This window comes from Chlorocebus sabaeus, chromosome 17 (genome assembly GCF_047675955.1).
Source record: "Chlorocebus sabaeus isolate Y175 chromosome 17, mChlSab1.0.hap1, whole genome shotgun sequence".
NCBI lineage: Eukaryota > Metazoa > Chordata > Mammalia > Primates > Cercopithecidae > Chlorocebus > Chlorocebus sabaeus.
In genome coordinates, this window is record NC_132920.1 from 26952417 (window position 1) to 27022681 (window position 70265).

General features: G+C 43.6%; 1 protein-coding gene, 4 non-coding genes and 1 pseudogene across 5 annotated transcripts; 4 read left to right on the top strand and 2 right to left on the bottom strand.

Moving 5' to 3' along the window:
• LOC119626714 (large ribosomal subunit protein uL16-like) overlaps nucleotides 1-4927 on the top strand; it is a 5316-nt pseudogene extending 389 nt beyond the window's left edge.
• TRNAR-ACG (transfer RNA arginine (anticodon ACG)) lies at nucleotides 4680-4752 on the top strand. The gene has a single exon. It is a non-coding gene; the product is annotated as a tRNA-Arg (tRNA).
• A 14469-nt stretch (nucleotides 4928-19396) lies between the features above and the next one.
• On the bottom strand, nucleotides 19397-19469 carry TRNAV-AAC (transfer RNA valine (anticodon AAC)). The gene has a single exon. It is a non-coding gene; the product is annotated as a tRNA-Val (tRNA).
• Nucleotides 19470-24010: 4541 nt separating this feature from the next.
• TRNAL-UAA (transfer RNA leucine (anticodon UAA)) lies at nucleotides 24011-24093 on the top strand. Its single transcript has one exon. It is a non-coding gene; the product is annotated as a tRNA-Leu (tRNA).
• Nucleotides 24094-42059: 17966 nt separating this feature from the next.
• Nucleotides 42060-50125, top strand: PRSS16 (serine protease 16). Its single transcript, XM_007973417.3, has 12 exons — nucleotides 42060-42133; nucleotides 42208-42374; nucleotides 43181-43280; nucleotides 43432-43561; nucleotides 45004-45127; nucleotides 45358-45435; nucleotides 45532-45579; nucleotides 46066-46356; nucleotides 46529-46670; nucleotides 48419-48598; nucleotides 48713-48858; nucleotides 48975-50125. Exons 1-12 carry the CDS (start codon nucleotides 42064-42066, stop codon nucleotides 49041-49043), a joined length of 1545 nt encoding a protein of 514 aa, XP_007971608.1. The 5' UTR covers nucleotides 42060-42063; the 3' UTR covers nucleotides 49044-50125.
• Nucleotides 50126-64124: 13999 nt separating this feature from the next.
• On the bottom strand, nucleotides 64125-64198 carry TRNAI-AAU (transfer RNA isoleucine (anticodon AAU)). The gene has a single exon. It is a non-coding gene; the product is annotated as a tRNA-Ile (tRNA).
• Nucleotides 64199-70265: the final 6067 nt, after the last annotated feature.

The window sequence follows — 70265 nt, forward strand, 5'->3', positions numbered from 1 at the left end:
CGCATTGGCCAAGTTATCATGTCCATCCGCACCAAGCTGCAGAACAAGGAGCATGTGATTGAGGCCCTAAGCAGGGCCAAGTTCAAGTTCCCTGGCCGCCAGAAGGTCCACATTTCAAAGAAGGGGGGGTTTCACCAAGTTCAATGCGAATGAATTTGAAGACATGGTGGCTGAGAAGCGGCTCATCCCAGATGGTTGTGGGGTCAATTATATCCGGATCTTGGCCCTCTGGACAAGGGTGCGCCTTGCACTCATGAGGGCTTCCGCTGTGCTGCCTCCTCTTCATACTCACCATAAATCCTACTTCCTGTCCAAAAAAAAAAACAAAACAAAACAAACAAAAAAAGCAGTGAGTAGAAATGAGGAAATTGAGACAAAAGGAGGATACACAACTTGGCCAAGGCTACAAGGAAGGAGTCGGCATAAAGGCGCTGTGCACTGTGGCTGCAGTGGGGCCCAAAACTGCCGAGCTTCTCCTTTCAGAGGAGAGGACCACCCACCCCCGTTTATAAATACTTTTGCATTTTCACGTGCCTATTTCGCCTACATTGAGTCCTTAAATAATGTTTAGCCAATTTAATGATGACTTATAATTTAACTTCGTAATTATATTAACTCCAAGTTTCTAGGTTGTTAATGAATTTTGTTCTTCAAATGTTTACCTTTTTTTTTTTTTTTCTTTTGAGACGGTCAGGGCGGGGGGGCAGCACCGTGTCTCGCTGTGTTGCCCAGGCTGTTCTCGAAATCCTGGGCTTAAGCGATCCTCCCGCCTAGGCCTCCCAAAATGCTGGGATTACAGGCGTGAGCCACTGTGCCCAGTCAAAATGTTTACCTTTATTGAATTGCTACATCAATTTTACCTAATTTGGGGAAGGGGGATGTTTCTTTTCTTTCTTTTTTCTTTTCTTTCTTTTTCTTTTTCTTTCTTTCTTTCTTTCTTTTTTTTTTTTTTTTTTTTTTTTTTTTTTTTTTTTTTTTTTTTTTTTGAGACGGAGTATCACTCTTGTTGCCCAGGCTGGAGAGCAATGGCGCTATCTAGGCTCACTGCAAACTCCGCCTCCCGGGTTCAAGCGATTCTCCTGGGTCAGCCTCCCGAGCTGGATTACAGGCATGTGCCACCACGCCCGGCTAATTTTTTGTGTGTGATTTTAGTAGAGACGTGGCTTCACCATGTTGGCCAGGCTGGTGTCGAACTCCTGACCTCAGGTGATCCGCCCACCTCGGCCTCCCAGAGTGCTGGGATTACAGGCATGAACCACCGCGTCCAGCCTGGGAGATGTTTCTTAAAATTTTTTCTGTTGCATAGAGTCTGAAATTATTTCCTCCATAATGGTTTTGTGGTTATGGTTCTTTTGTTACAATTCTTTGGAGAATGAGATGGAAAACATATGATGTATGCCCCAATAATGTATTTTATTCCATTTTCTTTTTCATTATCTCAAAATTTAAAAGTATTTGGGTCTCTGACTACTGTTCCACACGAAGCATCAGTATCCAACACAAGTATGTTTTTAAAAAATGAAATTATTTAATGAATGGACAGATGAACCGACTGCATAAATTAATGAAACTTTCACAAGTGCAATAGACACAATGGGGCACTGGCTCACGCTTATTATCCCAGCACTTTGGGAGGCCAAGGCAGGCGGATCACCTGAGGCCAGAAGTTCGAAACCAGCCTGGCCAACATGGTGAAACCCCGTTTCTGCTAAAAATACAAAAATTAGCCAGGAATGGTGGCCCGCGCCTGTAATCCCAGCTACTTGGGAGGCTGAGGTGGAAGAATCACTTGAACCCGGGAGGTGGAGGCTGCAGTGAGCTGAGATGGCGCCACTGCACTCCAGCCTGGGAGACAGTGCCAGAGTGTGTCTCAAGAAAAAAAAAAAAAAGCAATTTCCGAAGAGACTTAAGGTTTCTCAAATTTCAGTTTGATGCTTAAGGTTAAACCAGACTTAAAGTTTAGGATTGTGCTGTGCAGCAGTACGGTGCAAGGTGAAGAGCCAAATCAGATCAATTTTCTTCCAAAGGACTTTAAGAACCTGTTTCTGTCTTTTTTTGACACGGAGTCTTGCTCTGTCGCCCAGGCTGGAGTGCAGTGGCGTGATCTCGGCTCACTGCAAACTCAGCCTCCCGGGTTCACGCCATTCTCCTGCCTCAGTCTCCCAAGTATCTGGGACTACAGGCGCCCGCCACCACGCTGGGCTAATTTTTTGTATTTTTTAGTAGAGACGGGGTTTTACCGTGTTAGCCAGGATGGTCTCGATCTCCTAACCTCGTGATACACTTGCCTCGACCTCCCCAAGTGCTGGGATTACAGGCGTGAGCCACCACGCCCGGCCCTGTTTCTGTCTTTAATTAGAAAACACACAGGAAGGCCAGGCGCGGTGACTCACACCTGTAATCCCAGCGCTTTGAGAGGCTGAGGTGGGCAGATCATCTGAGGTTGGGAGTTCGAATCTGGCCTGACCAACATGGAGAAACCCTGTCTCTACTAAAAATACAAAATCAGACGGGCGTGGGTGGCGCATGCCTGTAATCCCAGCTACTCGGGAGGCTGAGTCAGGAGAATCGCTTGACCCCGGGAGACGGAGGTTGCGGTGAGCCGAGATCGCCCCATTGCACTCCAGCCTGGTTATCAAGAGCGAAACTCCATTTCAAAAAAAAAGAAAAAAAGGAAAATACACAGGAATATATTTTTCTTTTTTTTAAAAAAAAAAAAAGGCCGGGCGCGGTGGCTCACGCCTGTAATCCCAGCACTTGGGAAGCCGAGGCAGGCAGATCACCTGAGGTCAGGAATTCGAAACCAGCCTGGCCAAAATGGTGAAACCCTGTCTCTACTTAAAATACAAAAATTATCCGAGCGTGGTGGAAGGCGCCCCTAATCTCAGCTACTCGGGAGGTTGAGGCAAGAGAATTGCTTGAACCCGGGAGGCGGAAGTTGCAGTGAGCCGAAATTGCGCCATTGCACTACACAGCCTGGGAGACAGAGCTAAACTTCGTCTGGCGGGGGGAAAAGAGCGGTTTCCGAGCCAGTCAGGAGTCGAACCTAGAATCTCCTGATCCGTAGTCAGACGGGTTATCAATTGCGCCACTGGCCCATCCACGCAAGCCTGTCGATTATCTTTTCTTCATTAGGATCCCTAAGAAAATAGTTGATTTGCAATGCAACCAGGCACACATTGAACAAGACTGCGGATTCTGGCAAAGCGCGATTTTCTTTGTGGTCAATTTAAACAAGTTTCACTCCCTTCAGATAGTTATATTTATAAAGAAATTTTCTGCTTTGGAACATCATGTACGTAATAGAGTTACTGTCGTTCACATTTTTTTCATTGATGTGCCTGCTTCTTTTTTTTCTTTTCTTTTCGGTTTTTTTTTTTTTTTTTTTTTCTTTAGAGACGGAGTCTCCTTCTGTCACTTAGGCTGGAGTGCAGTGGCACGATCTCGGCTCACTGCAATCTCCGCCTCCCCGGTTCAAGCGATTCTCCTGCCTCAGCCTCTCGAGGAGCTGGGATCACAGGCGCGCGCCACCACGCCAGGTTAATTTTTTGTGTTTTTAGTAGAGACAGGTTTTCACCATGTTGGCCAGGCTGGTGTCGAACTCCTGACCTCAAGTGCTCAACCTGCCTCTGCCTCCCAAAGTGTTGGGATTACAGGTGTAAGCCACGGCACTCGGCCTGGGAGATGTTTCTTAATGTCTTTTCTGTTGCATAAAGTATGAAATTATTTCCTCTGTAATGATTCTTTGGTTGTGTTTCTTTTGTTATGGTTCTTTGGAGAATGAAATGGAAAACATACGATGTATAACTCAGTAAAGTATTCCATTTTCTTTTTCATTATCTCAAAATTTAAAAGTATTTGCATCTCTGACTACTGTTCCACACGAAGCATCGATATCCAACACAAGTATGTTTTTAAAAAATGAAATTATTTAATGAATGAGCAGATGAACCGACTGCATAAATTAATGAAGCTTTCACAAGTACAATAGACACAAGGGGGCGGTGGCTCACGCTTGTAATTCCCTCACTTTGGGAGGCCGAGGCGGGCGGATCACCCGAGGTCTGGAGCTGGAGACCAGCCTGGCCAATATGGTGAAACCCCGTCTCTACTAAAAATACAAAAATTAGCCGGGAGTGGTCGCACGCGCCTGTAATCCCAACTACTCAATAGACTGAGGCAGGAGAATCGCTTGAACCCGGGAGGCGGGGGTTGCAGTGAGCCAAGATCGCGGCACTGCACCCCAGCCTGGGCGAGAGAACGAGTCTCCGTCTTATAGAAAAGAAAGAAGAAGAAGAAGAAGAAGAAGAAGAAGAAAGAAAAGAAAAGAAAAAAGAAGAAGAAGAAGGAGGAGGAGGAGGAGGAGGAGGAGGAGGAGGAGACGGAGGAGACGGAGGAGAAGGAGAAGAAGGAGAAGAAGAAGAGGAAGAGGAAGGGGAAGGGGAAGGGGAAGGGGAAGAAGGAGGAGGAGGAGGAGGAGGAGAAGAAGCAGCAGCAGCAGCAGCAGCAGCAGCGGAAGGGGAAGGGGAAGAACAAAGAAGAAGAAGAAGAAGAGGAGGAGGAGGAGGAGGAGGAGGAAGGCGGTGGGGGAGGGGAAGGGGACGGAGAAAGAGCAGCAGACACATCAACGATAATCGACAGATGCAGACTGATGGGCCAGTAATCGCAGACACAACCGCGGGCCAGTGGCGCAATGGATAACGCGTCTGACTACGGATCAGAAGACTCTAGGTTCGACTCCTAGCTGGCTCGAAGGCTAATTTTGGCTTTTTTTTTGAGACGGAGTATCGTTCTGTCGCCCAGGCTGGAGCGCAGTGGCTGCATCTCGGCACTCTGCAACCTCTGCCTCCCAGGTTCAAGCAATTATCCTGCCTCAGCCTCCCAAATAGCTGGTACTACAGGCGGACACCACCAGGCTCAGCTAATTTTTTGTATTTTAGTAGAGACGGGGGTTTCACCGTGTTGCTCAGGCTGGTCGCAAACTCCAGCGCTCAGGCAATTCGCCCGCCTTGGCCTCTCAAAGCGCTGGGTCTACAGGCTTGAACCACCGCGTCCGGCCTGGAAATTGCATTTTTTAAAATCTCTCCCTTTTTTTCCCCCAACTGATACTGAGAAATGGGTTGGCTCAAAGAGATCCCTGGAAAGACAACTCAAAAAATTCAAACATTCGACGACAAAAAGAAATAAAGTTCTAGGTCAGGCGTGGTGGCTCACGTCTGTAATCCTAGCACTTTGAGAGGCCGAGGCAGGCGGATCACCTGAGGTCAGGAGTTCGAGACCAGACTGGCCAACACGGCTGTACTAAACATGGCTCTACTAAAAGTACTAAAAGTAGCCATCTGCAATCCCAGCTACTCGTAAGTTTGAGGCAGGGGAATCGCTTGAACCCGGCAGGCGGAGGTTGTAGTTAGCCGAGATGGGGCCACTGCACTCCAGCCTGAGCTGTAGAGCAAGACACTGTCTCAAAATAAATAAAATAAAATAAAATAAAATAAAGTTACAATACGTGCTACAAAGTGAATGAACCTTGAACATATTATGCTAAGGAAAAGAAGCCAAACACGAAAAACTACATATTGTATGATTCCATTTATAGGAAATGTCCAGAATAGACAGATAGGTAAAGACAGAAAGTGTGAATATTTGCCAGGGGCTGGAGAAAGGGGAATGAGTATAAAGTTTGTTTGGGGTGATGAGAATGGTTTGAAATTAGATAATGGTGATAGTTGCACACGTCCGTGAATACACTAAATAGCAGTGAATTGTACACTTTCAAAAGTTGGATTTTATGTTATGTTAATTATATCTTAATTTTTTAAATCCAAATTTAAAAAAAGTATTGACCGACCGACTTTTCTTCTTTTCTTTTGAGTCTGGATCTCCCTTTGTCGCCCAGGCTGGAGTGCAGTGGCGCCATCTCGGCTCACTGCAACGTCCGCCTCCAGGTTTAAGTCATTCTTGTGTCTCAGCCTCCGGAATACCTGGGACTACAGGTGCCCGCCGCCAGCCCTGGCTAATTTTTGTGTTTTTAGGAGGGGCGCGGTGGCTCACGCCTATAATCCCAGCACTGTGGGAGGCCGAGGCGGGCGGATCACTTGAGGTCAGGAGTTTGAGACCAATCTGGCCAACATGGTGAAACTCCGTCTCTATTAAAAATACAAAAATTAGCCGAGCGTGGTAGTGGGCGCCAGTAATTCCAGCTACTCGGGAGGCTGAGGCAGGAGAATCGCTTGAACCTGGGAGGCGGAGGTTGCAGGGAGCCGAGATCGCACCACTGCACTCCAGCTCGACCCCCAAGAGCGAAACCCGCCAAAACAAAACCAAAAAAAAGGAAGGAAGGAAGGAAGGAAGGAAGGAAGGAAGGAAGGAAGGAAGGAAGGAAGGAGGGAGGGAGGGAGGGAGGGAGGGAGGGAGGAAGGAAGGAAGGAAGGAAGGAAGGAAGGAAGGAAGGAAGGAAAAAGAATTTTTAGTAGAGACGGGGTTTCGCCATGTTGGCCAGGTGAGTCTCGAACTCCTGAACTGAAGTGATCCGCCCGCCTCAGCCTCCCAAAGTGCCGGGATTACAGGCGTAAACTACCGCGACCGACCGACATTTTTCTTTTTTTTTTTTTTACTTTTGTTTTTTTGTTGTTGTTGTTTGTTTTGTGTTTTGTTTTGTTTTGTTTGAGACGGAGTGTTGCCCTGTTGCCCAGGCTGGAGTGCAGTAGCGCGATGTCGACTCACTGCAGCCTCTGCCTCCCGAGTTCCAGCGATTCTTCTGCCTCAGCCTCCTGGGTAGCTGGGATTACAGGAGCATGCCACCACGCCCGGCTTTTTTTTTTTTTTTTTTTTTTTTTTTGGTTGGGGGGATATATTTAGTAGAGATGGGGTTTCGCCATTTTGGCCACACTGGTCTCGGACTCTTGACCTCAGGTGATCCGTCCGCCTCGGCCTCCCAAAGTGCTGGGATTACAGGCGTGAGCCGCCGCGCCCGACCACTTTTTTTACTATTTTAAATCAAGTATCTTTTTGTTTGTTTGTTTGTTTATTCTGTGCCTATGCTTACCCAGACAATTTCTTCATTGATTTTCCCCCGCCTTGGGCAGGTTTCCACTCTTCAGACCCTTTCCTGCACAACTTTGTCCCTGAGCATAGGTCCTGGACGAAAAAGAAGGGACATCGCCTGGAGAAATATTGCATCAAGAAAGGCGCGGCTGTGAAGAATAGATATCAGTGTCTCCCTTAGGCCCTCAGTTCGGCGATCTTGGTAATGCTCTGTCCCATGCCTGCGAACGCGATTCAACCTCCATCTCCTCGTCCCGCCCCATGATCGCACCAAGAAGAGCGTGCGAGCCTCCCTGCTACAGACTGATACTAAGAAACCAGATTTGAAAAGGATCACAGACAAACGTTAAACATGCAACAAGAGGGAGAGGGTGTAAGGAAGAGACATTCTTGGGGCGGTGTCTGATAAAACAGATGGCTGTCCTTTCCAGATGTTTCTGAATTTGATCCCCGACGCCTGGGGCATTGTGGAGGAACTTGCAAAGGAAATCAAGGTGTCGCAGGAAAGAGAACACGCACAAGCAAAAGACACCTTAATTTGTGGTATTCTCAATATTTATCTTACAGAAGTGTATCGACGATGGACAATGTGCGATGTGATGGGTGCTGGGAACTCAACGAACTCTCCACGCGCCTAGACCTCATTGGATCCACTTTCTCTTGGCTGTGAGCCGGTAAAAAGCGGTGGGTGTGGGGGACCGTCCTAAGGATTCGGAGCTCGGTAAAATGCTACTCAAACTTTAGCGTGCTGGAGAATCCCTGAGAAGGAGTATTATACCCAGTTTTCTGGGACTTACCTCCAGTGACTCTAGGTCGATTCTTTGATGAGGCCCATTAATTTTTAACTGGGTGATGCCGAGCAGACTGTAAGCAGCACTGTATTCGTGCGTTTTCTTTTATCGTCCACTTTTTGCAACTAACACCAAGAGAGAACTTCCACGGTAGAAGGCGAAAAATTGAGCGTCTACCGGGGTGAGACTCACAGTCTTATATCACTGGGCTTTAACCAACCGAGGTAATTCCCTTCTATTTTCAAGATTTTTATTTTTGTTTTCGTTTTTAATAACTTGTAGGTTTCGTCGCATTGTTTTGTTCTGTTCTGTGGTGGCTTCATCATAGAAAGACAATACCAACCTGGGCGTGGTGGTGTGACCCTGTAACTATACCCAGCTACTCAGGAGGCTGAGGCGGAAGGATCGCTTAAGGCCGGGAACTGAAGGCCAGCTTGGACAACAGAATGAGACCCTCGTCTCTAATCAAATAAATAAATTTTTTGAGAAAGACATCTCCCCCTTAAACAAAATGTTCTCTTCTGAAATTGCATTCTCTTAATCTCCTGTCTTTTACTGACACCGAGAAAGAAGTTGGCTGAAAGAGATCTCTGGAAAGACAACTTTAAAAAAACTCAAATAAAGAGTATTATTCGACCGGGTGCGATGGCTCACTCCTGTAATACCAGCACTTCGGGAGGCCGAGGCAGGTGGACTGCCTGAGGTCAGGAGTTCCAGACCAACCTGGCCAACGTGGTGAAACCCCGTCTCTACTAACAATACAAAAATTAGCCTGGTGTAGCGGTGGCCACCTGTAATCCCAGCTACTCGGGAGACTGAGGCAGGAGAATCATTTGAACCTGGGAGGTGGAGGTTGCAGTGAGCCGAGATGGCCCCATTGCATTCCAGCCTGGGCGATAAGAGTGAAACTCCGTCTCAAAAAAATAAAGTATTACTCGACTATAAAAAGAAATGAAATTCTAATACAGGCTACAACATGAATGAACATTGAAAATATTATACTAAGGGAAAGAAGCCTTTGACCTTCGATATGTTAAGCACATTGGGCCCCCATCCCACTCCACTGAAAAACTACAGAGATTGTATTTGAAGTTAAAATACTTTATTTTCCCCTGAGTATTCTAGAGCAGCACTGTCCGCAACAGCCGCTCATGCATATTTCAAAAACGTAGCACAAAAACAGAAAGAAAAAAGAAATCTCATATTTTCTTGATAATATGTTTAAATGATAATATGAGGAGTTAAAATATATTAGAAGTACCTGGGCGCAGTGGTATGCTCTTGTAATCCCAGCTATTCCAGAGGCTGTGGAAAGCGGGATTTCCTGAACCTAGGAGTTTGAGACCATCGCGGGCAATACAGCGAGCCCCCTTCTCTTAAAAAAAAAAAAAAAAAAAAAAAAAAAAAATTGAAATTAATTTCACTTGCTTAACTCTACTTTCTTATATTACTAGAAAACTTAAAATTACCCACTATATGATATTGTATGTTAATTCTCACATCTTCTTGTGGTTATTGATGTGGTAACATCAGTAAAGTGCTATCAATTTACCAGGGGCACAGTCCCTTTGAGCAGACTCCAGACTCTATAATGCTGTTGTATTGCATTTGTTTTTCATCAATAAATACATATTTTCTTCTCTTAAACCAATTTCTTTTTTTTCTTTGTGTGTGTGTGTGTGTGTGTGAGAGAGAGAGAGAGAGAGAGAGAGAGAGAGAGAGAGAGAGAGAGAGAGACGGAGTCTTACTCTGTTGCCCAGGCACTCCATGGTGAAATCTTAGCTCACTGCAACCTCCGCCTCCCAGGTTCAAGAAGTTCTCCTGCCTCAGCCTCCTGAGTAGCTGGGATTACAGGTGCCCGCCACCATGCCCAGTTAATTTTTGTGTTTTTTAGTAGAGATGGGGTTTCACCATGTTGATAAGGCTGGTCTCGAACTCCTGGCCTCATGTGATCCACTCGCCTCAGCTTCCCAAAGTGCTGGGATTACAGAAGTGAGCCACTGAGCCTGGCCTCTCTTACACCAATTTCTAGTGTGTAAAAACGGTAAACTCCTCATACTAAATTTCTTTTCCTGCTTTTCTTTTTTCATTCAGAGAGCTGTATGGGTTGGCTAGTTAAAGAGCTTGCTTAGTAAACTGAAGATACTGGATTTCAGTTTGGTAGGGCTTTCTATAGGCTTTGTAAATTTTACAAGTGTAGCTCTATCTTTGTAGAATACAGTTTAAGGAATTTATTATTGATGACATCTGTGTTATTCATTTGTTATATGGTGTGGAAAACTAAAAAGCCTGAGGTCTAGTTCATCAATTTAGTTTTTGAGGGTGGCAAGAAGTCTTCAAGGAAAACAGGAGGAAAGACTGGATGGAATATGCTACATGATGGAAGCCATGTGAACAATCACTTCCTACATGGTGTGACTAAAGCACTGTCAATTATTTATTGGGAACAGAAGAAACTTTAGAATTTTCAGGTCTGGTGCAGTGGCTCATGCCTGTAACCCCAGCACTTTGGGAGGCCGAGGCGGGTGGATCACTTGAGGTCAGGAGTTCGTGACTAGCCTGGCCAAAATGGTGAAACCCTGTCTCTACTAAAAATACAAAAATTAGCCAGGCGTGGTGGCAGGCGCCTGTAATCCCAAGCTACTAGGGAGGCTGAGGCAGGAGAATCACTTGAACCTGGGAGGCAGAGGTTGCAGTGAGCTGAGATGGCAGCCACTGCACTCCAGCCTGGGAGCAAGATTCTGTCTCCAAAAAAAAAAATTAGTGTTTTCATCTGATGACAATTTCCTTGTCTATACAATAATACAATAAGATTATCAATGATTTCTTTTGCAACCATTGATTATTTTGTCTTTTATTTATGACTTTACCATTTGAGAACATGCAATAAGAACTCCAGTAGTTACTGGAAATCAACATTTTCAATTTTGTATGATCTCCACAATTTTTTTTTTTTTTTTTTTTTTTTTTGAGACGGAGTTTCAGTCTTGTTGCCCAGCCTGGAGTGCAATGGCACAATCTTGGCTCACCCGACCTCCACCTCCCGGGTTTAAGCAATTCTCCTGTCTCAGCCTCCCAAGTAGCTGGGATTACAGGCGCCCGCCACCATACCCGGTTAATTTTTTTTTTTTTTTTTTTCTGTTTTTAGTAGAGATGGGGTTTTGCCATGTTAGGCTAGTCTGGAACTCCTGTCCTCGGCTGATCCACCTACCTTGGTCTCCCAAAGTGCTAGGATTACAGGCGTGAGCCACCGCGCCCGTCTCCACTTTCTTTTCTCCACTTTCATGGAAGTCAATAGAATAGAGCTGGACACTGCAGAAGTTGAGAGGTCCGCAGGAGCTGCTGGAACCAGAAAGCAAAACTCTCTTCCTCCTACAAAGTCTCTCCAGCACCCACAACTGACAAAATTCAGTGCCAGCTGGCACAAGAAAAAAAAAAAATTAAAGGGCCCAGATCCCATTTCAAAAAGCAGTCTAAAAGGATGAATTGCAGGTTGAGACGTAATAAAAGCAATCATTGGCACAGATGGCTCCATAATGAGCAGGGTCCCAGAGCAGTGCCCCCAAACAGTATCTTCCAACTCATAACACCTGAAAACTGCTAACTAGATACCATCAATTATGCACATTTAAATAGTGAGTGATCCATATATGTGCTCTTGTCTTTTTCTTCTGTTCTTTTTGTTTTTTTTTTTTTTGGTTTTTGTTTGTTTGTTTTTGAGAGACGGAGTCTTGCTCTGTCCCCCAGGCTGGAGTGCAGTGGCAGGATCTCGCCTCACTACAATCTCCGTCTTTCTGATTCAAGTGATTCTCCTGCCTCAGCTTCCCAAGTGGCTGGGATTACAGGCACCTGCCATCACGGCCAGCTAATTTTTGTATTTTGTTTAGTAGAGACGGGATTTCACTATATGTTAGCCAGGCTGGTCTTGAACTCCTGACCTCAGGTGATTGACCTGCCTCGGCCTCCCAAAGTGCTGGGATTACAGGGGTGAGTCATTGCACCCCGCTTGTTCTTTTGTGTCTTTGTTGTTGTTGTTGTTTGTTGGTTTGTTTTGAGACAGAGTTTTGCTCTTGTCTTCCAGGCTGAAGTGCAATGGCGCAGTCTCGGCTCACTGCAACCTCCACATCCTGGGTTCAAGCAATTCTCCTGCCTCAGCCTCCCAAGTAGCTGCGATTACAGGTGCCCGCCACCAGGCCTGGCTAATTTTTGTATTTTTAGTAGAGATGGGGTTTCATTTTGTTGGCCAGGCTGGTGTAGAACTCCTGCCCTCAAATGATCCGCCTGCCCCAGCCTCCCAAAGTGCTGGGATTACAGGCATGAGCCACTGCACCCAGCCTCTTTTCAATGCACTTTAGGTATTTCTGGATGATTGGTTTATCCTCTCCTCCTCTAGTTCTCTTTTTTTTGGGCTAAGCCACATATATGTCCCTTAAAGTTGCCAATCTGACTGAACCTGAAACACCACATGCAGTTTTTGTATACTCTATCATCAAATAATTTACTTCATATTTAAATTATTTCCTATTAACATAATTTTGATTTCCAAAACCTCTTTTTTGGGTTTTTGTTTTTTTGTTTTTTTGTGTTTTTTTGGGTTTTTTTTCCTGAGACAGAGTTTCGCTCTTGTTGCCCAGGCTGGAGTGCAATGGCACAATCTCAGCCCACTGCAACCTCTGCCTCCCGGATTCAAGTGATTCTCCTGCCTCGGCCTCCTGAGTAGCTGGGATTACAGGCATGTGCCACCATGCTGGGCTAATTTTGTATTTTTAGTAGAAACGGGGTTTCTCCATGTTGGTCAGGCTGGTCTCAAACTCTTGACCTCAGGTGATCCGCCTGCCTCAGCCTCCCAAAGTGCTGGGATTACAGGCGTAAACCACCGCACCCATGCTTTTTTTTGGTTTTATGAAAGTTTTTCTTCATTGGATCCTAGTCCTTGTTATTGGATACAGTATTGTTTCTCTGCCTTCTGAAGAGATTAGTGAGATATGATATAATATGATATATGGTGTAAAGTTTTTGCTACAGTCTGTATCCTTAAATTGTATTTTAAAAATCTCTTTTTGTATTCTTCCTCCCTCCCTCCATCTCTCTCTTTCTCTCCCCCACCTCTCTCTCTATATATCTTTGGTGATCCTTGCACTATACACGTTGTATTAGTTTGTTATCACTGCCATAACAAAGTACCACAGATCATGTGATTTAAACAACAGACATTTATTTTCTTACATTTCTGGAGGCTAGAGGTCAGAGATTATGGTGTCAACAAGATTTGTTTGTTTGTTTGTTTGTTTTATGCTTCTCTTCCTGGTTTGCAGATAGCCATCTCCTCCATGTCCTAACATCGTCTTCCTTCTGGGTGTGTCTGTGTCCTAATCTTTTCTTGCAAAGACATGTCATACTGGATTATGGCCAATTCTAAATACCTCATTCGAAGGCCCTATCTCCAAAGATAGTCACATTCTCAATTAGTAGGTGTTAGGACTTCAACATATGAATTTGGTAGAGAGGGGAGGACACAAATTAATCTTTGATACATATATTTAAGAATAGGAGACTAAAATGCTGATTGATGCTAGGCGTAGTGGCTCACGCCTGCAATCCCAACACTTGGGAGGCCAAACTGGGGATATCACTTGAGGCCTGGAGTTTGAAACCAGCCTGGCCAACATGGAGAAATCCCGCCCCTACTAAAAATACCAAAAAAATAAATACATAAATAAATAAAATTAGCCGGTTGTGGTGGCACGTGCCTGTAATCCCAGCTACTGAGGAAGCTGAGGCAGGAGAATTGCGTGAACCCTGGGAGACGGAGGTTGCAGTGAGCTGAGATCCTGCCACTGCACTCCAGCCTGGGCGATAGAGTGAGACTCTGTCTCAAAAGAATTAAAATAAAATAAAATGCTGATTGAGAAGACAATGTAGTCATATTGTTCCTATCATTCCCACCAAACACAGTTAAAAACCCTGGACATCGTGTATAAAACAAACATAGGAAGACTTCGAAAAATGGAGACAAGGCAAACTGGCGGGAGACCTTTCAACCAGAGGAAAGAGACGGTGGTAAATTTTCTAATTTTTTTTTTTTTTTTAATTTCATGTATCCTGGACTGAGTGCAGAGAAGCCAACAACCCGTTAATACAGACAAAAAAGCCACAAGAAAGTCAGCTTTCTCTAACCAAATGACAAGGAAAAGAGCAGCCTAGCAAGACGGAAAACTTGTAGACAATAATTCTCTATTCCAACAGAACACTACAGAAAATGCTGAACTCCAATACCCCTACTCCCTCATTCCCCACCTGAAAGGCCCAGTCAGGAACCCAAACTCTCACCTTTGACCAGCAGCTGAGGTGGTTTCAGAGAAGGCCAAGTGTGGAACTGAGATCTTTATCCTCATTTGGTAGTATCACTGTCCACCTTCACACCTGCTAACCCTGGCCTGATCAGAAGCTCAGAGCACTTGAGTGTGGTTCTTAAAGGGAAAAATAACTTTTGATTTACATGGCTGGAACACTGTGGTTGGGAGAAACCTCCACTGTCAGGGAATCAGTAAGGATCAGTAAAAGGGTTGAGCAGATTTCCAGAAATCAACTTCCAGTCAACCGGGAGATCATAGTCCTAAAAATGAATTGGAGACAAAATAAGGTAAAGTTCCATTACTTTGTGGGATGTTGTACACCTTTCAAATTTGTTAGTCTCCTCCAGGCTAGTGAGCGTCCATGTTACTCACTTAATAGAATCGTCTTCTAAATATTCTGCTATAAATTTCCTCCATATTCTGAAACTGAGCAAGGGGTTATATAACTCTAAATTTCCTCATTAAATTAAACGAGATCTATTTTCAATCTCCTGTTCACTACATGTACACAAACACCACCAATTCCTGAAATTTTGGGGGTTGGTTTTCACAAGGTAAGTTATATTCTTCTTTGGCTTTTCCCAATTCTGGCTTAAAGTGAAACTTTCCTTGTGTATCACACTAACCTTCTGCTATTTAGTTTTCAGATTTTTGCTACTGCTTTCTCCTTTCCCATTATGGTCCTTCTGTACTTATGAACGGCTCTCTCTCCTTTTTTTCTTTCTTTCTTTTCTTCCTTCCTTCTTCTCTTTCTTCTCTCTCTGTCTCTGAATTTTTGGCTAGAAAAACATCAGATGCCTGTCTTCAATATGCCATTATTGTAAACAGGTCTATTTCTAACTCACTATGATTTTTCGTAATGCTTGATATTCAGAGGATTAGCAAAATAATACAGTAGACAATGAAGAGGATGCTATCCTTTATGCTCAGATTAAAATCCCAAAGGGACTCCAGCCTCTACCTAGAATGTAGAAAGTTGGAAAGAATATTGCTCCTAATCTAACAATGAAAAAGTCCAGATAGGCCAGGCATGGTGGCTCACGCCTGTAATCCAGCACTTTGGGAGGCTGAAGTGGGCGGATCACCTATCACCTGAGGTCAAGAGTTTGAGACCAGCTTGGCTAACATGGTGAAACCCTGTCTCTACTAAAAATACAAAAAAACTAGCCAGGCATGGTGGCGCACGCCTGTAATCCCAGCTAGTCAGGAGGCTGAGGCAGGAGAATTGCTTGAACTCGGGAGGTGGAAGTTGCAATGAGCCGAGATCGAGCCATTGCACTCCAGCTTGGGCAATAAGAGTGAAACTCCATTTCAAAAAAAAAGAAAGAAAGAAAAAGAAAAGAAAAAAGAAAGAAAAAGTCCGGATAGTCTAGAAAAGCATAATTTTCCTTGAACCCATGAAAGAGTTGAGGTCTCAGAGCAACCACGTAGCCTGAAATCTATGGAAAAATAGGTGCTCCCAAGTAGAAATGGGAAATGAATACTGGCTCATTTATAGCAATAGGATGATGATGAGGCCTCCATGCAAGAGGTTAAGAAAAATTCAGCAAAAATTCAGTATTTTATGACTTGCTAAATTTAGTCTAAGTGTCTATGTCTGACAAGGAAATTCTAGAACCCCTAGGATCAAGTACTCAAGAGGAGTTTTCACACTTTTGCAGGCTTCTCTTCACAATTCTCTTTTTTTTTTTTTTTTTTTTTTTTTTTTTTGAGACGGAGTCTGGCTCTGTAGTCCGGGCTGGACTGCAGTGGCCAGATCTCAGCTCACTGCAAGCTCCGCCTCCCGGGTTTACGCCATTCTCCTGCCTCAGCCTCCGGAGTAGCTGGGACTACAGGCGCCCGCCACCTCGCCCGGCTAGTTTTTTGTATTTTTAGTAGAGACGGGGTTTCACCGTGTTAGCCAGGATGGTCTCGATCTCCTGACCTCGTGATCCGCCCGTCTCGGCCTCCCAAAGTGCTGGGATTACAGGCTTGAGCCACCGCGCCCAGCCAATTCTCAAAGAACTACTGCCCTCCATGTTCCAGGAGAATTGGTTCCAGGACCCCCAAGAATACCAAAATCCACTGATGCTCAAGCCCCTTATATAAAATAACCTATGCACATCTTCCTGTATACTTTAAATCATCTCTAGATTATTTATAATACCAAATATAATGTAAATCCTATGTAAATAGTTGCTATACTTTTTTGTTTGTTTTTTTACTGTTGCATTGTTGTTTTTATTTTTGCAAATATTTTTGATCCTTGGTTGGTTGAGTCTACAGATGTAGAACCCGTGCTCATAAGAAATGATGGAGCAGGGCTAGGGATCAGAGAAAGCCCCTTTCAGTGGAACAGGGCTGACAGAGAGAATAGCCTGTCCCTAAGAAAGCAAACTTAAACACTTAGGGAGTAGCAGCAAACATGGTTATATCCAGAGAGCAGAAAATTCACAGGAGCTGAAGAAAGTAAAAAAGAATGAAAATTTCTACTTTAAAGGAGTATTAGGTATAGAATATTAGAGAATGTCAACTTCTGGGAGCAGGCAGAATGACTAAGAAAGTCCAACCTCAGAGACCCTGATCACGGAGTCTGCCTGTCTCAGTCTGTTTTGGGTTGCTATAACAGAATATCTAAGCCTGTGTAATTTATAAAGAAAAGAGGCTTATTTGGCTCATGATTCTGGTGGCCAGAAGGTTCAACCACAGGATCATCTCAACAGACGTAGGAAAACATTCAACAACCATTTATGATTTTTTTAAAAATTCAGTAAACTGGGAATAGAGCGGAGCTTCTTCAACTTGATAAAAAGCATCTGCAAAAAAAAAAAAAAATGTAATATCATACTTAATGGTGAAAGACTAAATGATTTCTCAATATAGGAAATGTCTGACAAGAATATCTGCTCTTACCACTTTTTTTTTTTTTTTTTTTTTTTTTTTTTTTTTTTTTTTCTTTTGAGAGGGAGTCTCCCTTTGTCGCCCAGGCTGGAGTGCAGTGGCATGATCTCGGCTCGCTGAAACTCCGCCTCCCCGGTTCACGCCATTCTCCTGCCTCGGGTAGCTGGGACCACAGGCGCCCGCCACAACGCCCAGCTAATTTTTTTGTATTTTTAGTAGATACGGGGTTTCACTGTGTTAAGCCAGGATGGTCTCGATCTCCTGACCTCGTGATCCACCCTTTTCGGCTTCCAAAGTGCTGCCATTACAGGCATGAGCCACCGCGCCCGGCCTCTTACCACTCTTATTCAACATTGTTCTAGAAGTCCTATTTAACGTAATTACACAAGACAAATAAATAAAAACACACAGTTTAGATTGTAAAGGAATAAATAAAACTCTTTCTAGTCATAGGCAACATGATTATCTATAGAGAAAATGCAAAAGAATCTAAAACAAAAAATAAATATAACCCAAAATAAATATAAATAAATGTAACCTAAAAATAATAAAATAACTAAAATAGAATAATAAAAGAATATAGTAAGACTGTGAGATAAAAGGTAAATAAATAAAAATCTATTGTATTTCTCTGTACAGAGGTACCTCCACTTATGGTGGAGTTACATTCCAACGAACCTATTTCAAGTTAAGCATATAAGTCGAGGCCGGTCGCGGTAGCTCACGCCTGTAATCCCAGCACTTTGGGAGGCCGAAGCGGGTGGATCAGCAGATCGAGGCCGTCCTGGCTAACACGGTGAAACCCCGTCTCTACTAAAAATACAAAAGAATTAGCCGGGCGTAGTCTCGGGCACCTGTGGTCCCAGCTACTCGTGAGGCTGAGACAGGAGAATGGCTTGAACCCGGGAGGCGGAGCTTGCAAGTGAGCCAAGATCGCGCCACTGCACTCAAGCCTGGGCATAAAGCCAGCTTTATGATGGGATACCTCAGGGCTTGGTCCTTGGACTTCTTTCCTATATACACTCACTCATCTATTTTCATGGCATACATAAAGTTTATATGACTACCACTCATAAATTTGACTCTGCAATCTAGACCACTCCATTAAACTCCAGATTTGTGTATTCAAGTGATTCCTCAGCATTACACGCACAGGACTCTCATTTTTTTTCTCGTAATAATCCTGCTGCACCCAGTCTTCTCTTTTTCAGTTAATGGCAACTACATCCTTTCATTTTTTCAGACCAAAAAAAAAAAAAAAAAAAAAAAACCCTTCAGAGTTATCACCAATTCTATTATTCCACTCTTCACGTCCATGTTCTCTGAAATTCCTCTTGGTTCTATCTTTAAAATATAACCAGACTCTGACTACTTCCCACCACCTCAACTGCCACCATACTGTTCAAGTCACAGTCATCTCTGATGAAAGGAACTTAACAGATCTCCTTAATTCCATTCTTTTCTCTCTACAAAATATTCTCCACTGAACTGTCGAAAGAGCTTTTAAAAACTTAAGTTACTGCATTAACTCTCCCTGCCCTCAACAGAAGAGTACTGCATCTCTTCCTATAGAAGGCCAACGCCAGCGGGCGCAGTATCTCTTTTTTATTTTTATCATTATTTTTATTTATTTTTTTGAGACAGAGTCTCCCTCAGTCGCCCAGGCTGGAGTGCAGTGGGATCTCGACCCACTGCAACCTCCACCTCTCAGGTTCAAGTGATTCTGCTGCTTCAGCGCCAACAAGCACAGCTAGTTTTTATATTTTTAGTAGAGGTGGAATTTCACCATGTTGGCGGGGCTGGTCTCCAACATCTGACTAGAGATGATTAACCCGCCTAGGCCTCCCTAGGCGGGTTAGGGATTAGGTGCGTGAGCCACCACGCCCGGCCGAGGCATAGTATCTTTAATGGAACAGGTACTACGTGAACTCGAGTATCTGTTGAGGGCTGGGTGAGAGGGCTGGGTGAGAAAATCAGTCTTAGCTCTGCTCTTGTTATATTACTATTATTTTAATTGAAAGTTCTGACTGACAGGGCGCGGTGGCTCACGCCATAATCCCAGCACTTTGGGAGGCCGAGGCGGGCGGATCACCTGAGGTAGGGAGTTCAAGACCAGCCTGACCAACATGGAGAAACCCCACCCCTACTAAAACTACAAAATAGCTGGGCATGGTGGCTCATACCTGTAATCCCAGCTACTAGGGAGGCTGAGGCAGGAGAATCGCTTGAACCAGAGAGTCGGAGGTTGCAGTGCACGGAGATGGCGCCATTGCACTCCAGCCTGGCGACAGAGTGAGACTCCGTCTCAAGAACAAAACTGCACGCTGTTTCCGCCCGGTTTCGAACCGGGGACCTTTCGCGTGTTAGGCGAACGTGATAACCACTACACCACGGAAACTTACTTGGTGTTACAGTGTTTCACCTTCAAATTAGTTATAATGAACTTTAAATTTATCTGTTCCTTCAGGGTATATCTTTGGCAGAGGGATAATATTTTCCCCTATACGTTCTAATTCTTAGAATCTATAGTTTAAAATCCGACAACTCGCAATCAAGCAAATGCTTCTCCCAAAGCTTCAATTCCTTCAGCAGCACAGGGCAGGGAAGTAGGCAGTCTCTTGGGAAATTTTATTTCAATTCATTTTTTGTGGTATGTTCTATGCTCTCTGCTCTCATAAGACGCTCTAATGTTCATCTCCCCGATGACTGAAAATTAGGCAGGACATTAGTGCCCTTGAGTATTTTTTTCTTCATGCTAGCAGCCTGTCAGATTCATTCAAAGTCCCGCTTACTCCTAAATGAGACTCTTTCCTGAGGTTTGAAACGAAAGGCAGAGACAGTGTTCATGAAAAGGCGTATAACAAGAAATAAATAGCTTGGGTATGTATGGGGAAGTTTAAAATCAAGACAGAACAACTGTATTCATTAGAACCAGTTAAGCAAATATCTATATATTATACCTGGTAATTGGTAATAAATATATATGTATTTACACATATGTATATATGTATATATGCTTCTCACACTATGTATTTTTGCTGTTTTATATATATATATATATATATATATATATGAACATGAGGATAAGCTTCCTCATCCATAATTATCTCATCTTTAGCATAGTGAAAATTAGGAGGCCAGATTTTATAAATCCTAAAGAAGTGGTAAAGAGTTCTGCTAATTACGGTAAAAATTTTCATCAAAAGATAGCATATTTGATCATCCACTGCTATTTGATAGGAATTAAAACATAAATTTCATGATGAAAAGGATATTTTGTTTGTTGTGTTCACTGCTTTATTCACAGCTACTTAACAGTCTCTGGCTTAGGACTTTTAGTAGAGAATTAATTAACATTCCTTTTGTGAATGAATGAGTGAATAAATGAGAACAAGTAACAATCAATAGTTCCATTTTGGATATCTAAACTTACCTTTTCTCAGTGTATTCTAATTGATGGGTCTTTCAGACTTGTGCCAGTTGAGATGCATATAGAATTGTTTAGCACTTAAAACACTCTCTTTACTTTATCTTGTAGTGAGACTATCCCTGGATTTTACTGTAGCCATTTTTTTTTTCTAGCATTTGTACCTGTCATCAGCTATGACATTTTGTGTTAGTGTAGTGATGATCACTATGTGTTATATGCAGAAGATCATGGTTTTGCTCTGCAGGAGATGCAGAATAAACCAAGGACGGATCCCTTTATCCTGCTTTTTACATTTCTTAATAGAGAGACCAAAGAATTGTTTTACAGTTGTTACCATCTGGTTGCCTGTTCCAGCAGACTACAGGGTTCTGGGGGCTGGCTAACATTGCCTCATTTTTTTCCCACCTCCATAAAGGGCCCTCTAAAAGCATTTTCTACAAAGCTCAAGTGCTTACAATTGCCAGACATTCAGAATACAGAATTAACAGCTGATTTCTGAGACTATCGTGGAAGCTGTGAAAATGTAGAAAGATGCCAGCTTCAGCCAACAAAGAGAAGGCCAGGGATTCAGATGGCCTGAGAAGGCCTTGAGTCCAGAACCCCAGGAATAGAAAATACCCAGGATAGAAAGGCATTTGTGTCTTTCTAGGGGAGCTCATGTGGGTCTGGCTTTTAGCTCTATATTCTGAAAAGTTGGAGCCGTAAGGAAGGCAGAATAGTAGTAACTGAGCCAGCATTTGTCAGAACGTAGGAAGAGTGGTAAAAAATAAATAAATAGCAAGTAGCTTGCAAATGAAGTTCTGCCCTGGATACGACATTTGTTCTTTCAACTTAACCTCAATAGATTGAAGTGGTGAAATGAGAGAAAGAAAATTTGACGTAAAGATTTATTTTCTAGACTCTTTGGTATTTGACCCCAATAAAATGATGGTTCTCTATCTCTATGTACTATTTTACCAATCCTTAGGATTCCATGGTGATAAAAGAACATAGTAAGTCACAGATAGACCTAGTTATAATGATGGCAAATTAAGCACAGCTTTTGTTTTCTCTTTATTCTAAACTACATTTATACAAAGCATTAAGGGTGTTTAAAGACATAAATACACAGGGACGAAAAGATGAGAAAACGAAGAGCAGTAGCAAGTAGCAAGATTTTGAATGCCAGAGAGCAGAATGATTAGTGTTAATATAAGGGAAAATCTTTTGGTGTTAAGTATCTTTTTTTAAAAAATTACTTTTTAAGTTTGGTACATGCAGCCACGCGCTGTGGCTCACGCCTGTAATCCCAGCACTTTGGGAGGCCAAGGCAGGCAGATCACAAGGTCAGGAGTTCGAGACCAGCCTGGCCAACACGGTGAAACCTCATTTCTAAATTAGCTGGGCATGGTGGCGTGTGCCTGTAATCCCAGCTACTCAGGAGGCTGAGGCAGGGGAATTGCTTGAACCAGGGAGGTGGAGGTTGCAGTGAGCCAAGATCACACCATTGCATTCCAGCCTGAGCAACAGAGCAAGACTCCATCTAAAAAAAAAAAAAAAGAAAGGTTGGTACATGTACATATACTCCAGCACATCTCATAGTTGCATAATATTTAATATTATGTGTTTACCACACTTCACCTATCTACTGTTCAATGTTGGCTTCAAGGCTGAATCTGATTCTGGAAGAGGAAAAATAATGAGACAATTAACATCCATATATGATATAATCTTTATCTTTGTGACATGAGGGGGAATATATACCTAGGAGCCGAATACCTAGGTCATTGGGTGAGACAATCTTAACTTGAGTAAAAAGTATTAGACTGCTTTCCAAAATGACTGCATTAATATAAACGTCCATCAGCAGGATATGAGGGCTTCCACATCCCCATTTCTGCAATAATGGACACATTAAGCTTTCTAATTCTTCCAATCTAACGTAGGTTGAGTAATAACTTATTTTATCTTGCATTTTATAAATTAATAATAATATTAAGTATTTAAAATCTTAATCTTTTCGGGGTCTTCTTATCATGGGTTTGATGAGGACCCTGTCCCTACTCTTTACACATTTTTTTTCTTTCTTTTTTTGAGACAGAGTCTCACTCTGTCACCCAGATTGGAGTGCAGTAGTGCGATCTCTGCTCATTGCAACCTCTGCCTCTTGGATTCAAGCAATTCTGCTGCCTCAGCCTCCCGAGTAGCTGAGACTACAGGCTCCCGCCACCACGCCCTGCTAATTTCTGTATTTTTAGTAGAGACGGGGTTTCCCCATATTGGCCAGGCTGGTTTCGAATTTCTGACCTTGTGACCCGCCAGCCTCGGTCTCCCAAAGTGCTAGGATTACAGGCGTGAGTCACCGCGCCTAGCTTCTTTACACATTTTCTATTGAGTCTGCTGTTTGATCTTGCTGATTTTAATGGCTTCTTACTATATCATGTAGATTAAGTTATTTTCATTTGTAAACATTTCAAGTATCTTCTACTTTGGTTGTATTTGTCTATTTACTTTTCCATTGTGGCTTTCTTTGATTTGGGTGCAGCAGACTATATCAGTGTTTTGCTTTACTCTGTGTGTGTGTGTGTGTGTGTGTGTGTGTTTTGAGATGGAGTCTTGCTCTGTTGCTCAGGCTGGAGTGCAGTGGCACGATCTCGGCTCACTGCAACCCCCGCCTCCCAGGTTCAAGCGATTCTCCTAATTCTCCTGCCTCAGCCTCCCAAGTAGCTGGGGTTATAGGCATATGCCACCACCCCCGGCTAATTTTTGTATTTTTTAGTAGAGACGGGGTTTCGCCATGTTGACCAGACTGGTCTCGAACTCTTGACCTCAGGTGATCCGCCCGCCTCGGCCTCCCAAAGTGCTGGAATTACAGGCGTGAGCCACCACGCTCGGCTTATTGTTTGTGTTTTTAGTTTTGTTTGTTCGTTTGTTTAATGTTCTTCTGTCCCCTAGATAATAATGCTATTTTCTACATATGTTTCTATTATTTTTTATCAGTCATATGCAGGCATTTAAACTATCTTGATAAGTATATTTTACAAAATCCACACATGATTATACTGTATAGTGCATGTTTAAAAAAATTCACAGCAATAGAATAATTAAAAACTCTTCTGTATGTCAATGTATGGGAGACTCTTTTCTCCGACATGTTCTTTCCTGCACCCAGCAATCGCCTGAACCCGGGAGGCGGAGGTTGCTGAATCTTTAGAATTCAGCTCTGATCCCAGCATTGACAGGCGTGGATTTCCCTCAACATGCCTCATTTTAATGGAAGTCCAAGGAATCAGGGATGGTTCCTCTTTCCCCTAACACCTAGTATAGTGCCTGTCACAAATTAGTGATTAAGCATACTTTTGGAAATATCTTTTCATTTGTTTATTTCCAAGCAATATTAGAAAGATTTATTAACTTTGTACACTCTTTTAAACATGGTCCTAGTTTTCACGGATATAAAATTATTCATAATCTTCCAGAAACTACAAATTCTAGCCTAGTAAATATTGACAAGGAAGGTATGTCTTATCACCGGGATGGCCGAGTGGTTAAGGCGTTGGACTTAAGATCCAATGGACGTATGTCCGCGTGGGTTCGAGCCCCACTCCCGGTAGGTGTTGGTGCATGTTTTGACGTTTGCGATTTCTAGCACAAAGTTGGAAGCTAGGTATGTTTACGCAAAGAACTAGTATGACAACCTTCTCACTTTGAGTGTAAATGCTTCAAAACATAACGAGGGTTATTAAACAATATTCTGCCCAACACAACATTTTTTTTTTTATCTTCAAAGAAATTGCTTCCTGAGCAGTATTAAGTAGGAGGCGCCTCTTCCCACAATTCCTATAGCCTAACAGCACAGTGTATTCAAGTCCTGAATACATTTCTATCACTGTGGGATGTATTCCGAGTACATTGACACGCCTGTAATCCTAGCACTTTGAGAGGCTGAGGCGAGCGGATCACTTGAGGTCAGGAGCTCAAGACCAGCCTGGCCAACGTAGCGAAACCCTGTCTCTACTAATAATACAAAAATTAGCCGAGGGTAGTGGCGGGGCGCCTGTAATTCCAGCTACTCAGGAGGCTGAGGCAGGAGAATCACTTAAACCCGGGAGGTGAAGGTTGCAGTGAGCCGAGATCGCACCATTGCACTCCAGCCCGAGCGACAAGAGCGAAACTCCGTCTCAAAAAAAAAAAAAAAAAAGAGAGAGAGAAGAAAGAAAGGAAGGAAGGAAGGGGAGAGAGAGAGAGAGAGAGAGAGAGAGAGAGAGAGAGAGAGAAAGAAAGAAAGAAAGAAAGAAAGAAAGAAAGAAAGAAGAGAAAGAAAGAAAGAAAGAAGGAAGGAAGGAAGGAAGGAAGGAAGGAAGGAAGGAAGGAAGGAAGGAAGGAAGGAAGGAAGGAAGGAAGAAGGGAAGGAAGGAAGGAAGGAAGGAAGGAAGGAAGGAAGGAAGGAAGGAGAGAAAGAAAGAAAGAAAGAGAGAGAGAGAAAGGAAGGAAGGAAGGAGAGAGAGAAAGAAAGAAAGGAAAAGAAAGAAAGAAAAGAGAAAGAAAGAAAGAAAGAAAGAAAGAAAGAAAGAAAGAAAGAAAGAAAGAAAGAAAGAAAGAAAGAAAGAAGAAGAAAGAAAGAAAGAGAAAGAAAGAAAGAAAAGAAAGAAAGGTAGATCAGCGCAGTGTGGTGGTGCGCTCCTGCAAGCCCAGCTACTCCAGAGGCTGAGACGTGAGAATCGCCGGAACCGGGGAGGAGGCGGAGGTTGCAGTGACTGAGATCGCGGCACTGCATTCCAGCCTAGGCAACAGAGTGAGACTCTGTCTCAAAAGAAAAAAAAAAAAGGAATTGTGGGAAGAGGAGAGCCTAAGTGGATGTTCTGCCTAAAGAGACCTGAATTCTGCAGGCGATTCAGTTCCAAAAGAAAGGAAATTGTGAAATATTTTGCTTTTAGGTTCTCTTTGTCACTGAGGCAGGCAAAAGTGAATCCTACATGCACTGCTTCTTTTTGTTGCCAGAGAGCAGGACTCAGAGAAGCCCAACTCCACTAAGGTTAAGGCTCTCAATATTCCTTACAAAAATCAGACTCAGGTAGGAGAAATTATCCCAAATGCGAGCAAGATTGTCGAATGTAAATAGTCTTTCAGACTAGAAATGTTCAGCTAAGACATTATAGGAAAGCATCAATAAGTAAATAATGTACTTTTAAATTTACTTCGACAAGCAAGAGATAATTGGCCAACCTAAATCAATATTGAAAAGAAAATGAAAGGAAATGATCTTCAGTGTGGTTATAGTTTTATAAGAGAAAAATATGTATAATCCAACTGCTGTATATACTTAGTGAGAGAATATCTTTGCATCTGATGACTGCAACCAATTGTTGTTTGAGTTCTGCTGTTTTTAGAATTCTCTCCTGTCCTTCTTCACAGTGATATTGGACCTTCATGTAGTGTTTATCACTTTTGTATTACAAGTTTCATGAGAAACTGCTGACTTGCTTTCCAAAGCAGTCATACCGTCTTAAATTTCCGGCAACAATTCATACCGTTTTAAATTCCCAGAAACCATATATATTAGAGTTTATGTTCCCCCTCATTCTCACCAATGCTTGTTTTCAATTATTTTTTAATTTTGTAGCCATTCTAGCAAAAATATATTAGTATCTTACTGTGATTTTGATTTGCATTTCCCTAAATATTAAAGTATATTTTCATAATGTATATGTGTTTATCTGTTGGCCATATATAATCTTTGGCAAAGTGTGTGCTTAAATATTCGTTATTTGATTTTCTTGTTTTTGAGTTCTGAGAGCTCCTTATATTTTCTGAACAAACCACAACAATCAGATATGTGTTTTGTTTGTTTGTTTGTTTGTTTGTTTGTTTTTGAGATGGAGTCTCGCTCTGTCGCCCAGGCTGGAGTGCAATGGCGCAATCTCAGCTCACTGCAACCTCCGCCTCCCAGGTTCAAGCGATTCTCCTGCCTCATCCTCCTGAGTAGCTGGGATTACAGGCGCCTGCCACCATGCCTGTCTAATTTTTTTGCATTTTTAGTAGGACGGAGTTTGCCATGTTGGCCAGGTTGATCTCAAACTCCTGGCCTCAGATGATCCAGCTGGCATTACAGGCGTGAGTCATGGCGCCTGGCCCTAATTGTTCATTTCTAATACAGTAACTGACTTACCACGGTTTGCCTTAAATTTTCTAAACTTTGTGATTCGTTTTGGGGGGGAGGATACTAAACGCATTTTTTACTTATAGTCTTTTTTTTTTTTTTTTTTTTTTGGAGTCCTGTGGGAAGAGGGGAAACAAAGGCCGTTTACAAGGAAGAGCCAGTGAGAAAGACAGAAAATCAGGAGAGCAGTGTCTTGGAAATCAAATAAAATGCTTTAAGAAGAATAATGTGCCTATTGCCCCTGAGAAGTCAAGAAAGATAAGGACTTGGGGGTGATCATTAATTTTAGACATGTAAAGGTCATTCATGATTTTGACCAGAAGTTTCCATGAAGTGCTGATACCAAAAAACCTAAAGGTGGTGGGTTTCCAAGAGAAAGGGAAGAGAGAAACTGCAGATAGTAAATCTGAATAACTGAATATAGGAAATTTTTAAATAAAGTCATCTGAGAAATGGGGCACTAACTAGAGAAAAATGTTGAGCCAAGAGAAGCTTTTTTTACGATAGGGGTCAAACTCCTGACCTCAGGTAATCCACCAGTCTTGGCCTTCCAAAGTACTGGGATTACAGGCGTGAGCCACAGCCTGGCCAACGTGATGAAACTCCGTCTCTACTAAAAATACAAAAATTAGCTGGGCATGGTGGCACAGGCCTGTAATCCCAGCTACTCTGGAGGCCGAGGCAGAGAATCATTTGAACCCGAGAGGCAGAGGTTACAGTGAGCCGAGATCATGCCACTGCACTCCAGCCTGGATAACAAGAGCAAAATTCTGCCTCAAAAAAAAAAAAAAAAAAAAAAGATAGGGGTCAAATGTCATATTTGAATGTTCATAGGAATAATCCAAAAGCTAGGAGAAAATTGCTGAGTTCAATGTAGATAAAATTCTCTTTAGTCATTAGTAATTCACTGATGGGAGTATGGGAAAATTACTTTCCCTTCAGGAGAATAAGGAATTTTTCAAAGCTGTCTAACAGCAACAGGTCACCAGTAAATTTTGATTTCATGCTTCTCTTCTGTTATTTTTTGTTTTCAAGACAAAGATACATGGAGACTTATTCTAGAATAGCTACGCTAAAATTTAAAGTGGTGGAAAGAATCATGAGAAGTCAACTATAGAGCAACAGACTTGGCAATCCACTAGTTTGCCATGTCATTGGTGTCATTTAATGAACACTGCTCCACCTCCAGCCTATCACAAAAGTGATCTATATTCTTCAGAAGTGTCCATATTTTCTAACATGTAATGCTGACTCTTAAGCTCAGGCCATATGTAATTGCCTTTTGTAAAGGCAGTTAATCCATTGGCTATCAAGTAATCTGTGAGGAGATATATGAGACCTTCAGTTAAAACAAATAAATAAATAAAAACAAAAGCTCTTCCCAAAAGGGATTCAAGTATTTAGATAGGTACTCCACATGGATTCTTAAAGGGTACATTGAAACTGGAAAAACTAAAGATAATCAGACAGTAGACAGACATAATAGATTCAAAGAGAAGATGACGCTGAAAGATTTATTGATTCACATTCATCCCCAATTGATAGAATATAGATCAATGAATTACTGCCCTTCAGTGGGTTTGAGATAATCTAGACTTTCCATAGATCTTAATAAATTAAGAGATACTTTGAGCTGGAATATAGATGACCTTATTGCTAAAACCCAATGTGGGTAACTCCAATCACACCTAGCTTCCAGGTATTAGAAGGAGGGACAGGAGATGGAGGGAGACAGCTTACACCAGGTAGGTCCTGCTACGAACTTTCAGAAAAGGAAAATGGATTGTTCCAGTTTTAATGGCACAACATATCTGAAGTCCCAGACCTAACGTAATCTTTGCTTCTCTCTCCCAACCTCTCTTCAAGCATGTGTCCTCTTTTCTTTAGACAAAGAAGAATTTGATCACTCATTCATTCACAATAAGTATTTATTAAATGCATACTATGTGTCACATACTGTACTAAGCACTGGGGTAACACCAATGAACAAAATATAAAGAAATTTTTCCTTTCTAATGGCAGGATTAACGTGCTTTTTTAGAAAAGTAAAGCATAGGCCAGGCGCAGTGGCTCACACCTGTAATCCCAACACTTTGGGAGGCTGAGGCAGGTGGATCACGAGGTCAGGAGTTCAAGGCCAGTCTGGCCAAGATGGTGAAACCCCATCTCTACTAAAAATACAAAAATTAGCCGGGTGTGGTGGCAGACGCCTATAATCCCAGCTACTTAGGAGGCTGAGGCAGGAGAATCACTTGAACCCGGGCGGCAGAGGTTGCAGTGAGCCAAGATCCCACCAGTGCACTCCAGCCTGGGCAACAGTGAGACTCCATCTCAAAAAAAAAAAAAAAAAAAAGGAAGTGTATATAAAATACATGATGTGATGACAAATGCTAAAGAGAAAAATTAATCAAGGATGGACATTAGGGTTGAGTTTTTATTTTCAGTTTCTAAATGGAGTAAATGTTATATTTGAGCAAAACTATGAAGAAAGAAAATGAATTAGCCATGGGGAGATCTAGGTAAAGTCATTCCAAACATAGGAAATCATGCCCACAAAGACCTTGATGTGTTTCTCTTATGTATTAGAATAGTAGCAAAAAAGCTAACTTTGCTGATGTAGAATGAATGATATTTTGGTGTACATATCAGTTATCTATTGCTACAAATATACTTCTTAATAAACCACTTCAATAGCTTAAAAAAAAATGCAGATCTATTTAGCTCACTAGTTCATAGCTGATAAGTTGGGATTGACCAGACAGTTTGTGTCCCAGCTGGGGCACAATAATCAATCAATCTCCATATTGCATTACATATTTTTCCAAACCCATAGAATGTACAATTCCAAGAGTGAACCCTAGTGTAAACTATGGATTTTGGGGGATAATGATGTGTCTGTGCAGATTCATATGTACAAATGTGCCACTCCAGTGTGGCTTGTTGATAGTGGGGAGGTTGAGGAGGAGGATTAGGCAGAGTATATATGAAAACTCTCCCTGTACTCTTTCATCCAATTTTGCTGTGAACCTAAAACTGCTCTAAAAAATAAAGTCTATTTAAAAACAAGAAAAAAAGAGCAAAGGGCTTACTCAAGAATCTTCTTTGTCGGGGCTGTGCGGGGTGGCTCACGCGTGTAATCCCAGCACTTTGGGAGGCCGAGGAGGCAGGATCACGGGATCAGGAGAACAGACTATCCTGGCTAACATGGTGAAATCCTGCCTCTACTAAAAATACAAAAAATTAGCCAGGCGTGGTGGCGGGCGCCTGTAGTCCCAGCTACTCGGGAGGCTGAGGCAGGAGAATGACGTGAACCCAGGAGGCAGAACTTGCAGTGAGCCGAGATAGCGCCACTGCACTCCAGCCTGGCGACAGAGCGAGACTTCGTCTCAACAACAACAACAAAAAAACTTCTTTGTCATATTTGCTAACGTCCCAAAGTCATGATGCTTAGCTTAAAGAAAGAGTGGAAGAGCACTACAAGGTCACCTGAAGAACAGCATGGGTAAAGGTGCGGAGACCAGCTTGGTCGGGGAGACCCTAACCCAAGGGCACTAGAGGAATTAAAGACACAGACACAGAAATATACAGGTGTGAAGTGGGAAATCAGGGGTCTCACAGCCTTCAGAGCTGAAAGCCTCAAACAGAGATTTACCCACATATTTATTAACAGCAAACCAGTCATTAGCATTGTTTCTGTAGATATGAAATTAACTAAAAGTATCCCTTATGGGAAACGAAGGGATGGGCCGAAGTAAAGGAATGTTGTACTACTTAACATGCCCTTAAGGCACAGATCGCTCAGGCTATTGTTTGTGGCTTAAGAATGCCTTTAAGTGGCTTTCCGCCCTGGGCAGGCCAGGTGTTCCTTGCCCTCATTCCCGTAAACCCACAACCTTCCAGCTTGGGCGTTAGGGCCATTATGAACATGTCACAGTGCTGCAGAGATTTTGTTTATGGCTAGTTTTGGGGCCAGTTTACCGCCAGATTTTGGGGTGCTTGCTCCCAACAAAAGGGAAGGGAGCATGGTTGGGGTTTGTTTGTTTGTTTTGAGACGGAGTTTTGCTCTTGTTGCCCAGGTTGGAGTGCAGTGGCGCGATCTCAGCTCACCATAAACTCCGTTTCCCGGATTCAAGCGATTCTCCTGCCTCAGCCTCTGGAGTAGCTGGGATTACAGGCATGCGCCACCATGCCCAGCTGATTTTGTATTTTTAGTTGAGGTGGGGTTTCTCCATGTTGGTCAGGCTGGTGTTCAACTCCTGACCTCAGGTGATCTACCCGCCTCAGCCTCCCAAAGTGCTGGGATTACAGGCATGAGCCACGGCGCCGGGCCCAGAACCGGTTTTCAATCAGTTCAATCTGTCAGTAACAATCACTTCTGTGAGCACACTTTTGAAAACTAATCAGTGTCTGCTTCTGACTTCTGAAAGTCAGCTGATCAGGGATGGACTCACTCCAATAAACAAACCTCTGAGCGCGGACCAAACAATGGCAGTCTCTGACAAGTAACCATGCTCCCATAGATTATAACAACTTAACGAAAAAAAAAATTAGCAATCTGTTCTGTTTTTAGGGACTGTGGTTTACAGTATAGCTCTCCCTTGAATGAGCTTTGATTTTGTCTTTTTAAAGTATTGAGCAGTGGTTTCATCATCCTTTGAAAATGCCCCTTTGTCAAATCCGAAAGGTCTAAGTTTCGTTTCTTGCTGGGATTATTTTTACCATTTATTTTTCACATCTGTAATTCTGTGTATTCTATAAAATGATATGGTCTTTACAACCACATTGTTTTGCTGTAAATGTAGACCTTGGCAGACTTTTGCTCCTTTACCTATGTTTATCAGTCAGATTGGGCAAACAAAATCCCAATGTTTGAAAACACACTCTAATGGCGAGTCTTCAACTGTCACTCCACAAATATTTACCGAATGCCTACTCTGTCTTCAGAGCCATTCTGAGACCTGGTTACCTAGAAGAAAAAAGAAAAAATTCTGTCCTCAAAGACAAAAATTCTGATGAGAACCGACTGATAATTTAATATGAAAAAAAGGAAAGCAAAATAAGTATGCATGGTTTCCCATTGTGGTTATCTAATACAGAATATCAATTTCAACAGTGTTGAAAAGATAGTGTAAGGGGTGAGGAGACCATCAGGTGGAGGAAGCATGTGACAGCCACAAGCAGACGCGATAGGCTGGATCCTGAGAAAGGGACCAAAAATACATGGAGTTCAGATGGACAGCGGGCATCAGACACACATACAAGCCCAGTGCTACCCCCTCTCTAACACCCTCGTTTTCTTCACTAAAATGTCTTAGGGCGTCAGGTCTCTTGTTCCATAAGATTTTTTTTCTTTCCCAAGCCCCTTTAGAGGAGGGCAGGAATCAAATGGGTATGTGTCACTGAAGAAGAAATGACATCAACATTTAATTCCGACTTTAAGTTGAAGAGGCTGTTATTTTCAACGTGTAGCTGGATGTGAAGTGACTGCGGCAAAATTGAAGAGAAAAGGTGACAATTATTCCGGCCTGTACGGCGATCGAACCCGCGACCATTAGCGTTATTAGCACCACACTCTAACCAACTGAGCTAACCGACCATCCCAGTAGCAATCTTTTTTTTAAATTTTACAAGAGCAAAAAGTTTGTTGTTCTTGTGTTTCTTTAAAACTAAAGGAAATTCTTTTCCTTTCCTCAAAGAGATGTCTTTTAAAATAATTTTAATTGCGACTATGTAATATTGTTTCTTCAAACTTCTGTTGGTGTTTTACGTTTTCCCTTCCCGTACTCCCGCAGGGAAGAAGGAAAACAAAAACGAAAACAAGGACAAGACCAAAAACTCCACCTCCAGCAGAAAGGAACTTCGCCTCTCCCGTGGGAAATGATATTTTCTCAAACTCACCTATTCTGCCCGGAGAAAATACTACAGAGAACCATTCACGAGAGGGGCTTCCTTCCTTCTGATCCTGGGAAGGGTCCAGAGACCCGGGGAACGATCTAGAAGCAGAAGTTGGTCGTTCTGAGTTTTCCGTCCAAATGGTTTGATTATGAAATTGACTCACCCCGCGGAATGGCTGGTGGATTTGGTTCGCGGCATGAGGAATCCGCTCCATACTGGAAGGAAGAAAATCTCCAGCAGATATGCCTCGCGGGTTCTTAAGGACTGGGGAGGTAACCCTTCTCTGTGGCCCCCTCAAAATGCCCGGTGGTTATGTCTGTTGCTCCACTATACATTATTATAATTAATTGCTTGTGTTACTCTTTGTACTATCTTGTTCTTCATTCTCCTGGTACCTCAGATGCCCGCACAGCATGGTAGGCTGCTCGAATAGTTTAATGAATGGGTAAAAGGTGTGCAGAGATCATTTCTGCTGATTATCAACACTTCGATTCTTCGAAGTGGAGCACGAGGATCCTCTAGGCGTCAGGCAAATGTCTTTAGGAGTCTCAACGTCTTCCCCCCTCCAAAAAATACTTTCAACAGAAATCAATTTACCTCCTCATTGGTGGTGGAATGGGAAGATGGTGGAGAAAGCTGCCCTTTAATAGCAGTTCGGAGGTCTTCTCCGACAAAGGACTTTGTACGTACCTCTTCTTTCCCAACTCCCGCCGCTATGGCTGTTGGAAGACTAAGGACTTCCACTCAGCTGGGCTTCCGCGCCTCTTCCTGTCCGGGCGCAGCTACTGTTCTTGGTACACATTCACTGCGCCTCGGGCAGCCTAAGGGTTCTCAAGTTCAACAAGCTCGGCACCCAGTTCTTTTCAGACAGGGAACACACTGGCGATGCAAACAGGGTTGAGTTGGTGCAGGTATGCATGTGTTGAAATAGACAAGTCTGCGCCCTAGAGCCCTCGCAAAGATCCTGAACAGGCAGCTCATTTTCCTGGACAATTTCCCAGGAATTAAGAGTGTGGCTCAGCTCTAGTTTGGAGTCCAACTCTAGTTTGGTGGCCAGCAAATAAATTTCGAGTGGAAAGAGGAATTCAGACCATTTCTGGAGTGACAATGGCATCCACGAACCAGCGCTCTAAATTTTCAGTTCACTTTCAGGTTTCTTGGATTTCTATTTTGAGCACAAAGAAGGTAACGCTAGCTTCCATGACCCTGCTGAGTATCTAGGAAAACTTCAAGAACTTGAGGAAGGCCGTGTTGTAATATCTGGTCTGAGTGGGCCTCTTTGGATTTGGAGGCTGTTTCCAATAGACACAAGATAAAAACTGAAGATTTAACAGAGCTTAGTGGTTAGCCAAGCTGGGCCCTTAGGCTTCAAAATATTGTTACCCACCATCCTCCACAATTTTTTAAAACTATGTATATCCCCACACACATTTTTGATAAAGTAATATGTATCTTAAGATTAAGCAGATGCTTTTCTTTGTACTATAATTATTGACATTTTAAAAAATTAAAGTGCTGCATAATTCTTGAATACGCTGAAGATTATAAATTTTGAATAATGTAATAATGTTATGCTTAAAATTATTTTAAGTTTTCCATAGCCTATTTACTTGCAACAACAACAAAAATATATATGTACATTACAATCAATTTGGGGGATGGCACAGGCTTTCTTTTTTTTTTTTTTTTTGACAGAGTCTGACTCTGTCATCCAGGCTGGAGTGCAATGACATGATCTCAGCTCACTGCAACCTCTGCCTCCCGGGTTCAAGCGATTCTCCTGCCTCAGCCTCCTGAGTAGTTAGGATTACAGGTGTGGCTACCACGCCCGACTAATTTTTGTATTTTTAATGGAGACGGGGTTTCACTATGTTGGTCAGGCTGGTCTCGAACTTCTGACCTCGTGATCCACCCGCCTCAGCCTCCCAAAGTGTTGGGATTACAGGCATGAGCCACTGTGCCCAGCCGGCTTTCATTTTTATGAGTTCCTCTGAGTTGAATTATCACTAAAATTATTACTTATATACAATCAAGCATAACAATAAAAATATGAACTCGGAAACTAATCAGTAAGTATAAAGGTGAAACTAATTAGATATTTATCTAAATGACACAATTGAGCTTTTATAATTAGTTCATGTGATTATTGATAAATATACACATTGCCATGATAAGTCATTTCAACATCAGTTTTATGCCCAACTTAAAACTACTGAGAAAATGTATTTTAGTATACAAATAAATGAAAATAGATCAGGTTTTGTTACACAAATGTCTCAGAATTATATAACACTAAGTTATTTGCCAAAAATCACATAGTAACCCACAATAAATAATTACATTTTACACTCTATTCTAGTTGAGAACTTGACTAGATTCTCCCTTAATTTGCTTAAATCAAATAATTGGAAACTTCCTGACTTGCTAAAGGATAGTTACATAGCAATTAGAACAATTCAGTTACCAGGGAAAGACTCTTCCCACCCAGGTCTTTCCAATGGTCCCTGTGTTGAAGCCCAGAGTGTAGATTAGCAGTAGTGTAGTGTAGTGTAGAGTGTAGATTAGTGTAGTGTAGCACTTTGAGCTAAAGAACCTTGGTCATATTGAGAAGAGTGAGAGAAACATGGGTTTTTTGTTTGTTTGTTTTGTTTTTGTTGATGTTATTTGTTTTGTTTTTTAATATAAGAAAGGCCATTGAGAAAATGCACACTTTGATATCAGGAGTGTTCTCAGACAGATCAATTTTAGAAAAAATCTATATGGTGGTTGATGATAGCACAGTGGTACGATATTGGCTCATGCAACCTCTGCCTCCTGGGTTCAAGCAATTTTCCTGCCTCAGCTCCTTGAGTAGCTGGGATTACAGGCATGTGATACCACGCCCAGCTAATTTTGTGCGTGTGTGTGTGTGTGTGTGTGTTTCATAGAGATGGGGTTTCACCATGTTCGTCAGGCTGATCTTGCAGTTAGAAGCAAGAAAATGGAGCTCACTTCTAGCTAAACATTTTAGAAGAAAAAGGACAGTAATGCATGTCAGTTAATTTGGGACTATGTATATATATACAATATTTACATATTATATATATATTTTTATATATATAACTTCTTTTTGAGATGGAGTCTCTCGCTCTGTCGCCAGGCTGGAGTGCAGTGGCGTGATCTCGGCTCACTGTAACCTCTGCCTCCTGGGTTCAAGCAATTCTGCCTCAGCCTCCCGAGTAGCTGGGACTACAGGCGCATACCACCACACCCAGCTAATTTTTGTATTTTTAGTAGAAACATGTGTTTTAGTAGTTTCACCATGTTGGCCAGGATGGTCTCGATCTCTTGACCTCGTGATCTACCCACCTCAGCCTCCCAAAGTGCTGGGATCACAGGCGTGAGCCACCATGCCTGGCGAGTCAACTATATTTTTAAATTTTAAAACCAGATTAATCAATAATGAATTTTCAAAATTCATCAAAAAGGAAATTTTCATATATACAGCATAGACCTGAAAAAAACATATGACTGACCCAGAACAGAAAGGCATTTAAAGACCTCTTCTATCCTCATTGGGCATTCATTGCATGGCCCCAGTACCCGTCATTACCACCTGCACACCTGGACCTATCTCGACCTTACAGTCTCTCCCAGACAGAAGCTAACATAGCAGAGACATCATGAGAGTTCCAAGGTTCATTTTGGGGAGTCTTGATTCCTTTTCGGGTCACTGGTAGGACCAAGAAAGATGCAGACCAGAAATTGCAAGATAATTAGGAGTTTCTTGAATTCAAATTCCTTCCACTAGTGCCTGAGGTTCTGGAGAAGAAGAAGGCAATGGCTTCAAAGCAAAAGGGAGTAACTAAGAAACTGTCCCCAAGGAGAGGGCAGGAGATCTCTGAAAAAAGTTAAACTCCCAAAGGAAAAGGCGAGGGTGGACGGAAGATATGGGAAATACATTTTGAACAGTGTCACTTTAAACAGATGGGTCTCTTTTCTCTGTGTAGGCCCAGGAACTCCAGGCGCTTGAGACAGAGTGAAGGGCTGAGAGGAAATCAAGATCACATGGAAAGTCGCTCACACAAATCAAAAGATGCCCTTAGTTATCAGGTGGATTTCGCAAATAGTTTATGACGGTTGATTGACCTTCATGAAAGCGTGCTGGATGGGGCGCGGGGGATTGAAATGAGTGAGAGCGCTAGTGTTCTGCCTGCCGATGATCACGAATCTGTTGGGCTGCCAATGGTTTAAAAAGGCAAAGGAATCTAGGGTATGGATTTAAAGCTTCCCTAGAGCATCATAATTTATCCCCTGTTTTACTGCTCAAATTGAGATGACTTCTGGTAAGAACAGTTCAGAGGAACAAAAACCATAGAGAAGGTACGGGTACTGGAAGCAAACCCACAATTTTGTGGGTGCTAGGACCACACTCGAGCCCAACTAAGCTACCAATCATTCCACTGACTTGTCTTTGCTTTGAAAACATTAACTTCATCGGCCGGGCGCGGTGGCTCAAGCCTGTAATCCTAGCACTTTGGGAGGCCGAGACGGGCGGATCACGAGGTCAGGAGATCGAGACCATCCTGGCTAACATGGTGAAACCCCGTCTCTACTAAAAAATACAAAAAACTAGCCGGGCGCGGTGGCGGGCGCCTGTAGTCCCAGCTACTCGGGAGGCTGAGGCAGGAGAATGGCGTGAACCCGGGAGGCGGAGCTTGCAGTGAGCTGAGATCGGCCACTGCACTCCAGCCTGGGCGACAGAGCGAGACTCCGTCTCAAAAAAAAAAAAAAAAAAAAAAAAAGAAAGCATTAACTTCATCAACATTCTTCTCGTAGATAATCTGAGACTGGAAAGAAGTCCCTTCCCACCTTCTACCCCTGCCTCAATAAAAATAATAATCTTTTTTGATTAAAACAAACAAACTTTGGTTTTAAATCCTACTCATGGAGTAGACAAAGGATGCAGACGTTTTCAAACCTGGAGCTTCTGACTGGGGAATCTACGGAAATTTCTGACCCTCCTGAAGGACATCATGTCTATGCTCGCCAGGGGTCTGACCCGCTGAACTTCAAGCAGCAGGCACCTCTGCCCACAATAAAAAGATTCAGTTTCATGCCTGAAGGGATAATCTGGCAGCCTCTGGTCCTCTCTATTCAATGATTTTTCCTGGCGTCTTTCAGTTCTCACTTTTCCAGCGTGTTCATGTTTGAAATTGGGGGCTTTCTACCTGTTTGGCTCAGGTTTCTGGAGTCTAAGAAATTACATGAACAAATGGTATAGCCACTTTGGAAAACAGTTCAGTTCAATTTCTTTAAAAGTTAAATTTTATTTTAATATATGCTCTGGTAATTCCACATCTAGGTATCTACCGAATAGAAATGAAAATGTATCTCAACAAAAAGACCAGTACACAAATGTTCATAGTGGCATTAGTCACAATAGCAAAAAGAGGAAATAACCCAAATGCCCATTAACTGATTAATAGATAACTCAAATATAGTATATCCATAAAAGAGGATATTATTCAGCCATAAAAGGAAATGAAATGCTGATACCTGCTACAACATGGATGAACCTCAAAAGCATTATGCTAAGTGAAAGAAGCCAGACATAAAAAAGCATATACCGTAGAATTCCTTTTATATGGAATGTTCAAAAAAGGCAAAAAAATACATAGAGAAAATAAATTAACGGTTGTCTGAGGCCAAGGATAGAAATGGGAATTCACTGCAAATAGGCATGAAGAGACTTTCTGGGGGTTACTGAAAATGTTCTAAAACTAGACTCTGCTAATAGATGCACAAATCTGTAAATCTACTAAAAAACATTACATTGTACACTTAAAAACAGGTGAGTTTTATAGTATGTAAATTATACCTAACAAAAGTGATTTAAAAAAAAAAATGAGTTCAAGAGTCTTCTACAGTGGCTGTTTCCTTTTACATTTCCAATGCTTGTATTGCCTATCTTTATCAGAGCCATTTTTTGTCAGTATGAAGGATTATCTCATAGTTTTCATTTGCGTTTTAGTGGCTGGGTGCAGTGGCTCACGCTTGTAATCCCAGCACTTTGGGAGGCCGAGGTGGGTGGATCTCTTGAGTTCAGGAGTTCGAGACCAGCCTGGCCAACATGGTGAAACCCCGTCTCTACTAAAAATGCAAAATAGCCAGGCGTGGTGGTGTGCACTTGTAATTCCAGCTGCTCGGGAGGCTGAGGCAGGAGAATCACTTGAATCTAGTAGGTGGAGGTTGTAGTGAGCCAAGATCACACCACTGCATTTCAGCCTGGGCGACAGAGTGAGACTCTGTCTAAAAAAAAAAAAAAAAAAAAATGCATTTTAATAATGGCTAATGATGTTGAGCATCTTGTCATGTGCTTATTGGCCACTGGTATATTTTCTTTGGAGAAATACCTATTCAAACCCCTTTTCACTTTCCAATTGTGCTATTTGTCTTATTATTGAGTTGGGATAAAGATCCGTGTCTTTCCAGCAATTAAAACAACTACGTAAATTGGTATTTATCAAAAAATAAATTTAGAAATTTACTAATACATTTTTTAAAAGATGGGTTCTTACTGTGTTGCCCAGTATGGAGTGCAGTGGCTATTCACAGGCTCGATCACAGCACACTGCAGCTTCGAAATCCCAGCCCTCCCGCCCCAGCCTCCCAAGTAGCTGAGAATACAGACATGCACCACCACACCCAACTTTAAATTTACTTACGTATTAATTTGTTAAAGGGATCCTTATGGTAACATATCAGTCTTTTTTTTTTTTTTTTTTTTTGAGATGGAGTCTAGCTCTGTTGCCCAGGCTGGAGTGTAGTGGCCTGATCTCGGCTCACTGCAAGCTCCGCCTCCCGGGTTCAAGCGATTCTCCTGCCTCAGCCTCCTGAGTAGATGGGATTACAGGCGCCCCCACCACCATGCCCAGTTAATGTTTGTAATTTTACTAGAGACAGGGTTTCACCATGTCAGCCAGGCTGGTCTCGAACTCATGACCTTGTGATCCGCCTGCCTTGGCCTTCCAAAGTGCTGGGATTACAAGCATGAGCAACTGCGCTTGGCCATATATCAGTCTTTAAATAAAAACCAAAGCCCTTTCTATGGCTTGCCAGCAGGGTTGAATCTCTGATTACTTCTCTCTTCTCATCTAATTCAAATTCCTTCATTGACTTTCCAGCCCACTAACTGCTGATGTTCCTTGGAGGTGCCAAGCGGGTTTGTTACTCAGAGTCTTTGCACCTGCTTTTGCTTGGGCCAGAAACCCTCTGACTCCAGATAACCTCATGCTCCCCACAGCCCCTCATTCTTGCCTCAGATATTTTTTTTTTCCTGCCTTCCTTCCTCCCCACTCACTCCCTTGCCTCAGCTCTTAGGTTACATTCTTAGGGAATTCTTTCCTGAGCAGAAAACTAATTCATTAATTAATCAATTTATCCATATAGCCTTTTGCTCATTGCATATTCGTTGAGAACCTATCAAGTGCCTTGAAGTAGTTTAGGTGTTATGAGTACACCAGTGAACAAAACAGACAAAATTCCTTCCCACAATAAGCTTACTTCCTGGGGAATGGTTTGGAAGAGAAATGCAATAAAATGTCATCACTATCAGGGAGTGACAACAGAAGGATCAGGGGAAGGGTGTCAGGGGTTGTGCCATTTTATAAGGGTGGTCAGGTAAAACCCATTTGGTAAGATAAAATACATGAATGGAGAACTACAGGAAGTGATAAATAAGACTTGCAGGTATTTGGAGGAAAAGCATCCAATGAGAGCAAAAATTCTAAGGAAGGAGTGTGTCTTGTGAAATATAAAATAGCCCAATGCAGCTGGAGCAGTGAACCCAGGAGGGGTAGGAGATGAAATCATGACAGTATATATAATAGGGGGCCAGGTCATACAGAGTTTTAAAAACTGTTTTCAAAACTTTAGATTTACTTTGAGTAAGATGAGGCACCAGGGAAGTGTTCTGAACCAGGGAGTGAATGATTGTGAATGACTGGGCTAATATTTAATTATATCTCTCTGTCTGCTGAGTGTAGAATAAATCATGAGGCAGAAACAGGTAGACCAGCTAAAAGGCTTCCATGATATCCCAAGTCAGAGATGATGGTGGCTCAGCAGAAGTAGCACTGAAGGTAGTGAGAAGTCATCAGATTCTGGATATATTTTTTAAATTTATGGGAATAATTTTTTAAATGTACAATATTTCTCATACTGACAAGTTCTATGAAAAAGAATTAGGGGCTGGGCGCGGTCGCTCATGCCTGTAATCCCAGCACTTTGGGAGGCCAAGTTGGGCGGATCATGAGGTCAGGAGATAGAGACCAACCTTGCTAACATGGTGAAAACCGGTTTCTACTAAAAATTACAAAAAAAAAAAAAAAAAAAAAAAAAGCCAGGCGTAATGGTGGGCGCCTGTAGTCCCAGCTACTTGGGAGGCTGAGGCAGGAGAATCGCTTGAACTCGAGAGGCAGAGTTTGCAGTGAGCCAAGATCACACCACTGCACTCTAGCCTGGGCAACAGAGCTAGACTCCATCAAAAAAAAGACAGAGAGACAGACAGACAGACAGACAGACAGACAGAAAGAAGAAGGAAGGAAGGAAGGAAGGAAGGAAGGAAGGAAGGAAGGAAGGAAGGAAGGAAGGAAGGAAGGAAGGAAGGAGGGAAGGGGGGAAAAAGAATTAGGAATAAAGTTTGAAAAGGAATAGAAGAGGGCCATAGGTTTGGCAATTTTTAAAAAGATGACCATGGAAGACCTTTCTGAATGAATGTCCTTTGAATAAAGATCTGATTGAAGTGAGGGAGCAAGTCATGTGGATATATGGGGAAATCACAATCCACAGGGTGGGAACAATAAGAACCCTAAGGCAGAAGAAAGCCTGGTATGTTCAAAGAACTGTAATAAATCTATGAACAGTGTGAGATTGTGGGTCAGAGAGGTTCGGGGCAGTGGGCAGTGAAGAGGAGCAGAAAGTGAGGGGGCTGGAAAATAGACAAGGTGAGATTGGGGGACAGAGAGACTGGAGGATGGAGAGAAAGACTGAAAAAGAGATGGGGGTGCTGAGGACAAAGAGAGAGAGAGACTGAGTGTGGGAACAACTGAGGGGTACTGAAGATATGCTGAGGGGCAGAAAGAAAAGACTGAGAATAAGTGGGCAACTGGGATTCCAGAGGAGGTGCTGAGGTGGGGAGAGACAGAGGTTGAAGGACAGTAAGGCATGCAAAGGAGGAATCTGAGATAAAGAAAGGGTAGACTGAAGGGTGGAGAGAAGGAGACTGAGACAGTGAGGGTTACTGAGAGCTGAGGGAAGAACAGACTGAGAGGCCCAGAGAGAAGGAACTGGGAGTTCCGATGCCGCATCAGCAGCCTCTGTGTACAGACTCTAGCGTCCCTGCCCCGCTTTAGCAGTTCCTACAGACGCTTGACCTGCCAGGAAAGGAAAGAAACCTGAGCCTCTGCTGAAAGGTGATGGATTTAAAGCCCAGCTGCTGAGGATAAGATAAAGGTCCTCCTGGGGGAGAACAGAGTCCCAAACACCATGACTGTCTGGCTTGCCCGGTGGCTGGGCCCTCTGCTCTTGGTTTCCCTCTGGGGACTCTCGGCTCCAGGTAAGAGGAGGCTGGGGGTCAAGCAGGGCATCCTAAGGGGGCCAGCCTGACTTCCTCCCCTCCATGTCCCACAGCCTCCCTTCTTAGGCGCCTGGGTGAGCACATTCAGCAGTTTCAGGAGAGCTCTGCCCAGGGCCTGGGCCTGAGCCTGGGGCCAGGTGCTGCGACCCTCCCAAAAGTGGGGTGGCTGGAGCAACTGCTGGACCCCTTCAACGTGTCCGACAGGCGATCCTTCCTGCAGGTGAGGCCAGAAGGGGAGTCCACTGCCCATCCTGCCCTCTCCTCAGTCTCCCTCATCTCTTCCTCAGTCTGCACTTTTTTCCCTCTCCACACCTCAGTTCTCCCCATCCCTCTGCTTGAATCTCATGTTATGCCTTCTATCAGTATCCCTTTTCCTTCCCTGTTTTTTAGATTTGGCCTTAGTCTCCCCTCTCCCCGGGGTCCCACTCTTTTTGTCTCTCAGATCTTGCCTTTCACCATTTCTTTCTCTCTGTCATTCACATTCATTCTTTCACTGCTCCTCCCTACCCCCTTCTCCCTGTCCAGACTGGACACAAAACCTACCACGAGGTCTCAGTAGGTAGCAGAAATTTGAACCAGCTTTGGAATCAGACCTAGCTCACAACAGCACTCAAAGATATCTACCAAAAGAAGGAACAAATTTACCATTTTTCAGTGCTTCCTCTGTATTTAGTCTCCAAAGATCATCCCACTTGGATCTTATTCCTAAATCCATCTGCATTTATGTCTTATTCTACAATTATTACTTCAAGAAATAGCAAGTTCCTTCAATGTGAGAGCCACTCCCTCAGTTCTGGGGATATCAGAGTGAAAAAGCAGGCCAAAAATTTGCTTTTGTAGATTTTGCATTCTAGATGAGATGAACAGGAGAAAAGTGAGCAAGTAAATAAACAAGCTCATTTCAGATACTGTTAAGTACATAAGGAAAGATCCATTAGGGAGAGAGACTGGAACAAATGAGGAATCGAGAATAAGTCAGGACTCTCACTCACAATGCCATTTCTTCTTCCCCATCCCACCTCTTAGCGTTACTGGGTGAATGAGCAACATTGGGTTGGTGAGGATGGACCCATATTCCTGCATCTTGGGGGTGAGGGCAGCCTTGGGCCTGGCTCAGTGATGAGAGGTAAGAGGCAAGGTTGGGGAAAAGAAGGAGTTGGGATGCTGGTGGGGACCAGGAAGGGGAGCTGCATATTGCAATGCTGTGAGACCTGAGGGGTGCAGGGACTTAAACTCAAGTTGCATCTCACACCCACCCACCCATACACTCTTCACAGGCCATCCCGCAGCCCTGGCCCCAGCCTGGGGTGCCTTGGTGATAAGCCTGGAACACAGATTTTATGGGCTGAGTATACCTGCTGGAGGCCTGGAAATGGCCCAGCTCCGCTTCTTGTCCAGCCGCCATGCGTGAGTGGAGGAAGGGAAAGTATTTATGGTCAAAGGACAGGAATGTCTGTGCTTTGGCATCTCTGCATCTGTGTCTCTCTCCTCCATTGTCTGAAATCAACCTCTGAGTCTCTGGTTCCCTCTGTTTTCTTCTGTCTTTTACAGTATCTTGTTTTTTCTCTTTCCATTTCTGGGTCTCTGTCTCTCCCTACCTGTCTTTCTCTTATCCTGTATTCTTTCTGTTTCTGTGTCTCTGTCTGAAGTAAGCCACTGTATCACTGTGCAGACCACCAGCATTTCTTACCTGGATTACAGCCACAGCATTCTCACCATTTTCACCATTTTCCCTGCTCTGCCCTTGACTTCCAGGTGGAAATCAGAGTAATTCTGTTAGTACATAAACCAGGTCATGATCCTCCCTGGCTTAAGTCCCTCAGACGTCTTCTGCATTGCTCAGAGTAAGGTCAAAGCTTTTACAGTGGCCATGGGGTCCAATGGGTTTTGGCCTCTAGTTAACTCTGACCTCCACTCTCTCACATTCACTGGGCTCCAGCTACACTGAAGTCCTCACTGTCCTCCAGACTTACAGGCACATTCCTGCCTTGAGCCTTTGAACTCATCTCTCTGCATGGCGTGACCTTCCCCCAGGTATTTGTATGGCTCCCACCCCAGCCTCCTTCAGTGCATCTCACTCCTGTTAACAACCCCCACCATTTTTCCCCCAACTTTACTTCACCTGCTTTTTGTTTCTTTCATCTGCTTTATTCTTACAGAACTTAGCTTTTTCTTTCCTCATTGGTGTCTCTGTCTGTTTCTGTCTGTAATAGTCTCTTTGCCTGTCTGTGTCATTTTCTCCGTCTCTGTATCTACATATGTGCCTCTTTGTCTCCATCTCTGTCTCTCTCTGCATCTTAATCTTTTCTACAAGCTAAACGGTTTTCTAACTACAGCAGGATGGCACCAACTGCAGGCCATTTCAGAAACGTTAGGGAAGAAAGAAAGCCTTTGGGAGGAGAAAGAGGATGTTAGACATATCCAAACTTCACTTTCCATTTCTCTTTGTGTCTGTTCCCTCTCCCAATACCTTCTGACTCATTAGGTTAGGATCCCTCCTTCTCCTCTGAGTAGCCCTCCTTGAGTGCCCTCAACCCTTCCCTACATTTGTCAGGTTTTCATTTAAACTGACTTGGAATTTTTTCCTCTCCTACCTAAAACGAGAAGGGAAAGAGGGTGGAGGCTTTCTAGAAAGTGGACGAGGACAGGGTCTCCCTTGGCCTAGGCACACATGTTCTGGGAAGTGTATGTGGCTTTGAGAACCCTTGAAAACACATCATGAGAAAACAGCCCTGGCTTCTGGCCAGATTCACCCATTCATGTATCTGGATCCCAGTTTCCCCCAGAATGGGGAAATCTTCAGGGATTCCCAGCGATGAGGACCGACCGAGTCCCCCCTCTGACCCTAGGCTGGCTGATGTGGTCTCTGCCCGCCTGGCACTTTCCCGCCTCTTTAACGTCTCCTCCTCCAGCCCCTGGATCTGCTTCGGAGGCTCCTATGCCGGCTCCTTGGCCGCCTGGGCCCGGCTGAAGGTCCTGCGACTTCTGCGGGTGGGCTGGGGGGAGGGAACTCGGACTCCAGGGCCCCAGTCTCAGATAATAGAAATACCCTCCCACCACTACCTTCCTCCCGCCCCCCAAGAATTTTGCACAAGCTGTCCTCACAAGAGCCCGAGATCACACAGCGAGGGAGTGACACAGAGGCAGGAAGATATGCGATTCCAGTCCCTCAGCCCGCATTCTGACGGCGTCTCCTTCCTTAGTTCCCCCATCTCATTTTCGCGTCCGTTGCCTCCTCCGCCCCGGTGCGGGCCGTGCTGGATTTCTCCGAGTATAATGACGTAAGGATGGCGGGCAGCAGGTGCGGAAGGTAGGGGGGTCCCAGTGGACGGAGACCCTTGACACTTCCGATACCTTCCTCTGCGGTCCGACCACAGGTGGTATCCAGAAGCCTAATGAGCACGGCGATCGGCGGGTCCCTGGAGGTAGGAGGTGGGGCCTAGACCGAGGGGGACTGGGAGGGAAAAGAGGCCTCGGATGCCAGGGAACCGAAGGCCACAGAAGGGCGAAACCTGCAACGTGGCGAGGTCTAAGGAAGGTCGGAGCTCGGGAGAATAGGCAGGTTTTGGAAGAAGGCGGGAGCTGACGAAGAGGCGGGGCACCAAGAAAAGAAGCGCTCCCCAGGGAGGGCGGGGTTTGGGCAGGGACGATCCTATCCGGAGGTAAGGCTCAAGGTGGGGCGGGGCCACAACGGAGGGCGGGGCCTGCAGGGAAGACCCCGAGGAGGAGGGCTGCCGGTCCAAGGTCTGGGGGCGGGGGCCTGTGGGCGGGAGCTTGGGCTAAGAGCTGGGTCTGCATCCTCTGAGTCTCGCTGCAGGAAAGTGGGGAACCCAAGGAGGACGCAGGTCCTGGGCAGGGAAAGCCGAGGCCCAGCCTAAGTATTGGCGGACCTCGGCTCTTGCTTCCCACAGTGCCGGGCGGCGGTCTCCGCCGCCTTCGCGGAAGTGGAGCGGCGGCTGCGCTTGGGTGGGGCGGCTCAGGCAGCGTTGCGGACTGAGCTGAGCGCGTGCGGTACCCTGGGCAGCGCTGAAAACCAGGCGGAGCTGCTGGGGGCGCTGCAGGCACTGGTGGGAGGTGCAGTGCAGTATGATGGGCAGGCGGGAGCGCCGCTAAGCGTGCGACAGCTCTGCGGACTTCTCCTCGGGGGCGGGGGCAACCGCAGCCACTCCACGCCCTACTGCGGTCTTCGTCGGGCGGTGCAGGTGAGCACAAGGACCCAGGCGTCCACCCACTCTGACCACTGACTCCCAGGAGAACTCAGGAACTCACCCTTCTATTTCTGGCTTTTGACCTCTGGGGACATAGGCCTTTGGGCCCTGGCTTGCTGGGAAGAGAGGAGGAATTTATGTCTTATGTATGTACATTTTTCCCTAGATTGTCTTGCACAGCCTGGGCCAGAAGTGTTTAAGCTTTTCCCGAGCAGAGACAGTGGCACAGCTGAAGAGCACAGAACCTCAACTGTCTGGTGTGGGTGACCGGCAGTGGTTGTACCAGACATGTACCGAGTTTGGCTTCTGTAAGTGACTAGCCTAACCCTAACTTTGTCCCCTCAAACAACCTTTTTACTGTGCCCAGACAAGTCATCTTACAGGTGGTCTGGACTCATTTCGACCTGGCTCTCAGGCATTGTGTAACCTGCAGATGTTGGGCTGGAGAAAGGTGGAAGCCATACTAGTGTGCGCATGTGCTTGGCCCTCATATGCCTCCTCACGCACACACCGAGGTCTCCACTTGAGTGATCTTCCCTTCAGCCTGTTCTTTCTCTGTGTCCCCATTCCAAGGATGCCCCCCTTTCCCCACCCACCAGACTAGAAACTTGAGCCTTGTTTTAGTTGCTTCCTTCCCATTTTCTAGCTAGCCTGTCAATTACTGAGTCCTCCTCACTGTGCATGGAGAACTCTGTAGTCCATCCCTTCTGCTTTCTGTGCCTACTTCTGCTGTCCTGCTAGAAACCTCCATCCTTTCTTGCCTAGATCCCTTCCCAGCCTCCTCTCTGGTCTCATGGTTTTCACTTCATCTCTACAATCCAACTTTCTCATAGCATCCACAGAGATCCTTGTAAATATAAACTTGTCCCTCCTCTACTCAAAACCACAGCTCCTCAAAGACCCCAGGGTAAGGTTGCCAGATATAATATAGGATGCCCAGTTAAATTTGAATTTCAGATATACAACAGATTTTTTTTTAGTATAAGCATCTCCCAAATACTACATATGGTAAAGTTAAATGTTCAAATTCCAGCTCCAGCTCCATTTTCTACTCGTGATCTTGGGCAAACTTGGGCAAGTGACTTACTTCTCTATGCCTGTTTCCACATCTATAAAGTGGGAATACAAACAGTACTTCTCTCATAGGGTTGTTTCAAGCACTAAAAGAGGTAATATTTGTAACATTCTAAGAATAATGCAGGTCTACAGTAAGTATTCCATAAACCCTTGCTATTGTTATTATTATAAGGCTTGACATATTTTAACCCTCTTAATACATTAGTCTTCCTAACACCTTAGCATCTTTGTACATGCTGTTTACTTTGCTTAGATTATTCATCTTCAAGTCTCAACAGGATGCCCTCCCTCAGGAAGCCATGATCCCTCAAGATAAGTCAGCCTTCCCACCTCCGACTTCGATAGCTCTGTGTTCTCTTTAGCATTTTACACAGCCTGTCATCATACATTTTTTATTGCCTGTCTTCCCCCCTGGATTGAGTCCTGTGACAGCAGAACCTGGAGCTGTCTTGATTGCCACCGTGTGTCCAATAGTGTATAACATTTATCTGAGCACATGGTAGGTGGTCAACAAATAGGGAGGGAAGGGATGAATTAATCTGATGTTATGGGTTAGCTTTACCCTGAAAGCACAGTGAGCTATGGATTTTAAGAAGGGGAGACATAATACAATTTGAGCTCCGAGCATTCCAGACCTTTGCACATGCTATTTCCTCTATTTGTTATGCCTTCTCTCTCTATCTTTGTTTGGCTCAGTCCTACTCATTTCTCAAGGTCTTATCCTTTGCAGGATGCTTTCCCTGAGCCCATTGTGTTTCCTCTGGGATCCCTGCCTTCTGGCCTTTTTCCATCATAGCCCTGATCACTCTGGGCTGTCACTGTTGGGGGACTGTATGAGTCTCTCTGCCAGGACTGTGAGCTCCTTGAAGGGAGTATTACAAATGTTCTGGTCATCACTGAGGAAAGCTCTGAAAATGATTATTAAAGGAGAGTGGTGGGCTGGCTGTATACCCACACTTACAGGTATCTCCCTACACAGATGTCACCTGTGAGAATCCCAGATGTCCTTTCTCCCAGCTCCCTGCACTGCCCTCCCAGCTAGACCTATGTGAGAAGGTGTTCGGGCTCTCAGCCTTGTCAGTAGCCCAGGCTGTGGCTCAAACAAACTCCTACTACGGTGGCCAGACCCCTGGGGCTAACCAAGTGCTGTTTGTTAATGGTGAGCATGCTATCAAAACCTGGCTCCTAAACTTCCACCTAGCCCCAGCTCAACATAGCCCCATCCCTCTCCCAGCCCCCATCTACCTAGCCCCATCTTCTCCTTTCTTTCCAGGGGACACAGACCCCTGGCATGTGCTAAGTGTAACGCAGGCTTTAGGATCCTCAGAATCAGCTCTTCTTATCCGCACTGGCTCCCACTGCTTGGACATGGCACCTGAGAGGCCCTCAGACTCCCCCAGCCTCCGCCTAGGGCGCCAGGTAAGAGAAAAACGTCTCTGAATAATTTGCATTCTCATTTGAATAATCACTTGCATGTTCCTTCCTTCTGCTGGTGCTGAAGTCTGACTTTCAAAATGCTTCCCACCTCCCCACAGAACATCTTTCAGCAGCTACAGACCTGGCTTAAGCTGGCAAAGGAGAGCCAGGTTAAGGGTGAGGTCTGAATCTCATACCCTTTCCACTCCCTGCATGGTGTCACCTCGGTCCTGGACACACTTATTCACTGAACAAAAGAAAGCAGCTTGTTTTGAAAGAAGAAATTCCCAGGAATTGGGATTCAGCACCTGTTCCGCATATAACCAGCATGTGTCTGCAAACATCTTTATTCCCAACTTCAAGTGCTTTATCTCAGAGAGTTATGGAAATATAAGTAGATGATTATTCTCATTGTAAATATTGGTATTTTGAATGTTAAATGTCAAACAAATGTGACTCCTCATGCTGGTGCCCTCCCCCTGCTGATCAGATTCTGGTTCAAATTCTGCCACTCCAGTTCCTGGGTTAGGGGCTTTGCTGTAAGTTTCTCTTTCTGGACTTTAGATCCTGAACCTGTCCTTGCTTCTCAGTTTCTCTCACTGTACCCCTTTCCCTCAGTCTCTTCCTCTCTCTTTGCCCTGTCACTATTTGTCTTTCTAGTCTCCTGTTTCTCTGAATATCTTCATTTCTATCTCTGTGTTTTTGTCTATTTCTCTGTTTGTCTTTCTGTTCTTCAATCTGTGTTTTTGTCTCTGGCTCTCTGTCAGTGTTTTTGTCTCACCTCTCTTGCTCTGCCCTGGCTATTTCCACTTTTCTATTTCTGACTGTCATTTTTGTTCTCTGTGTGTCTCCTAGTCACTTTCTCTCTCACTCTATCTCTGTCTATATTTCCCTCTCTCCTCTGCTGTGTCCTCAATCTCTTTGTCTTCCTGAGGCTCTGTTTCTGTCTCTGATGCTCTTCTGTGTCTCTATTTCTTTTCCTGTCACTTAATCTTTGTCCTTCTCTATCTCTCTCATTTAGTCTTCCTTCCACACCCTTCACTCACCATCTCTTCCCACAATCAAATATCACTCCCTGGTACTTCCAGCTTCCAACCCTAGGGATTCATAATTCTGGTGGAGACTCCTTCTTCCAGGGCCTGGGAGGACAGGGCTAATCCTAAGGGTGCCTGCTTAGGCTATGTTAACTGTGACAAGAACCTGCCATAGATTTGCACTGTTCTTTCCTAAAGAGCAACTGTTTTCAACAATAAATACTTCTCAGCTTTTTGTACATCTTTGTATGCACAGAGATGGTAGTTTTAGAGTTTTACCCAGTTTCATATTTCCTTGTTGGTAAGAGGCAACCTCCTCATGCTATTATATCAGAGTCAATCTCTACTACAGATTAGTTCTGCCTGTTCTTGATCTTTATATAAATGGAAACATGCAGTATATACTATATGTTTTTGTGTCTAGAAGTTTGAAATCAAGGTGTCAGCAGAGCCATTCTCTTTCTCACAGCTCTAGGAGAGAATCCTTCCTTGCCTTCTAATCCTTCCTTGACCAAAAATGAGAGGCAGAAATAGAGCAGTGGAAATAGCCAGGGCAGAGCAAGAGAGAGAGGGGAGACAAAGACACTGACAGAGAGCCAAAAACAAAATTACAGATTGAAGAACAGAAAGACAAACAGAGAAAGAGACAAAAACACAGAGATAGAAATGAAGATATTCAGAGAAACAGAAGGAGATTAGAAAGACAAATAGAGAATGCTTCCATGCCTCTTCTGGCTTCTGGTGTTTGCCAGCACTCCTGTGTTCCTTGGCCTGTAGATGCATTACTCCAGTCACATGGCCATTTTCCCTGTGTGCCTTCACATCACCTTCCTTCTGCACGTGCCTATCCATATGTCCAAATTTCCCCTTTTATGAGAATACCAGCTATCTTGGGCTAGACCCAGCCTGTTGATCTGATTTTAAGTTGGTTACCTCTGTGAAGACCCTGATTCCAAGGTTACCTCTGTGAAGACCCTGATTCCAAATATGGTCACAGACTGAGGTACTGGGGGTGAGGAGTTCATTGTATCTTTTTTGGGGAGAAGGTGGGACACAGTTCAACCCATAACGCCACCCAAATGATAACAAGTGAAGGCTATTTATTCGGAACTTGCTGTACCAAGACAATCCACCACCGTTATTTGTGTTTGGCAGCAATTCACAACAGGCAGAGGAGTGGGAAAGCGCTATAGTGGAAAAAAGAGAAGATTCTTGGTATGCCTTAACTAGAGGCTATGGCATGGGGAAGCTGTGAGCAGGCTAACTAGAAGAAGGGCATCATATGTGATTGGTTGGGAGTACATGTATGGCTTTCCTTCATTGGTCCTAAGTTGAAAGCAAGGGCAAAAATTAGGGAATTCTGGCCGGGCGTGGTGGCTCAAGCCTGTAATCCCAGCACTTTGGGAGGCCGAGACGGGCAGATCACGAGGTCAGGAGATCAAGACCATCCTGGCTAACCCGGTGAAACCCCGTCTCTACTAAAAAAAATACAAAAAACTAGCCAGGCGGGGTGGCGGGCACTTGTAGTCCCAGCTATTCTGGAGGCTGAGGCAGGAGAATGGCGTGAACCCGGGAGGCGGAGCTTGCAGTGAGCTGAGATCCGGCCACCGCACTCCAGCTTGGGCGACAGAGCGAGACTCCGCCTCAAAAAAAAAAAAAAAAAAAAAAAATTAAGGAATTCTGAGTTATTATATTTACTAAGTGCTAGCCATTTGGAGCCAATCGGAACAGGAGTATTATTGTTTGTCTTCTCCTACTGTTTGCTACAGATAGTAGCTTGACTTCCTGGACTGGTTACTGTAATAGTAGGTTGGCTTTCTGGGCTGGTTACTGCAGGTCGTAGGTCAGAGGTCTATTTTTACTTTTAGTTTGGCCATTATCCGTTTGTATATTCAATCTCTCAAACTTTTTATCTTGGATCTCATGTGGCTTGGGGATTGCTCTCTAGTCCAGGGAGTTTACAAGTCTACTGTGCATTCAGCCAGAGACAGTATCCTTTCTGGTCTTTTCTGAGCAAGCCCACCCTTGTGCATGTGTACAGTCTTCCAGACCACCAGAGATGAGTGGGTGGTCTGGATGACTGTGCACTTGCACAAGGGTAGGGTGCCCTTCAGTCATCCCTAGATGTCATTTTTAAATTTCTGGTAGATTTCTAAATTAAATATATTAACTTGCATGCTTCTGTTAGTATCCTTGAGCTGTCAGTTTTCCCTGATTACTCTTCACTGTGACCTCTTTTGTTTTCAACCTTGCCCTTGGGCTGGATTTTTCCATGTTCTACTCCAAATAAAGTCAACCCCTTCACACAGGGGCTCTGAGCAACCAGTCATCAAGGTTTGCCATACCTACTAGGGCAGAACCTCTTTAACACAGAGTTGAAGCTTTAGGGAAGTGGGAATAGGAGCTTCCTTGCCAAGGAGTAGGAGTGGGGCTCACAGGAGCAATGGGAGTTACTGGTCCTCACAGATGACCCTTCATGTCTAGAGTGGGACTTCTACAACATGTTGGGAAGGGGAGAGATGAGCACAAACCCTGGCTTAAGTGCCACAGACTTTCATGGTCTCTACCAAGGTCAATTGCCAGAGACTTTAAATGAAAATCCTACCTGTACCTGGGATAAGTGAGGTACTGCACTTGTAGAATGTGAGAAATTACTTTTAAGATAGAGTCTGGTGTATTTTTAAGTAAACAGCACAGTTAAAACAAGAAGATCTCGGCCAGGCATGGTAGCTCATGCCTGTAATCCCAACACTTTGGGAGGCCAAGGTGGGTGGACCACCTGACGTCAGGAGTTCAAGACCAGCCTGGCCAACATGGTGAAACCCCCTCTCTACTACAAATAGAAAATTAGCCAGGTGTAGTTGCCAGCTCTGTAATCCCAGCTACTTGGGAGGCTGAGGCAGGAGAATTGCTTGAACCCAGGAGGTGGAGGTTGCAGTGAGCTGAGACCGCGCCACTGCATTCCAGCCTGGGCACCAAGAGTGAAACTCCTTCTCAAAAAAAAAAACAAAAACAAAACAAAACTAGACTCTTATAGTTTGCAGATGAGAACAATGAAATCTCAAGAGATGATCGAGCATCTCACAGAAACAAAGGCAATAAAACTCATATTTAAACCTACTCATCTAAATTTATGTTCAAAGCTTTTATTTCACTACCAGGGCTATAATGTGGCCTGGAACACATGGCATGTATGTGTGTGCATATGTGTGTGTGTTGGCCAAAGAGGTTGGAGGAAGTTTTTGATACTGGATCAAACACTCTCAAAAATTAAAATTCCTACTAATGCTTCTGTCAACCAAATTCAAGACTATAATTTTTCCTGAGGAAAACCTGCCTGGTGGTACATGCCTTTGTTAACATCAAATTCGTTAAAATTAAAATTACACACACACACACACACACACACGTCCCTCTTGAATTAAACAGTTTTCTGCAGTGACTGGGAGTCACCTCCAGCCATCCCAGGGGGGCAGTTTTGTTTTTGTTTTTTGAGATGGAGTCTCTCTCTGTCACCCAGGCTGGAGGGCAGTAGTGGATCTCAGGTCACTGCAACCTCTGCCGCCCAGGTTCAAGCAATTCTCCTGCCTCAGCCTCCCGAGTAACTGGGATTACAGGTGCCTGCCACCATGCCCAGGTAATTTTTGCATTTTTTAGTAGAGACGGGGTTTCGCCTTGTTTACCAGGCTGGTCTTGAACTCCTGGACCTCGTAATCCACCCGCCTCGGCCTCCCAAAGTGCTAGGATTACAGGCGTGAGCCACCGCGCCTGGCCCAGGGGCAGTTTTAAACATTATCTCCATAGTCAGTGAAAAAGGCCAGGCTGCTCCACACCTGGCAGGGCCAAGGTGTCTCCTGCCCGCCTCCTGTGAATTTGCCCAACTTGAGTCTCAATGCCTACAGCTTTTCCCAAATTTTGATGTTTCTCTTAAGGGAAATGCCCTGACTCTGGATGCACCCTGGCCTCGAGTTCTTCGTGGCATTGATTTGGGAGTCTAGGTTGTGCCCGGAGATGGGGAGAACTCAGAGTTCTGGAGACAGGCCGTCCCACACAGTTTTTAAAACCCCACCTGCTGGATTACCTGAGGTCAGGAGTTCAGGACCAACCTGGCCAACATGGTGAAACCCCATCTCTACTAAAAATACAAAAATTAGCTGGTCGCAGTGGCAGACACCTGTAATCCCAGCTACTCGGGAGTCTGAGACAGGAGAATTGCTTGAACCCGGGAGGCAGAGATTGCAGTGAGCCAGATTGCACCATTGCACTCCAGCCTGGGCGACAAGAGCAAAAATCCGTCTCAAAAAATAAACACATAAATGAAAACAAAACCCACCCATGCAGGACCATTCAGGGTTGCGGTGACTGGAGAACCACCCTGAGGCCAGGTGGCGAGAGGCTGCAAATTCCCTGGTTCTGAGGCCTCAGGAAAGAGCCCACCTGCCCGGTAAGGGTCTCCAAAAGTGAAAAGGAATCTGCACCCTGCCCTAGGGAGCCGAGTCCTTTGAACCCTGCAGTGGTTTCGTGGTTGCTTCCCTGATCCACTCGCCACAGTCTCAGGGTTGGAGCAGCTTGGCATTTGCTCCCGGGCCTTCCCCAGATGGGAGAAGGAAGCGTGCGTGGGAACTTGAAGTTTTTCGGGTCAGAATCAGGTAGTGGTAGTGGTAGTGGTAATGGTAGTGGTAGTGGTAGTGGTAGTGGTAGTGGTAGTGGTAGTGGTAGTGGTTGTTTGAGACCAAGTGAGCCACCGCACCCAGTCAAGAATCGGCTGTTTAAGAAAGACTACTTTTCTACATAAGAAGTACGGTTCTTTGGGCCAAATGTTGAGCTTTTCTCTTTCCTTTTTCCTATCTGCTTGATGAAGAGAATGCAATAGGAAGAATGTGAAGATTTTTAAAAATTGTTTTTGGTTGTTTCACATTTGGGGATTTTTTTTACCTGCAAGGAAAAGAAGAGTTAAAGAGAATAAAGAAAAAAACTCGTTTTGTTTTCCTTTGCATATAGCAAAGGGGCCACAATTCTCATCCTGCCGGCTGGTTAGCTCGGTTGGTTAGTGTTGTGTTAATCATGCTAAAGGTCGTGGGTTTGATCGCCTTACGGGCCACATGAGGGAAATTAGTTCTTACCACTTTTGTTGATCACATCTCCTGTGAATTCTGCTTACACTTTCTCTGAAAATAAGCTCTATATCGCCACTACTGAACTAGGAACACAGTCTTTTAAAAGAATAATGTGACCAAGGGCGGTGGCTCACACCTGTAATCCCAGCCCTTTGGGAGGCCAAGGTGGGCGGATCACTTCAGTTCAGGATTTCGAGATCAGCCTAGCTAACATGGTAAAACCCCGCCTCTACTAGAAATACAAAAATTAGCCAGACATGGTTGCAGGCGCCTGTAATCCCAGCTACTTGGGAAGCTGAGAGAGGAGAATCGCTTGAACCCGGGAGGGAGAGGTTGCAGAGAGCCAACAGTGTGCCATTGCATTCCAGCCTACCTGATAAGAGTGAAACTCCATCTCAGAGAAAAAAAAAGAAAAAAGAAAAGCAGAGGAAAAAAAGTAACGTGAGAGCTAAGATGGAGGCCTTCATTTTCGTTTTTAAGTAAAATTGAGTAAGGTAAGGCGTGTGTGCTAAGGGCAGGGGAAATAGCATTAAACAGTTTCCAGTTTTGTTTTAGACGAAACTTTTTGAAACATCGTTTCACGTTAAACTTGTGAAAGATGAAAAAAGATTCTATTTGTTGTGACTGGTTAGCTCAACTGGTTAGAATTCTGTCATAGATTCCCATTTGTCCCTGGCTAAGCACAATTCGTGATCTTGCAAGTCCTCTCCAAGGTTTAACAATATCCCCAATAAATCTGTAGAATCTGATGGCTGTTCCCTCACAATTTAAGTCTTTGCTTTTATTTCCATCTTCATACACAGAAAATTGGCCTATGTGAATTGTCTCCATCTGAGAAGAAATTGTAAAGTCATCTGCACTTCCAATCACTTCCACACCTGGGTTTTCATGGGATCACATGAAATAGGATTTTTAAATGACATATGTGAACAATTTTCATTAACATCAACACACTAGGAAAACAAAAAAAAAGCTAAAAGCCTCATTTTAAACTGAAATGACATATAAAAGACATTGTTGTTTAAACGTCTAATTAAAGTTTAATCTTGGGATAAGAAATATGGTGGGTGCAGTGGTTCATGCCTGTAATCCCAGCACTTTGGGAGGCCGAGGCGAGTGGATCACTTGAGGTCAGGAGTTCGAGACCACCCTAGCCAACACGGTGAAACCCCATCTCTAGTAAAGATACAAAAATTAGCTGGGTGTGGTGGCACACGCCTGTAATCCCAACTACTCTGGAGGCTGGGACTTGAGAATCGCTTGAACTGGGAGGCGGAGGTTGCAGTGAACCGAGATCGCAACACTGCACTCCAGCCTGGGCGACAGAGCGAGATTCTGTCTCAGAAAGTAAAGAAAAGAAATATATTCACATTTCAAAGTTAAAAAGCGTAAAAAGATACAGTGAAAAGTCTGTTCTTATAGCTTATCCACCCATAAATCATTTCCAATGTCCATAGGTAAACTCTATGCATAGTTGCTTATGTATCCTTTCCAATATTTATACAAATTCTAGTTTTCTCTCTTTTTATTTATTTATTTATTTAGAAAGAGTCTGGCTCTGTTGCCCAGACTGATGTGCAGTGGCACTGTCTTGACTCACTGCAACCTCTGCCTCCTAGGTTCAAGCAATTCTTGTGCCTCAGCCTCCTGAGTAGCTGGGACTACAGGTATCTGCCATCATGCCCAGCTAGTTTTTTGCATTTTTAGTAGAGACAGGGTTTCACCATGTTGGCCAAGCTGGTCTTGAACTCCTGGCCTCAAGTGATCCACGCACCTCGGCCTCCAAAATGCTGGAATTACAGGCATTGAGTCACCATGTCTGACCGTCTCTTTTTATAAAGGAACACATCATGTTGCAATTTGCCTTCATCACTTCACAATGTAACTTGTAATCACTATTTTATCAGTATTTAAAGATCTAGCAAATAGCATTTTGCAGTTGGCAAAATCAGAGCTCATTTTCAAGAGTTGGCATATTCAGCAGAAGTTGAACCTGAAATGTTCTGTTTGCATCACTGAAGGAGGGAATGTACACAAGAAGGAGACTTTGAGAAACTTGAAAGTCGGAGAGATGATGACAGCTATAATGTTCTGCTACAAAGGAGGACAACACGTTTTCTGCCTAACAGCATAAAATAGTACAAGAATATGTATTAATTTAGCAAATATTTACTGATTTCTCCACTCTTTAGAATGCAATAATTAGTTGTTATTCTACATCTAGTAGTTGCTGTTGAGATATTGTTACGTGGAAAAAACAGAATCCAAAACAGTTTTGCAAGATTATGATTTTTTTATTTAAAAAAAACTTTATTATGGGATGATTTACATATGATAAAGTATACAATTTGATGTTTTGGCATATTTATACATATATGTAACAACTACCACAATCAAAGTAGAGCACGTTTCCATGATCTCAAAACGTTCCCTTGTGGCCTGTGATAGTGAGAATAGTGGTCCCCCAACAATGTCCACATTCTTATCCTTGAAACCTGTGAATATGTTATCTTTCACAGCAAAAGGAACTTTGCAGCTGTGATTAAATTAAGGATTATGAAATGAGGTGATTATCCTCAATTACCTGGATTGGGCATTATAATCACAAGGATCCTTTTAAGAGGGATCATTGTCAGAGAAGGAGATGTGACAGTGGAAGCAAAAATTGGAGTGATGAGGCGGGGCACGGTGGTTCACGCCTATAATCCCAGCACTTTGGGAGGCTGAGGTGGCGGATCACCTGAGGTCAGGAGTTTGAAACCAGCCCGGCCAACATGGTGAAACCTCATCTCTACTAAAAATACAAAAATTAGTCAGGCATGGTGGCATGCGCCTGTAATCCTCCCTACTCAGCAGGCTGAGGCAGGAGAATTGCTTGAACCCGGGAGGCGGAGGTCACAGTGAGCAGAGATCGCGCTGCTGCACTCCAGCTTGGGGAACAGAGTGAGACTCCATCTTAAAAAAAAAAAAAAAAAGGTTGGAGTGATGCAGGGCGATGAGCCAAGTAATGCCAGCAGCCTCTTCTAGCTGGCGAAGGTGAGGAAACAGATTCTGTAGAGCTTACAGAAGAAAGACAGCCCTGCTGATTCACTCTAGACCCCTGACATCCAGAGCTGTGAGATAAAAAATTTGTGTTGTTTTAAGCTATTAAGTTTGTGGTAATTTTTCACAGCAGTAATAGGAAACTAACACATGCCCTTTCCCAGTCAGTCACACTCCAACCACACAATTTCCAGTCAACTATAGGCCCTTTCCATTATGATGGTTTTGCCTTTTCTGGAATTTAAATGGAATTATATGCTATGTACTCTAGTTCCTGGTTTTTGCTCAGAACATTTTTGAGATTCATTCATGTTGTTGCACATATCAGTAATTTATTCCATTTATTAGCACTTTATTGGTAAAATGTATTCTATTTGTACAGACATGCCACCATTTGTTTTTCCATTCCTGTGTGGGTGAACATTTTTATTATTTTCACGTTCTAGCTATTATAAATAGGGCTGCTGTGCACATTTGTGTAACAAGTCTTTGTGTAGACATATATAAGCCAGAGTTCTTCAGAAACAGACAACCAATAGTATGTGTTTGTGTGTGTATGTGTGTGCACACATGTGTGTGTGTGTGATTTTAAGGAATGTACTTACATGATAGTAGAATCTGGCAAATTCAGATTCTGCACGGTATGCCAGTAGGCTGGAGATCCAGGAAAAGTTACTGTGGCAGCTAAAACTCAAAGGCAGTCTGCTGGCAAAAGTCCCTCTTCCTGGGGAAAGAAGTTAGTCTTTTTTCTCTTAAGTATTTTTCAACTGGTAGGAAGCAATCTGCTTTACTCAAAGTGTACTGATTTAAATGTTAATCTCATCTAGAAGTACCCTCACATCAACGTCTAAACTAGTGTTCGATCAAATATCTGAGTACTATGAGCTAGCCATGTTGACATGAAAAATTAACCATTGCATATGTTTTCACTTCTTTTCCAGGAAATACCTAGAAGTGGAATTACTGGTCATTTAGTAAGTGGGTGTTTAACTTTATAAGAAGCTACCAGTGTTATCCAAAGTGGTGGTGCACTTTACATTCCAAAAAGCATTGTATGAGAGTTCCGGTTATACAACCTCCTCAGCATTTGTTGTCAGACTTAATGTTTGTGGAAGATATCCTATGACATCTTTGCCTATTTCATAATCATGATTTTCTCCTATATTTCCTTCTCGGAGATTTATAAATTAGCACTTTCGTTTAGGCCTATGATCTATTTTCAGTTAATTTTTTTGTGTATTCTAAAATAAGGGTCAAAGTTAATTTTTTTTCCTTGTATCTGCACCATTTTTTAAAAGACTATCCTTTCCTTATAAAGCACATAGGCACCTATGTTGAAAGCAAATTTATTATACATGTACATCTATTTTTGTAGTCCCTATTTTATTCCATTAATCTATATGACTCTCATAAGTATACTTTAGAGTAATTTGTGGGCCAATTAGGATGGCTATTATCAAAAAACAGAAAATAAATTTGTAAGGATTTATTGGTAAGGAACCCTTGTGTGTTGCTGGTGGAAATGAAAAGCGGTGCAGCCACCTTGGAAAACAGTAAGATTCCTCAAAATTCTCTTTTTTTTTTTTTTTTTTTTCCAGACAGAGTCTTGCTCTGACTCCCAGGCTAGAGTGCAGTGGTGTGATCTCAGCTTACTGCAACCTCTGCCTCCTGAGTTGAAGCAATTCTCCTGCCTCAGCCTCCCGAGTAGCTGGGACTGCAGGGGCACGTTGCCATGCCTGGCTAGGGTTTTTTTTGTATTTTAGTAGAGACCAGGTTTCACCGTGTTGCCCAGGCTGGTCGCGAACTCCTGAGCTCAGGCAATCCGCCCACCTCGGCCTCCCAAAATGCTCGGATTACCGGCGTCAGCCACAGCACCCGGCCAATCTCCAGTTAAGTGTAGAATTACCATATGATCCAGCAATTCCATTTTTGGGTATATATCCAAAAGAAATGAAAACAGGGGCTCAAACAGATTCATAGCAGTGTTATTCACGATATCCAAATATCCATCAACAGATTTATGGATAAACAAAACATGGTATACATATACAATGGAATATTCAGCCTTGAAAGGAAATTCTGGCTGGGCACAGTGGCTCATGGGAAATTACAATGGTGAAACTTTAGGAGTAGGCTGATTGAAATCTTATTATAAAACTTCATCATAATTGTAGTTTGCCAAGTTAACAGTTCACATGTTAAGTATTTCAAACAAATTATTGGACCATTTTTGGTGGAAACTTGATATTAATAACTAGTGTAGGGTTCTTTGCAGTTTGTTGAAAAAATTGTAGGCTAGGCACAGGGTTCATGTTTAGATTTTAAGCACCTTTATAACAATGAGAAGTTCTTTTTTGGAGATGGGGAACTGTCAACAATTTGTTAACCTGACATCTCTGCTGATTTAGTTTCTGGGCAGAGTTCCTGTGTTAGCATTCTCCTCTTCTTTTGCATTTATCAAGTTGTTTGGTAGAGGTGGAATCTAAGTGGTTTTGTCTCAACCACCCAGGAAAATAGTTGCAAGTTGACCACTGTCTGATTTACAGAATATAATTTCTCTAAATCCTCTCACATATTTCTTTCTTTCTTTCTTTTTGAGACGGAGTCTCGCTCTGTCGCCCAGGCTGGAGTAGTGAAGTGCAGAGTAAAGTGGCCCTATCTCACTGCAACCTCCGCCTCTCGGGTTCAAGCAATTCTCCTGCCTCAGCCTTCCGAGTAGCTGGGACTACAGCCGCACGCCACCATGACCCGGCTAATTTTTGTATTTTTAGTAGAGGTGGGGTTTCACCATGTTGGTCAGGCTGGCCTCGAACTCTGACCTCGTGATCCACCCGCCTCGGCCTCTGGATGGTGCTGGGATTACAGGGGTGAGGCACCGCGCCCGGCCCACATATTTCTTATATAGATTTATTTCTGTTCTCTCTTTTTAAAATGTTCACTGAAAAAAATGCAGGTGTGCTTGGAATATGGATTTGTATCTAAAAGAAAGTTTTATATTACTTCCAATAAATGAGATATATTAGCTACTTCATAGAGAAAATGAAAAAGACAAAAACAGTGAAAAATTATTATTATTTTTAAAGGGTAACTGATTTACAAAATCAGATACATGAAATGATTCTCAATGAAACTAAAGAAGTTCTCAGGGCATATAATAAAAATGCTAACTTCTATTTCTCCAAATACACTTTAAAATTAGAACGTTAACTATTTGAAAAGGTGAAAAAAGCCTACTTATCTCGAAACAATTGTAGGGTCACTAGGATTTTATAATTTTAGTATAAATACCATAAGATCTAATTGAATTAGTGGCTAAATATTTATGCCATAATAAAAGCAGCTAGGATATTCAATCTCCTGAGAATTTCAAACAAAGCAGCTTTTAAAGATGTACACCAGCAACTCTTTCTAACACCACCACCGATAGACGTAGAATGTAACTTTTGCAAGAAAGGTAATTTAAAGGTGGTCAGCTAACAACTTATCAAAAATCATCTAGTCCACAAGCGAGTTCACACAGATCTCTGGTCTCCGTACCCTCTGTTGTGGGGAAGGACAGGGACTGAGCGGACTTGCTGTGGGGAACTCAGGTTCTGGGCGGGTGGCATTCATCCACTCACAATCCCCTAGGCTGTGCCAGATGGCAACCACCCTTGGGGCCTCCTAGGTACAGACGCTGGGAGGACCGCCCAGATTCCCTTACCAGAAAACGCCCATAGAGTGCAGAGGCGAAGGTGTTCCAATTTCCTCAGGTGAAGGATATCCACTGGTGGCTACAGGGCACAAATAAAGAAAAAGTGCGTGGATCCCACCTACCAGTTGATGTCCAGCAGAGATCCGAATGCCCATTTTAGTTATATTTGACCCTCCGGACCCCTGGTCCCAGAACCTGCCCTCCCCCAAGCTCTCTTTCTACTTCTGTGCCCACTCCAATCAGTCAAACAGAGCATTCCAGGGCAAACCCAAAAGAAGAGCAGGCAATTTAGCCCCCCTGGGGCCTGTAGCCTGAACTCTTCAGACATGTTGTCCCAGTCAGAGCCTGGAGACGCAGCTGAGTATCTGCCTGCCCCAAGAATCCTGAGGCTGCAAGATCTCCGGACAGTCCTGGGAGACAGGCCGCTGCACTTACATAATAACAGGGTCCTCTCTGGTGCCAAAAGCCTGCAACCCTTAGCAGAAAATAGCTCCTCCAAATAGCTCCTCATCCTCCAAATAACTGGGAGATGATTCTAGTCAAGTTGGAATAACAGGGATCAGATTTACATTCCTGCTGTAAAGAACCAAAACCTAACAAAAAAGATGAAATGACACTTTTCAAGACGTACAATATTTGGTAAGGAAGAATAATAACCCCTGAATCACAGGGGAAAAAATGAATGATTGGAGAGAGGGGGAGGTGAACACCAGGATTAGCCCCTAACTATGGCCTTGAGTTTCCAGGCCCCAATGCAGGAAGACAGAACCCAAGCAGAGCCGGTGGACTCCCAGAGTTGATGAGGAGTTGATAGACTGGGAGACTAGGGCAGCTACAGTTAATATGACAGCATACCAGAAAGAAGAGAGCTGTAATAAGAGATAACTCCAGAAAAAACTTCTGCAGTGTTCAGCTTAATACTCATGAGTATGTGCAGGTATGGAAACTATACAGGACAGAAAAGACTACCCGGAATCATCAGAGGTAATATGATGTTGAATTGTCTAAAGTAACTAAGAAATTGTGTCTCCTTGTGAGACAAACGAATTATATTGCTGAATTTGCTTTCACCAAAAAAAGATGAGGGTCTAGATGAATGGGGTGGGAGAGGGAGGAAGAGACCCAAAACTTTGGCGGTTGGCCGGTTAGCTTAGCTGGTTATGAGCGTGGGGCTAATAACACCAAGCTTGCGGGTTCTATCCCCGTATGGGCCACATGTTTTCCTCAGTACTTCTCGGTAATTCTAGAGAAACTCGTCGGTTTTCAGCCACCGAAGAGCTAAGGGTAATTAACAATGCAACTCGTCGGTTTTTAGCCAGCGAAGAGCTGAGAGTAAATAACAGTGCTCTCAGACGGTCCAAATTCCCTGCCATCATTTCTTAATCTCTCTGAAACCTAACTCCGTTCCCGAATCCCCCAAATGTCTACATCTCCTCAGGTAAAGTTCTTATTCTTTTCCTCCAGGTGTAAGGGCTGGGGACAGAAAGCTGTTCAGGGCAAAGGGCCCAAAATCGGGAGTCCTGCTGAAGGAAAAAAAAAAAAATTAAAAATTAGAATTTTACCGGCTTTAAAAAAATTATTTAAATAAACCTTAGTTGATTTCAAATTGTCCTTCCAAATTACTACTGAAACCAACCTTGTTTCTCAAATTTACAAGAGATACGAGATAACAGAGAAGAAATATTGAATTGCCCTTTCAAGTTGGAAGCAGTATACAATATGCATGTTTATTAATCACAAGAGGCCAGCTTCGACTCCTGTCTAGTTCATCCTTTCCTAAAAACAAAACAAGAAACCAAACCAAGTCTGTGCTCTATGTTCAAAGCGATAGCTTCCTCTCAGGGCAAACTTTTCTGTCAGTTTTCTTTTCAGTTAAATCTGAAAGAGTCTTCAGAGACATATAATAACAATCTCCTAAGAATTCCTTCCCTTTATCTTGTATCTTTTGACAATTTGAGGAAGAAGGTTGGTTTCAGGAGTAATTTGGAAGGACAATTTGAGATCAAGTGAGCTTCATTTAAATAACTTTTTAAAAGCCAGTAATCTTCTAATTTTTTTTCTTTCTTAGGCAGTGCTCCCAATCTTGGGTCGTCTGCCGTGAACAGCTTTCTGTCCCCAGCCCTTACACCTAGTGGAAAACAGTAAGAACTTTACCTGAGGAGATGTAGAAATTATGGGGATTCGGGAATGGAGTTAGGTTTCAGATGGATTAAGAAATGACGGCGGCGAATTTGGACCGTCCGATAGCACTTGTTTATTATCCTCAGTTCTTCCTTAGCTGAAAACCGACGCGTTGCTTTGTTAATTATCTGTAGCCCTCAGCTGGCTGAAAACCGACGACTTTCTGTTGAACTGCGGTGAAAAACTGCTGAGGAAAACACGTGGCCCGTACGGGGATCGAACCCGCGACCTTGGCGTTATTAGCACCACGCTCTAACCAACTGAGCTAACCGGCCCTCGTTAGCGTAAGTCTCTTTTTCCTGCATTTAATCTCGACCTTCATCCCTTTTTTTGGGAAACCATTAAATTTAGCAATATAATTCCTGTTTGTCTAACAAGAAGAGACAATTTCTTACTTGCTTTACACTCTTAATAAAAAAAAATGAGAAACTTTCTCTTAAAACAAAAGCAAAACAAGGAAAGAACATTTTTCATTTATTTATTTTTATTATTTTATTTTTTAAGCCATGTTCCTAGAGTTGAAAAAGGACACTTAAAAATTTCAAGCTGCTGCGAATAGTCCAGGAATCCATGGAAACATTTGTTGCTTTCTAAATGTCTGGTAATCAGTACGTGCAGACAGTGAATCAGACTCCGTGAAATATTAGTGAGTCCTTGTGTTTTAAGGGCCGTTTACTAACACAACCTAGAAATTGGCATCTGAAGGACATTCCCGACGAGTCTGTTTTCGATGGTCCCACCGTCGAGATCGTCCTAGGTTTCTTATGCCCGGAGCCTCCATTTGGAAGTTTCCCTACCTGTTGCCTCAGACTTCCAGAGTGATCTCAAATCAAAGCCCACTTTGAAGATCTTGGTATTGGAGAATTCTAGAAATGTGGCTCTACACCATTCAGGGACAGTTAAACTGATCTTTCTACCCAGCCATTGTCTCCCAAAAATATTATCATTGTTTTTTGTATCTTCTTTATTGTTTCAGAGATTTTGAACACATAGACAAAGTTAAACAAATGTTTTCTTTTTTCTCTTCACAAATAGTGGCATTTTATCCACTGTTGTGGGAAGTCAGGGACCCTGAATGGAGGGACCGGCTGAAGCTGCGGCAGAAGAATATAAATTGTGAAGATTTCATGGACATTTATCACTTCCCCAATCAATACTCTTGTGATTTCCTATGCCTGTCTTTAATCTCTTCTCAGGACCCTGCGATGATTGCATTAACTGCACAAATTGTTTGTAGAGCATGTGTATTCGAACAATATAAAATCTGGGCACCTTAAGAACAGGATAACAGCGATTTTCAGGGAACAAGGGAGATAACTTTAAAGTCTGACTGTCTGGGCCAGGCGGAACAGAGTCATGTTTCTCTTATTACTGAAAACAGGTGAGATAAATATCGCTGACTTGTTTCCCCAGTAAGGAATATTAATAATTAACAGCCCTGGGAAAAGAATGCATTCCCAGGGTGGGGCCTCTAAAATGGCTGCCCTGGGAGTGTCTGCCTTTATGCAGAAGTAGATAGGGATGAAACAGCCCTAGTCTCCTGCAGCGCCCCCAGGCTTGCTAGGATTAGGAAATTCCAGCCTGGCAAATTATAGTAAGACCAGTTCTCTGCTCTTGAACCTTGTTTATCAATGACAATGCATGCACAGGTGGACATGGAAGTTCATTAGTGATTCTAGTTTCACCTTGACCTTGTGATCTCGCCCTGACATCCTGCCTTGTGATCTTTTGTCGCCCTTAAAGCATGTGATCTCTGTGACCCACACCCTATTCGTATACTCCCTCCCCTTTTGAAAATCGCTAATAACAACTTGCTGGTTTTACGGCTCAGGGAGCATCATGGAACCTGCCGACATGTGACATCTTCCCCGGACACCCAGCTTTAAAATTTCTCTCTTTTGTACTCTTTCCCTTTATTTCTCAGACCAGCCAACGCTTAGGGAAATAGAAAAGAACCCACGTTGAATATTGGGGGTGGGGGTTTTCTCCGATAATCCACTTTTTAAACCCTTTGCTTTTTTTTTTAACTCAGAATATATTTTTGCAATTCTTTCATATCAGAACAGAAAAATGTTCTTCATTCTCTTTTAAATATGCATAGGATTCAGTTATATGTGTTTATACCATAGTTCAACGGGCATAGCTTAGACTTCCATCCTCCTGTTGCAAATTGTCCGTATCTATGAGCATACACTGTATCTGATGTATGCCATGATACTTTGCACATGTGGAAAGGCTGCATCAAAGAAAATGTACATTGGCTATTTTGATGGCCATTGTCCCCTTGTGCTTTAGAGGGTTGATCCCAACACTTTTTTTGCTTGCTTGTTTGTTTTAACTATACTGAGCACAAATAGGATCCTGGATACATTTCTACACCTTCTTCTTCCTGAATTCCCTGCTACAAATTCGAAGTGAAACTAGGCAATCAGTGTGTGGACTGTCTAGTTGGGACATATTATATTCTGGAATATTGTTTTGGGATTACAAGTAATGATGTAAAGGGACTGTGATAGAATCAGGTGGGAGAAGGAAGGGGCTGAGTGGAGAGCAGGGAGAAGGAGACAACAGTGGCCTTATTTTGTGAACCTCAGAGAGAACAACAAGGGCAGAAACACCTGAGGGAGAGAAACTAAGACACCTCAGTCTGTCTGGAGATTAAGACTGAGCTGCAGAGTGGTACAGGGCAACTAGTAGGAGATGAAGTCTGAGGAGGAGAGAACATGTATTAATATATGATGCAAAACCCTCTAGTAGATTACTATAAATTAATCAGAATACTTGATGGTAAAGTGGATGTGGCACTAAAAATAAATTGGCAGGGTGCGGTGGCTCACGCCTGTAATCCCAGCACTTTGGGAGACTGAGGTGGGCGCATCACCTAAGGTCAGGAGTTTGAGACCAGCCTGGCCAACACGGTGAAACGCTATCTCTACTAAAAATGCAAAAATTAGCCAGGTGTGGTGGCAGGGGCCTGTAGTCCCAGCTACTCAGGAGGCTGAGGCAGGAGAATGGTGTGAACCTGGGAGGTGAAGCTTGTAGTGAGCCAAGATAGCGCCACTGCACTCCAGCCTGGGCGACAGAGCAAGACTCCGTCTAAAATAAATAAATAAATAAAAATAAAAATAAAAATAAATTATCAGGTGTTAATTGATCTACATTAAGTCTAAACTAAGAACTATGGTCACTATAGGCCAAGTTAAGGATTTTTGAATTGGTCCTAACAACAATGGGACTCTATGCAAGGATTTTAGGCAGAAAAGTCACATGGACAGAGTCACATTTTAAAATTTTGTTTATTATTTATTTTTGAGACAGAGTCTGGCTCTGTCCCCCAGGCTGGAGTACAGTGGCGCAATTTCGGCTCACTGCAAGTTCCACCTCCCAGATTCAAGCGAGTCTCCTGCCTCAGGCTCCCTAGTACGGTACCCAGTAGCTGGGATTACAGGCATGTGCCACCACACCCAGTTAATTTTTTTTTTTTTTTTTTTTTTTTTTTTTGTATTTTTAGTAGAGACAGAGTTTCGCCATGTTGACCAGACTGGTCTGGAACTCCTGACTTCAAATGATCCACCCGCCTCGGCCTCCCAAAGTACTGGGATTACAGGTGTGAGCCACTGTGCCCAGCCAGATTCACGTTTTAAAAAGATCTCTTTAACTTTGTGTAACAACTACACAGGTCCAGTTCTAGACACTTGACAGGCATCAGGGAACTATAGCAACACATCACTAGTACTGCACCAATGAAATATCTGCCCTCATAGAGGATGGAAACAGATATAAATAACAAACATAATAAAAACATAAATTATAAAATATGTAAGAAGGTGTTAAATGTGATTGGTAAATAGAGGCAGGTAGGAGGAATTGGAGTGACGGGAATAGGTTGGAATGCTAAACAGAGCTGTTAGTGCAGCCTTAATAAGATTGTGACTGGAAGAAAATGAGCAATCAAGCCATCTGACATGTGAGGTGTTACAAGCAGAGTACAACCACTATAAAAGTCTAAAGATGGGTACTCGCATGGAATGTTTGAGGAACAGTAAAAGGGTTCAGTGGCCAGAGCACAAGGGAGGAAGAAAGTCATAGAGATGAGATCAGAGAGAAATGGAGGATCGGAGTATGTAGGATCTTGTAGGAGGTCTTAGGACTTTGGCTTTAGTTCAAGTAAAACGGGAAGCTATTGTATAATTCTGATTTTAGGAGAGACAAATCTGATATATGCTTTAAAATACTGTTTTTAGTAGGTCTTTTGTAAACAGACTCTAGGAGATTGTATTCGGTTTTATATTAAGATTGCATTAGCCGGGTGGGGTGGCTCACGCCTGTACTCCCAGCACTTTGGGATGCTGAGGCGGGCGGATCACAAGGTCAGGAGTTGAGACCATCCTGGCTAACATGGTGAAACCCCATCACTACTAAAAATACAAAAAATTAGCCGGGCGTGGTGGTGGGCACCTGTAGTCCCAGCTACTGGGGAGGCTGAGGCAGGAGAATGGCGTGAACCTGGGAGGCGGAGCTTGCAGTGACCTGAGATCGTGCCACTGCACTCCAGCCTGAGCGACAGAGCTAGACTCCGTCTCAACCAAAAAAAACAGAGTGCATTAGGTTTCTGTATTCTATGAGAAACAGGCTCCAGGATATAGTTTTCACGAAGGAAGTCTATTGTGTATCCAAGAATGATATACAAAAGAGGACTCAACCATTCCCATGGGGAGCTCTGGAGTTATAATGATCCTTTAGAATTGTCCTGAATTGGGGAAAAGGAGCTGGGTCATTGTATCCACTCATAGACGTGGCTTCAGATGTAGGCTGATCCCAGAGAAAAGGTATAACCTTAAACAGGGTAGCTTTCTTTAGCTTAGAACAATTCCTGGGAAGAGCTCAGCTTTGAGTTAGCAGCAAACAGCACACCAGGATGTTGGGTGTCTGGGTACCTTGCCCCACAAAACATTGGGCAATGTAGAAAACCACTGGGTTCTAGGTAGAACACCATCATATCCATTACAGTCTACCACTTGCCCTACTCAGAGCCGCTTCCTTCATTAATGAATTCATCCCACCTGGGAATAACTTTTCTAGAATTCCGGTTGATCTCTTCGTGAATAAATATGAAAAGAGGCGAGTGGCTGTTTGGCTCCTTCTATACCTAAAAAAAAAAAGAGAGAGAGAGAGAAATCCACAAACAGGTCCATATATCCAGAGCTGGTAGGCTCCATTTACCCACAGGGGCTGGCCTTGGCCTGAGTGCAGTAATCTCCGAGCTGGACTCTTGAGTCTGGGTGGGGAGGGAAACTCAGCGAGAACATCTGCCAGCCCAGGTTCCTTTCGAGGACCTCAGTACATGTACATATAGGAAAACACCCTAATCCCACTCCTAATCTTCCTGGAGCGTCCTGAGTCTAAGTGGAACCTTGTGATGATCCCATGGAGCGAAACTTAGGAGCAGCGAGTGAGCGACTGGAGCCCAGCCTGCACCTGGAGAGGCGAGTCTGGCCCAGTGCTCCCGGAAACGGTGGCTTTCAGCAAAATCTCGGCCTCGCATTGACCCTGCAGGAAAAATGTTCCTGAAATGAAAGATCGTTCAAGTTGCCTGCGAACCGAGTCCCTGAGGTCTTTTGGGGACCAGGCGATGAGAGCATCAATTATAATAATAATACTTTGTTCGGCAAAAAATTGCTTGGGACTGTTCGTGTCCACCTGAGAAGACATGGACTCTTGGCTTTGAAGAGGACTTTTTCCTTGTCGAAAACGGTAGGGGCTCTGGTGAGAGAAAGGCGGCAGGGGTACTTTGGTTTATATTTGCACCACAGGTGACAAGGACAACCTTCTCTCCTAAACGGCTAAAGATGGTGCGGGGGTGCAATTCTAAAAACGTGCACTGAGAAATTCAGCTAAGGATTCCTCAAAAACGCAAGTTGTTTCTGCCCGGTTTCAGACTGGGGACCTTTCGTGTGTGAGGTGAACGTGATAACCACTGCACTACAGAAACACTCATGTATGACAACTTTTCTCCTAGGGGGAGAAGAAAATTTTTCTGGGTATCCCAGATTTGGTAACATCGAATTGATCTTTTCTTTCAGGAAATTATCAAGGTTGATAAGCTTTTCTATTTATTAAAATCAGTAATATTGGAGTTCACGAGTCACACAAAGAAAATACTACAACTTGTGAAAAATTTTCTTTTCAAGCACAGCACAGAAATTTTACTTAGCCCCCCAGTAGAGTACATTTTTTTCTGTTTAAGTGCTCCCTCTGTTAGGCCTTCTCCAACAATAGAAGGCTCTATGATCTCCATCTCGTGGGAGGCAGAAAATTACCCCAAGAAAATTACCGGGAGCC

Coding starts and splice junctions, on each gene's coding strand:
- PRSS16 (XM_007973417.3), top strand. CDS start 42,064: ATGACTGTCTGGCTTGCCCGGTGGCTGGGCCCTCTGCTCTTGGTTTCC. Junction 42,134..42,207: donor CTGGGGACTCTCGGCTCCAG/GTAAGAGGAGGC, acceptor CATGTCCCACAG/CCTCCCTTCTTAGGCGCCTG. Junction 43,281..43,431: donor GCCTGGCTCAGTGATGAGAG/GTAAGAGGCAAG, acceptor CACTCTTCACAG/GCCATCCCGCAGCCCTGGCC.